A 72,089-nucleotide genomic window follows, 5' to 3' on the forward strand; every position below is an offset into this window, starting at 1 on the left:
GTCATCAGGAGCTGTCAAGGGGGAATCGCAACAAAAAATACTCCTTTGGCAACCACACCATGATCAGACATATGCAACGGAAGCATCCAAATAACTATGCTAGGGCAGAGGTCAGGGAACTGGCCAGAAACCCTGTCCAATCTTCTGCCAGCACCTCCCAAACTAATGTTTCCACCCCATCGGGACCGGAAGTTAGGGAGATGTGCTCCACCATACAAACAAAGTTTTCCAATTTTAAAATATATATATATATATATATATATATATATATATATATATATATATATATATATATATATATATTACCTACTGGCGGTAGGTAATATATATATATATATATATATATATATATATATATATATATATATATATGTATATATGTATATATATATATATATATATATATATATATATATATATATATATATATATATATATATATATATATTACCTACTGGCGGTCGCCAGTAGGTAGTTATAGTTAGGATCTACTTTCCATAGGAAATCCGCAACTATTGGAAATACCTTTGGCGCTGGTGGAAAAATCTTCGCGAACTTCTCAAAGAAGGTGGCCCGCTCCTCTCCTTCCCTGAAAATGTGGGGAGGGATTGGTCAAGCGGGGGTCGAGATAAAAGGGGGGTCCCAAAACGTGTCCCAACAGCCCGTCCCAACGTTGTCCGGGTATGAATTGCTGCCGGCCAGTAGTACAGTAGTATATTGTTTTGTAGGATTTCGTTTTGATAGCATTTCTAATCTGTGACAGACCTGTGAAACGCTCCGATTCACAGTGCACTGCTGATGCACTTAAGAGTGCGCGTTCAGTAGTATTTGAACTCGAGTTTCCCTACTTTATTTTTCCTTGCAATATTATATAGCGCGAACTCGACAACATGGCATGAGCACAATTTACATTACAGAAGAACACATTAGTTTGTGGTAGGCACGGGGAGACAAAGCGATTTGCCTGGAATCACAGGATTCCAACGTAGCTCCCCAGCTCTAAAGTTCGCAATTCTAGAACTTGTGGCGGGAGGTGTGTCTAAAAGTGTATGTCGGTGCTGGCCATCAATGAAAGAGAGATGTGCATTTTTCAAATGGGTGGTGAAAAAATATGAGTATGTTGCTGGAGATGTGGGCCGTCGTGCCACCAATGTACTTACCGTGGGAGGGTAAACACCCATTATTCCACAACTTTCTTTCCGCATACCATCACTCCGCATACTTTCATTACGAAAGTACCATGACTCCGCAATGCCATTATAACGCATGGCATTACCACTCATACACGTACAACGAAATTCGTTGTAAATGCATGAATGGTAAAAGCATGTTTTTTTTAATGTTTGGATAAGGTAAGTAAGGGTATAGGGGTATATGTACCTGACATACCTCCTGAGGCGGAAGCCGGGAGTGGAAACTGCCGATTTAAAAAAAAAATTGTATATTGTGAATTTACTTGCTTTTTAAAACGCACTTTCCCTTGCCCCCTCCCTCACGACTTCTGGCATTTGCACTTACCTGTAGAGTCGCCGCGCAGCCGATATAAACGCTGCCGCGGGCCAAACACTTCAGCTAATTTTGCCGCCATTACCGCTCGATCGCGGAGGCCACGCCCCCATCGAGGCCACGCCCCCCGCTTGACGCTAATTACAGCACTATAAAAAATGTGCTTTCCTAGGAAGCGCAGCGGACGAGCGCAGCGGGCGCGACGTTTGCACGCCGAAGGCGCGTCTAAGGCAAGCCCGTCTGCGCCCGTCCGCGCACGACCGGGCTCAGGGCCAGAACCTATGCCGGATGGGCACACCGATAGGGTGAGTTACTCACGACGTGCCTTACTATGTATTAGACCTACAAAAAGCACACAATGTCATTATGTTCACGATTCAGACGGACATTTCACAAACTGTGCTATCTGCCTCCCGGTCAAATTACAACTGACTCAAGGACCTATTACACACTCTGGCCTGAAATTAGCAGGACTGATTTGTAGGTCGCTCCCCATGCACGCCCTGCTTATTAACCATCTGCTCGTGGACCACGAGCTAGACATTCTGTTTCTTACGGAAACCTGGCTCACACCGCATTCGGACTCGGATGTGGTTTTGGCTCTGGCCCCGGGTTTCCTTATCCAGTCCCAAGCACGCCCCTGTGGTAGAGGGGGCGGACTGGCCATTTTGCACAGAGACCACTTCTCATGCAGAATTAGCGACGCTTACATCAAGGACTCAGAGAGCTGCCATTTCACCATCCATCTAGCCCGACAACCTCGCTGGCAGGTCTTCTGGTGTACCGCCCCCCGGGTCATTTTGGCCCCTTTGCCAGCACCCTACAAAATTCCATATCAGCTCTTGCCCACTCTACACCCAACTTCACTGTGCTAGGGGACCTCAATATCCATTTTGATGATCCCCTAGACACAGGGGCTGCTGACCTGATACTAGACTTGGCTGCCTATGGTCTCCAACTGGCCAATACCGGAGCCACCCATATCAAGGGCCACTTGCTAGACCCAGTCTTTACAAATGTCCGTACCCTCCAGGCTAGACCCTCTTGCCCCCTCCCCTGGACAGACCATTTTCTGGTCCCCCTTTTTTGGCCGGGAGAATTTAGGAAGCCCCCCAAGACCACCACATACACCCGGGACAGGGCATGGTTCAGACTCTCTATCAAGGACTGGGCCAAGGCTCTAGAATCTACGACCCCCGCCCCCTCCGGGGACCCTGTTACAGCTGATAGTAACTTCAGGAAGTGGATTTCCGACTCACTTGACTCTATCATACCTATAAAAACCCGCGAAGACAAGAGCGGAAGGACAGGTTCAGCCCCCTGGTTTAACTTAGAACTCAGAGCCCTCCGCAAGGAATGTAAAAAAGCTGAGCGACTGTGGACGAAGGATTGGCTTCACTCCAATAAAGACGCATACCGGAGGACTGTGAGAGCATATAAATCTGCTCTGAAAATTTCTAAAACCTCCTACTATGACGATAGGATAAAAAATGCCACTAACTCCGCAAGAGAATCCTATCTCATCGTCAAAGAACTCCTAAAGGTTCCTGAACCGCCACCACTGACCAGGGCCCCTCCAGACAGGAGTAAAGAATTCGCGAAATACTTCGACTCTAAAATCTCCCACATCCTAGACTCACTTCCGCAGCCTAGTCAGCTACCTGGCTGGGACAATGTGACGCCCGACACCTGCACAGTAGGCGCCGCTCGCCCGCGGCTTAATGCCTTCAGGGCGGTCTCATCGGACGAAGTCGAAAAGACTCTGGTCAAAAATGAAAAGTGGCTCCCCCCTTGACCCTGCCCCCATGAGGTTTCTTAAAGCAGTCGCTCCTGCGATTGTTCCTCCAGTTCTGGAGCTGATCAATGCCTCTCTGGCCCAAGGCACCGTCCCCCCCAGCTGGAAGGGAGCGTTAGTTAAAGCCATTCTTAAGAAACCCCAACTGGACCCCGCTGAGCTGGCCAATTATAGACCGATCTCGCTCCTTCCGGGCATCAGCAAAATTGCAGAAAAACTGGTCAACGCTCAGTTGTCCCAGTTCCTGGAATCGAACAATCTGCTGCGACGGTCCCAAACGGGGTTTCGCCCTGGCCAAGGTACGGACACCGCCCTCCTCGTCGTCATCGAGGAGGCAAGGTGCATTTTGGATTCGGGGGGATCAGTGTCAGTGATCCTCCTGGACCTTAGTGCAGCCTTTGACACAGTGAATCACCATGTCCTACTCCATCGGCTGGCCTGGGTGGGACTCAGGGGCACAGCGCTGGCCTGGATAGAGTCATTCCTGTCGGGCCGTTCGTTTCAGGTCTGGGATGGCAGCTCCCGTTCTGACTCTCTTCCTCTGACAAGTGGGGTTCCCCAGGGTTCCTCACTGAGTCCCACCCTTTTTAATGCCTACATGGCCCCCTTGGAGGATGTAGTTGCCCCCTTTGGCATTAAGATTGTTAGTTAAGCGGACGACACGCAACTGGTCATCTCGCTCTCACATCTAGACCAATACCCAGATAATCTCCTGAACTGCCTCCAGAAAATCCACCTCTGGATGTGCGAATCCTCACTCAAACTCAACGGGTCCAAAACAGACGTTATGCTGATGGGCAAGAAATGGTCAGCAATTCCATCATCTGTTTGGCCCGATACCATGGGTGAGGTGCCCGCACCCAGAAAAGAAATTAAGAGTCTGGGGGTCTGGCTTGAACCGGACCTATCCATGAAAACCCAGGCCACTAAAACAGCTGGAACCTGTTTTGGACTTATGCGATCAGTCCGCAAGATCCTTCCTCTGCTCCCCCCTCTTTCCAGGAAACTCCTGGTTCAAGGACTGGTTCTTGCACGACTGGACTACAGCAATGCTGTCTATTTAGGAGCCCCTGAAGCTATTCTGGGCAAGCTACAACGTACCCAAAATGCAGCTGCCCGGATGCTGATGGGCCTTCCCTCCAGATCCTCCGCCAGACCGGCACTTAAGGCACTCCACTGGCTGCCAGTGCGAGAGAGGATCGAGTTTAAGGCTATGTGCATCGCTCACAAGCTCCTCAATGGACAAGGCCCTTTGATTCTAGGAGACATGGTTACCCCGTACAAAGCCTCGAGATCTCTGCGCTCGGACAATGAGCGACTGGCGAATATCCCCAAGTTTAGGAGGGCACGTACCGGAGGTCGCCGCTTCTCAGTAAAGGCAGCCACCCGCTGGAACCTGCTCCCACGCAGTATGCGGTTGGAACCCTGCTACCTGCGCTTTCGCAAGCAACTCAAAACTCTGCTTTTCCCTAAATAAATAGGTCTTTTTCCCCTCTCAGCCAACCCTACAGGTCTCACAGCGGGGGATGACTCCGGGTCACCAGGCGCTCTACAAATCTTTAAATAAATAAATAAATAAATAAATGTTTTGGGGTACTGAGGTATATGTTTTGGGGTGTTTGGGTATTTTAAGGGTTCAGATATAGTTTTGGGTTATGGGGAACAGGGGTAGTTTTAGGTTTTAGGGATAGGTATGGGTTTTGGGGTACAGGGGTATTTTTAGTGTTCAGGGCTAGGTTTGGGTTTTGGGGTACATGGGTATTTTAGGGTTCAGGGGTAGGTCTGGGTTTTGGGGTACAGGGTTATTTTTAGGGTTCAGGGCTAGGGCTAAGTTTGGGTTTTGGGGTACAGGGGTATTTTTAGGGTTCAGGGATAGGTTTGGGTTTTGGGGTACAGGGGTATTTTAAGGGTTCGGCGCTAGGTTTGGGTTTTGGGGTACAGTGGCATTTTTAGGGTTCAGGGCTAGGTTTCCGTTTTGGGGTCCAGGGGTATTTTTAGGGTTCAGGGGTAGGTTTGGATTTTGAGGTACAGGGGTATTTATAGGGTTCAGGGCTAGGTTTGGGTTTTGGGATACAGGGGTATTTTTAGGGTTTAGGGATAGGTTTGGGTTTTGGGGTACATGGTATATTTATAGGGTTAAGATGGGTTAGTGTTTAAGGGTGTTGGGGTATTTTAAGGAGTAAGGGTGGGTTGTGATTATGGGGTGCAGGGGTATTTAAAGGGAGCAGGGTGGGATTAGCACACAATATGAGACATGGCATGAAGGGCGGAACGTACCACACGCCCCCATCGTTTGTCACGCCCACAGCACAACGCAGACACGCCCACAAGGGACTACTTTGCTGGCACGGTTCTTTTACCTTTTAAATGTATATGGTAGGCATCTGCATAGCCTATGTCCTTCTGCTGCAACTGCCCTTTCCAACGCTGTATTGGGTGTTGTGATTGGTGCTGTGGTTTCTGAGATTACCCGCCTCAAAGGTTTGGGCTCTCTCTTTATTATATTAGTATGGATATATATATATACTAGCAGCCCGTTCCGACGTTGTCCGGGTATGAATTGCTGTCGGCCAGTAGTATATTGTTTTGTAGGATTTCGTTTTGATAGCATTTCCTATCTGACAGGCCTGTGAAACGCTCTGATTCACAGTGCACTGCTGATGCACTTAAGAGTGAGCGTTCAGTATTGTGTGAACTCGAGTTTCCCTACTTTATTTTTCCTTGCAATATTATATAGCGCGAACTAGACAACATGGCATGAGCACAATTTACATTACAGAAGAACACATTCATTTGTGGTAGGCACGGGGACATAAAGCGATTTGCCTGAAATCACAGGATGATGAGCTTATGCCGAGATTCGAACGTAGCTCCCCAGCTCTAAAGTTCGCAATTCTAGAACTTGCGGCGGGAGGTGTGTCTAAAAGTGTATGTCGTGCTGGCCATCAATGAGAGAGACCTGTGCAGTTTTCAAATGGGTGGTGAAAAAATATGAGTATGTTGCTGGAGATGTGGGCCGCCGTACCACCAATGTACTTGCCGGGGAGGGTAAACACCCATTATTCCACAACTTTCTTTCCGCATACCATCACTCCACATACTTTCATTACGAAAGTACCTTGACTCCGCAATGCCATTATAACGCATAGCATTACATTTTATATGCTTTTATCACGCATACATTTACAACGAAATTCGTTGTAAATGCATAAATGGTGAAAGCATGTTTTTTTTAAATGTTTGGATAAAGTAAGTATGGGTATAGGAGTAGATGTTTTGGGGTACTGAGGTATATATTTTGGGGTGTTTGGGTATTTTAAGGGTTCAGATATAGTTTTAGGTTATGGGGTACAGGGGTAGTTTTAGGGTTTATGGATAGGTATGGGTTTTGGGGTACAGGGGTATTTTTAGGGTTCAGGGCTAGGTTTGGGTTTTGGGGTATGGGGTATTTTTAGGGTTCAGGGCTAGGTTTGGGTTTTGGGGTACAGGGGTATTTTAAGGGTTCAGGACTAGGTTTGGGTTTTGGGGTACAGGGGTATTTTTAGGGTTCAGGGCTAGGTTTGGGTTTTGGGGTACAGGGGTATTTTAGGGTTCAGGGGTAGGTTTGGGTTTTAGGGTACAGGGCTATCTTTAGGGTTAAGGCCTAGGTTTGGGTTTTGGGGTACAGGGGTATTTTTAGGGTTCAGAGGTAGGTTTGGGTTTTAGGGTACAGGGGTATTTTAAGGGTTCAGGGCTAGGTTTGAGTTTTGGGGTACAGGGGTATTTTAGCGTTCAGGGGTAGGTTTGGGTTTTGGGGTACAGTGGTATTTTTAGGGTTCAGGGCTAGGTTTGGGTTTTGGGGTACAGGGGTATTTTTAGGGTTCAGGGGTAGGTTTGGGGTTTGAGGTACAGGGGTATTTATAGGGTTCAGGGCTAGGTTTGGGTTTTGGGGTACAGGGGTATTTTTAGGGTTTAGGGATAGTTTTGGGTTTTGGGGTACAAGGTATATTCATATGGTTAAGATGGGTTAGTGTTTAAAGGTGTTGGGGTATTTTAAGGAGTAAGGGTGGGTTATGATTATGGGGTGCAGGGGTATTTAAAGGGAGCAGGGTGGGATTAGCACACGATATGAGACATGCCATGAAGGGCGGAACGTACCACACACCCCCAGCGTTTGTCACGCCCCCAGCACACACCCACAGCACAACGCAGACACGCCCACAAGGGACTTCTTTGCTGGCACGGTTCTTTTACCTTTTAAATGTATATTGTGGGCGTCTGCATAGCCTATTTCCTTGAGCTGCAACTGCCCTTTCCAACGCTGCATTGGGTGTTGTGATTGGTGCTGTGGTTCCTGAGGTTACCCGCCTCAAAGGTTTGGGCTCTCTCTTTATTATATTAGTATATATATATATATAGCCCGAAACGCGTCATGGTTGGTTGCACCAGAAAAATCTGCAAATAAAAATCAGTTACCTGAAGTTCGTGGTCTGTCTCTTGCTTCGCCGGTTCTATGGGATTGGAGGTGTCAACTTGGAGTCTCAGTATATATATGTGAACAAGGGCGCCAAAGCCCGAAACGCGTCATCTGTTTGACTGCTGCTAGGCTGTAAATAAACACCTTGCCTGAGAGAAGAAGTGGTTTGTTTCTCTTTCTTCGCCGCCGTTTCAGTGGAAGTGGAAGGAGTGCTTTCTTTGCGATATATATATATATATATATATATATATATATATATATATATATATATATATATATATATATATATATATATATATATATGCTGCGAGGCTCGCCTTCAGGAGGACGAAAAGACGAGGAAGACCCAAATTTAGTGCAAGTTTTAATTATTTATTTCTGTGCTTGCCATATCGTCACAACGCGTTTCGGCAGATCCCTGCCTTGATCACATGACAACAGTGTCGTGAGATACACCTCTATTTAAAGTGACAGTGCAATAAATAGGCATAAACGAAATACTGTCATTTCCTTCTCATATTCAACATTTCTGTAAAATACATTTTAAAAAAATCTGTCAGGATTTCCTAATTAAACTCTATTGAGAAATACATAATACAAAATTGTTGTTCTATTATAGGAAAGAATGGTTTGACATGATATTTCTGCTTAAATGCAATAGCCTGTGGCTTCCTTATCAACATTTGATCTCCAAACCATCATAATTATATGTATCTAATCAAAAATGCCTGTACAATATACACAGTGTATCCCTAGAACCCACCCTTAAAAATGAATTATTTCTTGTGATATATATTTTTTTATGTATTTTTTTTGTATATATATGGAACTAACAGACAAACAGAAAAGTGCTCCCTGAACGTGAAAAATAAAGTGAGACAAAAAAGTCATCAAGGCACTAATGTGCAGCTAATGCATTTCAGAGATCAGTGATCAATATAGGTTGAATTATGCTTAAACTGTAAGAGAACAGGTTTCCCTTATTTTAAATAATAAGATTCCATAAGTATCATCGTGAATGTTTCCCACAATTAATCATTTATGCCAACTGGTTAACAATTAATTCATCCATAAGAAAAATAGAAATCTTTAGAATCATCTTCATTTTAAGCTATAATATCAAAAATATATATCCGTGTATTTACAATATAAACAAAGTTAAAAGAAATTCTGTATTTCTTTTCTTATATACAAAGTTTAAAATTGTTGTAAAAATTCCTGTTAGCATCCTTTTTCAAACAAGATTGATGGACTTCGAACAGTTAATGATCATGTATCTATATATGTTTTTGTACCGTCAATTAAGGTACGTGTACAATTCCTCACTCATATTTAAACCATTGGGTTGTTTGGTATCCAATAGGAGAATATAATGAGTCTCTAATCTACGTAACATCCCCTCTCTGTCCACGCCTCTCCTTTGTATTGGTACCATATCCAACAGAAAATATCTAAGGTCTTTAGGTTTGCCACCATGGACATCGTGGAAGTGCCGGGCTACAGGATAACTCTGGTCATTGTTATTGATTGCCTTTATAAGGAGTAAGGGTGGGTTATGATTATGGGGTGCAGGGGTATTTAAGGGGAGCAGGGTGGGATTAGCACACGATATGAGACATGGCATGAAGGGCAGAACGTACCACACGCCCCCAGCGTTTGTCACGCCCCCAGCACACACCCACAGCACAACGCAGACACGCCCACAAGGGACTACTTTGCTGGCACGGTTCTTTTACCTTTTAAATGTATATGGTGGGCGTCTGCATAGCCTATTTCCTTGAGCTGCAACTGCCCTTTCCAACGCTGCATTGGGTGTTGTGATTGGTGCTGTGGTTCCTGAGGTTACCCGCCTCAAAGGTTTGGGCTCTCTCTTTATTATATTAGTATATATATATATATATATAGCCCGAAACGCGTCATGGTTGGTTGCACCAGAAAAATCTGCAAATAAAAATCAGTTACCTGAAGTTCGTGGTCTGTCTCCTGCTTCGCCGGTTCTATGGGATTGAAGGTGGCAACTTGGAGTCTCGGTATATATATATATATATATATATATATATATATATATATATATATATATATATATATATATGTGTGTGTGTGTGTGTGTGTGTGTGTGCGTGTGCGTGTGTGTGTGTGTGTATAGATGTATGGTTAGATCTACAAAGCAGTGAGTGGGTTTTTAGAAAGTTGTATTGGTGTGTCATTGTTTAAAAGATGGTACTCTATATTTTTTAGTGAGTGATGAAAGGTTATACTAGTGTATTATCAGGCGTATCAGATTGTCACATGGATGATGTCATCAGTGATGTCATCAGTGATGTCATTTGAGATGTCAGCAGTGATGTCACTGACCATGTCATGAATGATGTAATATATGACATCATCAGCAGTGGATTGCGGGCGCGCAAGTTGTAGTTAGTACAATTAACTATAACAGAGGAATTTCAATGGTTTTGTATGAGTGAAATGTCCAGCTAACTATAACACCCCTGAAACCTATAGTTTTTTCAGTGAATTTCTAAGGTTTTTTAAATGCTAATTCCTAACTATAACATACCTGAAACCTATGTTTTATTCAGTGAATTTCAAAGGTGTTTTAAATGCTGATTTATAATTATAATGTTCATTAGGCATATCTTTTTCTTTCTGTGTTTTTTAAATTATCATCCCATTCTCAACCTAGTAAAAACTGCAAACATCACCACTTTTCCTTTGATTCCATCCGTCAACAAAATCGCCACAAACCAGAACCACTACTAATGCTAATGATATACAAACTAGGAGTTCCCGTTGAAAAAAAACACGAAAACACCACTTTCCCATATTTTCAACAACCAGCCAAATCTGCTGTGCTACTTAAAAACAGGCGATAGCCCCACTTTCCAGTAACAAATTAACATCAACTTTTATTGATGTAAGGAGGTCCACTATCTACTGAGTGAATTACACCCAACTCGCACCCATATTTAAAGACAAATATGTGATAGAGGTACTAATCATGGAGCTCCGACACCCAACAAAATTACAACACCCAGCGCCGCCACCACCACAACCATCCCCCCCCGGACCACTCCCCCCCTACTACTGCCGAGGCAGCGCAAAACAGGACAATGGACCTTCCCAAAATACCATATCCCCTCAACTGCACAATAGTTGAATCTTCAGAGATGTGGCAACCAACTATGTATCAGGGAGGGAACTCGCACATCAACAATAATTTACACAATCTCAAGTGTACCGGTGATATGCTGTACACATCTCACTATCCAAACAACAAACCTCTCCATATGGAGATATAGTATTGATACGTGTAGTGTACTGCACAGTGGACGAAACCACATTATCTCAGACACTGGGGAATATCTCGGTTATGTAGCTATGTTGTCCCCCCCTTGAAGTGGAAGCGGATTGGGCTGGTCCAAAGTATGCAACTCCAGCGCAAGAGTATAAATACATCGGCCACACCTTGGGCGTGGTTCACTTGTGCAAAGTCAAAAGAGTCTGCCAGAGCGATGGCCCTCACCCTGCCACGTGGCTGCCGCCATGACCCCAGGCCTCCTCGACACAGGTCCCCTGCGAATCCACTGCACAGCACCACAGACTTATGTCTGTATGGACTACTGCCTTCGATCTACACAGCGGAGAGCAGGGTTCACAACTTGAATTCAGATTTGGATCTACACTACGGATAGCATTGAATTCAGCCTTGATTTATTTAATGCAGATTGTACTCTATGTCTTTAGATTTTGTTAAATGATATGACAAAAAGCATTCCTAGATGACTGTGCTGACTACTGCCTTCGATCTACACTGCGGACAGCAGGGTTCACCACTTGAATTCAGCTTTGGATCTACACTATGGACAGCATGGAATTCAGCCTTGACTTATTTAATGCAGAGACAATTGTACTCTATGTCCTCCTATTTTGTTAAAGCATGTGACAAAAAGCATTCCTCGATGTCTGTGCTGACTACTGCCTTCCATCTACACTACGGACAGCAGGGCTCACGATTCATACGGAATGGCGATTGCAGATGTAGCAGTCCAATAGGCAAGACACATTGTTCCAGTACGGCTCGCCCAGACCACGCATCATCGCAGGGTGCGTACACGCTGAGCTCTTCATGTGTCACTAACTCACTGCACCACAAGTCATCGCCACGTGGCCTTATTAAGGCACAATTCTTTAAACAGAAGACCTTGCTCCCACTGCGGGCCACCCGGGCCACGCATCATCGCAGGGTACCAACACGCTGAGCGCCAGAGGTACCACTAACTCAGTGCACCATATATCATCGCCACGTGGCCTTATTAAGGCAGAATTCACGAGGCAAAAAACATTGCTAAATTACCGAATGTAAAGGACTCGGGTATGTTTCGTCAGGGGGTGGGAACACCTGGTAGGTGTGTTCATGAAGCCCTCACCCACCAACCTAGTTGGTGGCATGCTTCATCATCGGGCCCACCCAGTGACACCTAGCGTGTCCCGGGTGTGCTTCGATGCCTGATTACAGCAGAGCAGGTATGTTGCTGAGTGTGCAGTGAGAAGTGTCAGGGTAGTGATGTTAAAACAGCTTGGCGGGGGTCCCAGTACCCAAGGGTAAATTAAACTTTAATACCTGGGCCTCCGTCAGCGGTTAAAATATAAGGCTATTGGATGTTGGAGGCGAGTTACGACCTCTCACATCCAGTGGTGGGTCGACATGTTACAGCCAGTGCCTTATGAATATGCTGGCTTTCTTCAGGACCTAAATAAAACGGTGTGGGTGTGACTAAAACTAGTGGGTGTGTAATTCAGACTATGTGTATACACGCCCTAAAGTGTTTATCTATGTGTGAGAGGGGGGATTCCCTTCTCAAAAATACGCTTGTTTTAGCAGTTTTTGGCTTTAAGGTGGAGAAGTGGCAAGGGGTTGACCAGCTTTTCTGGGCAGAGCCTGCTCTGGACCTGTAGTGCCTCCTTCGCATACCGGTATGCGAAGGAGGCACTACAGGTCCAGAGCAAGCTCTGCCCAGAAAAGCTGGTCAACCCCTTGCCACTTCTCCACCTTGAAGCCAAAAACTGCTAAAAGGTGCCAAAGGTATTACTAACTCAGTGCACGATAAATCATCGCCACATGGCCGTATTGGGGCAGAATTCAATAGACAAAAGACATTGGTCCGAATGCGCCCCCCCTGACCACGCATCATCGCAGGGTATGTACAAGCTGAGTGGCAAAGGTACTACTAACTCAGTGCAGCATAACTCATCGCAAGGAAGAGTGAACAGTTGTATATCAGTAAATAGGCATCCTATCACTCGAAAATCGAATTGAGGCAGAATTCAATAGACAAAAGACATTGGTCCGAGTGCAGCCCCCCCGGACCATGCATCATCAAGGGTATGTACACGCTGAGCGCCAAAGGCACTACTAACTCAGTGCACCATAATTCATTGCCACTTGGCCTTATTAAAGCAGAATTCACAAGACAAAAAACATTGCTCCCAGTGCGGCCTGCCGGTACCACGCATCATCGCAGGCTCCACAGAACCTGGTTGCTTCAGGTCTCACTAACTCAGTGCACCACTTATCGCTGGCTGCACACACGCTAAATTGCCAATACTGTGCAGTTCTACTCAATGCCACGTGGCCGTGGGCCCTTGCTAACCGCTGGCTCTTGCATAAACTGCGGTCAGAAGGGCTCACAATTAAATTGACTCTTCATTCATTAATTGCAGAATGCAGTACGAAACTAAGTATAACATCCCTCAAACCTATACAATGTCCTTTTAGTATCCTTCCTTCAAGAACTTTTTTTATTTCAGTTATAGGTTTAGTACAATAACCAAATTCATCCTGCAAGTCCAAACAAACACTGAATGGCAGTCTACACTGCGGACAGCACAGCTCACAATTTGAACTATAATGTCCCTGAAACCTACATGTTTCTACAATGTTTTCCATACATGTTTCATCTTTTGTACGAATCGCGATTACAGGTGATGCAGTCCTGTAGGCAACAGACAATGCTTCTAGTGTGGCCCGACCGGACCACGCATCATCGCAGGTTGCGCACACGCTGAGCGGCATACCTATCACTAACTCAGTGCACAATAAGTCATCGCCACGTGGCCTTATTAAGACAAAATTCAGTAGGCAAAAGACATTGCTACCAGTGCAGCCTGCCTGGACCACGCATCATCGCAGGCTCCACACAAACTAGTTGCTTCAGGTGCCACTAACTCAGTGTAACATTATCATCGCTGGCTGCACACACGGCGAATTGCCAATACTGTGCAGCTCTACTCAACGCCACGTGGCCGTGGGCCCTTGCTAACCGCTGGCTCCTGCCTACACTGCGGTCATCAGGGCTCACAATTAAATTGACTCTTCATTCATTAATTGCAGAGTGCAGTACGAAACTAAGTATAATGTCCCTTAAACCTACACAATATCCTTTTAGTATCCTTCCTTCAAGAACTTGTTTTATATCAGTTATAGGTTTAGTACAATAACAAAATTAATTTTGCAAGTCCAAACGAACACTGAATAGCAGTCTACACTGTGGACAGCTGTAAAAGATGAAAAAATTAGTTGGCCCTCTTCAATGAATACATTAAAATGAACCGTAGTTTATATTAATTTATGTCTGACATCTGCCTGTAAATGATATGAGCCACTCATAATGGAAGGTAGCTCCATGCTGCACAAATGGTTAAAATGAAGTTGTCTGAAATTCAGCTGAAACCAGAAAGAATGGCAAGTGAACGTGTACGTGCCCATTCTGCTGTAACTCCAACTTGTTTAATGATTCACTAGCTTTCACCTGTGTATAGAGCCAGTTCAGCGAGCCAATTCCTAGAAAGGGTTCGCTGACCTAGGACGTGCCAAGTTTGCTCTGCCCTTGCCCGGTTAAGTGAAAGGGTAAAGTGTTTGCTCAGCACAGATAGCAAGTGCGTCATTTGTATGGGGAAAGCAGAAAACACGGGCCTCTGCTGATAAGAGCAAACAGTGCACATTGACATTTCAAAGATAACCGACCAAAGGCTGTGGGTCAGGAGGTAGTGGTATAAAGATTAACCAGCATCTGCATGGTCAGATCCGTCAGGAATAATGTAAAGTGTGAACGTAGACATATTTCTGAAATGCACCATGATGTTGTAATGTACACGTGGCTGAGATGGTCACACCACAATGTAGTAGTTAATGAATAATGTGTCAGGGGTCTGTGGAAACATATCTAAAGACTGATTTCCTCACTGAAAAACCAGATCACTTTGCAATCCTGCAAATTGTTTCAGCTGCAGCTTATTGGCAATAAAGCCATTTTCTTTTGAAACCTTGTATGTGCCCATCTTATCCCTATTCACGAAATTTTGTGCTTTTACAGATGGTGCCAGTGACTCGCTGGGAACTGATGGTCTCTGCAGGGGGTAAAGAACTGCGGTCTCGGGACTCTTCAGGGGCCTTCCAATCTCGGTGTATGCTGCGCAGCTGCTGATTGGACATAGTTTCCTGCAAGGCCCAGACAAGAAGGCTCCCGTTGATAAGCCTTTGACAATAGACACCACCAGCTTCCTTTGAGCCATCAGGTGATTTTGCCACAGCAAAGAAGGACGCATACAACGGCATTACTGGTCTGATGATCAGGTAGGCAGTGCTTAACTGCACTGAACTCAATTTTATCAATTGAATGTTGTTTTTCTAAATACATCAGAGGGTACACACTGAGATTCATTAGGGGTCTCTAGGGGATGTCTGAGGGCGCCTTTAAGATAGGTGCCCGAGGAGGACTGTCCAACCTGTGAAAGATCATAAGGATCCCAAGGACAGGAGAGGGACCGTGGGAGGTTGACTCAGAGGGACCGTGGGAGGTTGCCTCAAGACAGAGCATGCTTCTGAAAGACGTCTAAAAATATGCATATTGTTGAAGTAAGGTGTACAACAGTATATTTCTAGAAAAGAAATAAAAAGTGACAAAGGAAGAAAAATAATTAAATTAGTAACTAAATAAAATTAAAAATGCTTAGCAAATTATTTCTGAGCACAGCTAAAGGCCACAGGGCAGCCTTAGATGTCACTCAACCAACACCTCCTCGTGGCACACCAGCATGGTACGTGTCACGGAAAAAGGGGTACCATACAGCTGTTCATCTAGATCAATGGACTCATTATACCAGGAAAAATCCTGATTTACAATGGCCAGAATATGGCACGTTTGATAGAGCTAACATGCTTTATTTAGAAGATTGTTTAAGGGAACGCGAAAAGAAAGGGAAGAAAGTACGTTTATTACAATGGGATGCATTTCATGCATGGCGGACATACGCCGCTAATAGATGGTCAGGGGAACCTAGGACAACGAAAGGAAAAGCTATGGTACATGATAGGGAGAAGGCAAAAGAAAGATGTGTAACAAGTTGTAGGGAAAAAGAAATGGAAATAGACAAATGCCTTACAGTTCACAAGCCAATACCAGATGTTTACCCCACTCTACCTAATGCTCCCTTAGAACAGGAACATACTGAAGATCCTATAATAGAGGCATTGTTAACAACTCCACCACCATACAGCCCGCAAACAACGCAAGCTTCATCAGCACCGCAGACACACATACCACGAGCTACATCACAAACTAGTGAGACAATACCTATACAACTTCAGGGTACCCCTGTTTCTGGCTCAGGTAGACAAGGGTTACGGATAAAAATATCAGACAAAGAACAGAAAGTGATACACGAGTGGGTGATGGAGGTTATGAAAAATGGTACTTCTACATGGCGTAATGCAAAAAGCCGCTTCCCGACTGATTTCACGCCTGCCCTTCAACGCAGTGCTTTGGAAAAGTTGGACAAGAAAAGTTACAGCTGGTTTAAAGACTGGGACAAACATTGGCCTGAGGAAGACAGCTACCCCCAACCTGACAGGTTGTCCCGTGTTCATAACGGCACAATATCAGCAGTAATAGACGATGTCAATCAATCAATCAATCAATGACATTTATAGAGCGCACTACATACCCGTAGGGTCTCAAGGCGCTGGGGGTGGGGGGTTGCCGCTACTGCTCGAACAGCCAGGTCTTCAGCTTCTTCCTGAAGGAGAGGTGGTCTTGGGTCAGGCGCAGGTCGGTCGGGAGGGAGTTCCAGGTCTTGGCGGCCAGGTAGGAGAAGGACCTTCCTCCTGTAGTCGCTCTTCGGATGCGGGGGACGGCGGCGAGGGCGTGGTTGGCTGATCGGAGGTGGCGTTTGGGAGCGTAGAAGTTGATTCGGCTGTTGAGGTAGCTCGGGCCTTGGTCGTGTAGGGCTTTGTGTGCGTGGGTGAGGAGGCGGAAGGTGATTCTTTTGTTGACGGGGAGCCAGTGAAGGTCTCTCAGATGTCCGGAGATGTGGCTGGTTCGTGGGATGTCGAGGATGAGTCTGGCTGAGGCGTTCTGGATCCGCTGGAGTCTCTTCTGGAGCTTGGCGGTGGTACCGGCGTAGAGGGCGTTGCCGTAGTCCAGTCGGCTAGTGACAAGGGCCTGGGTGACGGTCTTCCTGGTCTCGGTGGGGATCCACCAGAAGATCTTCCGTAGCATGCGTAGGATGTTGAAGCACGCCGAGGAGACGTTGTTGACTTGCCTGGTCATGGAGAGGGAGGAGTCCAGGATGAAGCCCAGGTTGCGTGCATGGTCTGTCGGTTTGGGTGCGGTGCCCAGGGCGGGAGGCCACCAGGAGTCGTCCCAGGCGGAGGGTGAGGAGCCCAGGATGAGGACCTCCGTCTTGTCCGAGTTCAGTTTCAGGCGGCTGGTCGTCATCCACTCGGCTACCTCTTTCATCCCTTCGTGCAGGTTGGCTCTGGCGGCGGCGGGGTCGTTGGTCAGGGAGAGGATCAGCTGGGTGTTGTCGGCGTAGGAGATTATGTTGAGGTTGTGTTGGCGTGCGATGGCCGCGAGGGGGCTCATGTAGACGTTGAAGAGGGTGGGGCTCAGAGAGGATCCTTGAGGGACGCCGCAGATGACTTCGGTAGCTTGTTTCCTTCCCAGTGTAAGAATTGGCTTTTGTAGTTTGGTTTGCCCTGTTCCCATCATGCACTGGGACAGGAACAGACTAATTTGCATACAGCCAGGTTCTGAAACTGGGATGGTGCAGTGAGCTAAAAAACGGTGTTGGATCTAGCCCTGATCTCTTGACTGGGTGAGAGTATTCTGTTTAATTCAGAGACTCTGTCCCTCACCACCCCTTGTTGTAAATATGCAGATGACTTCGGTGGCCTCTGACTTGTACGGTGGTAGGCGGACTCTCTGTGTTCTTCCGTCGAGGAAGGAGATGATCCATTCCAGCGCCTTGTCCTGGATTCCGACGTTGCTGAGGCGCTGTACTAGGGTGCGGTGGCAGACAGTGTCGAATGCCGCGGAGAGGTCTAGGAGGATGAGGGCCGCTGTTTCTCCGTTGTCCATCAGGGCTCGGAGGTCATCGGTGGCGGCGATGAGGGCGGTCTCGGTGCTGTGATTGGCTCGGAAGCCGGACTGTGAGGGGTCGAGGGATCCATTCGTCTCGAGGAAGGCGGCCATCTGCTTGTTGACGGTCTTCTCGATGACTTTGGCTGGAAACGGGAGGAGCGAGATGGGGGGCAACAAGCACAGAAATATTAGATGCTGTCCAGATATTAGCTGAATGGATAGATACACTACTGATATTAGAAAAACAAGCATTTGCAATGCAATAGGTCTCGCATTAGGAAAGTTTGAGCTATTGGTATTGTAAATGACACATTTTTTATTTATGTGTTGGTTTTGAAAATAGCAAAATTAATAGCTTTGTCATTTACAATGCCAATAGTTATATCTTTTGCAAATGTGACACCTATAGCATTTGTAATGCAACATGTTTTGTATTTACGTGACTTAGATGTATTGATATTACAAATAACAATGGCTTTTATTTATTTTTTATAATCAATACTTAAATAAAAGTTATTGTAATTTTTAATGGCAATACCTTAAACTTTTGTAAATAACTTTTGTGAAGATTATGTTCAGTGTATGGGTTTGCGGTTGTTGATCTCTGTAGCTGGACTGAGACAGGAACACCCACAAACCCTCTCCTAGTTCTGAATGCATCATTACAGAGAGTCCTCCACACTGGCAGAATGTCCACACGTGCACTTTGAGTGTAAGGATGTCCGTCAAGCCTGATGCAGGTCAGGGTTGGGATTTTCATGCACAAATTTCTTATTTAGCTGCACCCACACTGTGCTTCTCTGCAGAATCTGCCCCTGACCCTCTACCTTCCCTTCAGGTCCCAATCTGCTCCTGGCTGCCTCACATCCTCCAACACCCCAGAATACAAGCTACGGACCAGTCTCATGTTCTCCAACATGTACCAGCCCTTCTTGCGACCATAGACGTGTAATTCAGACATAGATGTGGTCTTGCAAGGCCATGGAGTGGTTGGTTGTGGGACCAAAAGACCTGTGAACTCATCTGTGCTTTGATGCTTTCACACTTTGCCATGTGTGTGTTTCCATGCAAACGTGTGTTATCTTTCGTCCGAACTTTCTATATTTACCACAATTTGTAGCGCTTAGAACCAGATTAAATGTGGGGTGTAAATGCTATGTGTGCTGTTATTTTATAATCATTTGTATAGTTAATGGCTGAGGTATGCATGACTTCACTGCAGACGTCCGCACGCGTTTGGGATTTTTTTGCGGCTGGAGTCGTGGGGGGCAGGTGGCATTGTGTCGGGTCAGTGTAAGGAGGGGCCTGGGGCATGTAGTGCTTAGCGTCAATCCCTGTTGCTTCAATGAGACCACCCTGCCCCCCACTGAGGTAGCTCACACTGTGCTCGCGTGTGCAGGTCTTTGTGTCTGGGTGAGCCAGACGTAAGGATTAGCAGATGACCGCGTCAGAGAGGGATTGCTTAACTGTGTGCAGGCTCTTTATGGCTACTTTTCTGCATCAAAAAAAATGTGATGTGTTGTTGATCTTAGGAAATCGTCATCGGTTGGGTGGAGAGCAGAGATCAGTGCAAACATGGTTACTGTACTTTTGAGCTCAGCTGAACTCGCTTGGGAGCACACCTGAGGACTGACGTGGGGGCTAAGCTGAGGACTGACGTGGGGCTGGGCTGGTCCTTACCCTGCAGCGGGGAGGTCAAACACAGGAGCAGGCTCGTCTTTCGATAACTCCGAGCACCTTTGTGGAGCCGGGTTATAAAGTCAGGAGGAGATGAGAGCCAGTGGCAAAATTCGGGTCCCGGCTTCCGAGCTCGACTAAACATTGTGATCCTGCACAGTTCATTTCGGCTCCTTGTGTTGTAAAATCTCGGCTATTGCCAAATGAACAGTGTGCTCCTGCCAACTCTAGAGCAAGTCCCGCGGCGACCCGGAAGCTCTTGGCCGGCCGGCCAATCCGGTCGCGGCCGACCGGAAGTCCCGCCTCCCGAGCTGCCGGCACATGGAGCGCCCTGCCTGTCCGAATCAGCCCGGGTCCCCAGGAGGGGGCCGGGGAGAAGGAGGAGTGTGGCGCCTGTTGCGGGGCTCCTCGGACCTGAGGGAGCCCCGATTGTGAAGAGGAGACGAGACGCGCCGTGAGGCAGGCCGGCGCGACAATAGGAAACAGGAAGTAGGAGGGCGGGAGCCTACCCCGCCTCCCACGGAAGAGCCGCGATTGGATTGAGCTGTGTTTGGAGCACCGGAGCAGGCAGGATCCTACCCTGCGCCCCGGTGCCGAAGGAGGGAAGAAGAGTCCTGCTGCCGGGCCCTGCAGCTGAGGAGAGCCGCCGCACGAAGGAAGCCAGTGAGTGGGTTGCTGAGCGGGGGGAAGCATGTGCGCGCGCGAGTGCGGGGGGGGAGCATGTGCGCGAGTGCGGGGGGGGCGGGCTTTGTATGTGTGTGCGCGTGCGTGTGTGTGACTGTGGGGGAGGGGGGGGTGTGTGAGCGAGTGTCTGTGTGCCTGTATGTGTGTGCCTGCATGTGTGGGCCTGCGCTCGCCTGTGTGTGCGTGCGTGCATGCAGAGGGGTGGGGGCTGCCTGCCTGCGTCTGTGTGAGCAAGGGCTGTGAGTTACTCTGCGCATGCGCGGGTACTCTGCGCATGCGCAGGTCAGACGTGCGCTCCCGCGGTGAAAACTGCGAGGAAAAACGCTCGTAACAGATTGGTGTCCTCATTCCCAATAACGGGCGACAAAAGGTCTGAAGAAGACACTCTCAATGCTCACGCATTGAGAGTAAGGTCTGCTCGACCTAAAAATGTACAAAAGTTAAAAAAAGTAAGGAGGAGGAAGCTAGTACTCTTTCTCCTACTCACACCTTGCCTTTGAGAGAAGTACCAGGAAGTCAGCCAGGACACACTACTATTAAGGTGCACACACCATGGTCTAACGTTGAGTTACATAGATTTGCACTTCAGTTTCCAGATATTAGACAAGACAGAGAAGAATGGTATAGACAGACAGAAATAATACTAAGAGTTGGCACTCTCACACTGGATGACATAGAACAAATGTTTTCTATAATATTGCCACCAGACATTTGGGGAAAAATAAGGAGAGAGGATGATGAATTTATAAAAATAAAATGGGAAGATATAACTTCAGAAAAAAGGAAACAAGGAGAGGATATATCGGATGATATTAGAGACTTACCAGCAAAAATAATGGCTAAAGTATATACACTGGTACCCAGAAAACAAATAGACTGGTCAAAATTAAATGCATGCATTCAAGATACTGAAGAAACAGTATCTGGGTTTTTCGCTAGAATACAGAAAGTCTTCACAGCTTCAAGTGGTTTAGATACTGAAAAAGAAGCAACACAAAGCGCACTTGTCTCCTGTTTTGTAAATAATTTAAAACCTTCAATTAAAAAGAGGGATTCTAGAGTACAACCCTACTTGGTCATGCAAACCGCTGACAGAAATTTTACAATTAGCACAGTATTACGAAATGCTAGGGAAAAAGGATTTGGAAAGTAAAAATAACAAAATAAAGGAGTTAAAAACAAAGGTTTTGATTCAGCAAGCAAACCAGTATAGTGGCAGAGGACAAAGAAGAAGGGGGAGAGGAAGAGGCCGTGGAGGCCCACAAAGGTCATTTTCGGCTCCCCCTACACAGCATACCACCACAAATGAACAAACACACACACAGGGATGCTTTAATTGTGGGGAACATGATCACTGGAGAGCTCAATGCCCACACCCTGTCAAACAGTCACAAAGAGGGGGTGGGATGGGGAGATCAAGAGGCCGGGGAAGGAGCATGGGAAGAGCTGGATATCAACAGCAAGGACGTGACTCACAACTTGGCCCAGCAGGGTATCCCCCAAACACAAATTTCTTTGATAATGAACAAATACCAAAAATGCAGGTGCATCACCCTTATGATGGAATATATCAGGAAGGGCCCCAAGGGGAATGGGACTATTATGCACCATAGGGAGGCCCGAGAGAGTTAATACAGAGGATGGTAATACCTGTAGATCCCACTGGACCATATGTGAGGGGTAAGATTGAAGGTACACCTGTGGAATTACTAATAGATACAGGGGCCACCAATTCCTCCTTAACAAAGAAAAAGTTTCCAGATGTTCCTCTCTCGGGAAAAATAAATAAGTCAGTGGGATTCACCAACATACTTGTAACAAGCCCAATTTCAGCACCCTTGAAATACAGTATAGGCCCAATTCAGGACACACATTCATTCCTTATATCAGACAAATGTGCATTTAATTTGTTGGGATTGGACTTGCTAAAAAAGATTAATGCCACAATTAAGTGCACTGCAGATGGAGTTTTCTTGGAAGTAGATGGACCAATGACAGAGGAAATGGGCAACTGTTTCCTATCAATAGGAATACAAAACATTACAGCACAAATAATGGATCAGATAGATTCAAGGATATGGGCAAAACACAAAAATGACACAGGGAAAATGAACATCACACCTGTAACAATTACAGTCAAACAGAATGTGAAATTACCAAGAATACTACAGTACAAAATAGCTCCAGAGGGTCTAAAGGGATTGCAGGATATAGTAACTGACTTACTAAAAGAAGGGATTGTTAAAGAAATATCAGGCAGTCCTTGTAACAGCCCTATTCTTCCGGTCTTAAAAAAAAGCGATGGAAATACTAATGAAAAAAGTTACAGATTCATAGTTGATCTCAGAGAAATTAATAAAATAGTGGTGCCACAGTTCCCGGTTGTCCCAAATGTAGTATCAATATTGTCAACATTGTCCCTAGAAATGGCATATTTTTCTGTAGTGGATTTAAAAAATGCCTTCTTCTCAATTCCAGTAGATGAGGGTAGCATGTACCTCTTTTCATTCTCTGTAAGCGGGAGAACCTTCTGTTTCCGTAGAATCCCTCAAGGGTTCACAGAGAGCCCGAGCATTTACAACCAGGCCTTGAAAAGAGAACTAGACACATTTAATTTATCACCTAATTCTGTGCTAATACAATATATAGATGACCTGCTGCTTGGTAGCATCTCTGAGACACAATGTACAACTGACACCATTAATTTGTTAAATTTCTTAGCTGAACGTGGTCACAAAGTTTCACCAGAAAAGATACAATTTGTTCAACAGGAAGTATCCTACCTAGGACACATCCTGTCGAAAGGGCAGAGAAGATTGGATGATAAGCGCATTAAATTGATTCTACAGACACCAGTGCCACGTACCCAAAAACAGGTGCGAGCCTTTTTAGGTATGGCCAGTTATTGTCGACATTGGATTGCTAACTTTTCCTTGATTTCAAAACCTTTATTGGCCCTGACCCACAAGGACACGCCCGAACCCCTTCAGTGGTTGCCAGAACATGAACAAAGCTTCCTTGCCATTCGGCAAGCTCTCTGCTCTGCTCCTGCTTTAGGCCTGCTAGACTATTCTAAGTCTTTCCAACTCTATGTTCATGAGTCTGACGGGAGTGCTCTTGGGGTTCTATGCCAGCAGTTTGGTGACCACAAAAGACCATGCGCATATTTCTCTGCCACCTTGGATACTATAGCCAAGGCTTTACCTTCCTGTATACGTTCTGTTGCAGCAACTGCCTTATCACTACAACGTGCAGAAAGCATAATAATGGGACATGAAGTTGATGTCTATGTTCCACATGCCGTAGAGCTGATACTGAATAAGACACGTACGCAGCACCTCACAAATGCCAGGCTCACGCAGTATGAGATCTGTTTATTAGCAGCACATGTAACACTTCACAAGTGTAATATGCTTAACCCTGCCACTCTGTTACCTATTCCCACTGATGATCTAGTGGACTCAGACCATGATTGTATTTTGTTAACTGAGGAGCAAACAAAAGGGAGAATAGATATGACTGATACACCCTATGCAGATGCTGAAGGAGAATTGTGGGTGGATGGTTCCTGCCTTAGAACAGAGGATGGAAATACATCAGCAGCCTATGCAGTTGTAACAAATAAAACTGTAGTTGAGTCCTGTAAGATACCTGAGTTGTCTGCACAAGCAGCAGAACTTGTGGCACTCACACGAGCTTGTGAATTATCTGAAGGAAGGTGTGTTAACATATATACAGACAGCCAATATGCCTTTATTGTGGAACATTCCTTTGGAAGACTCTGGAAGGAAAGAGGTTGTATTACCTCACAAGGCACAAAGATACAGCACGGAGTGCTTATCACCAAATTACTTAACTCCCTGGCACTTCCAAAGAAATTGGCCATAGTTAAATGCAGTGCTCACAAGAAGGTTACAGACAAGGTAGGCCAGGGAAATGCATTTGCTGACATAACAGCAAAACAGACAGCAAGAAATAATTCAGCACTAGTACTAACGGCCCAAGAATTACCTGATGAAGTGAAGTCACTAGATCTAACAACTGAAGGTATAAGACTAATGCAACAAGGAGCAACAGCAGAAGAACAGATGGGTTGGTCAAAGGACGGGTCATTTGTTCAAGGATGTTGGATGAATGACACCAAGGAGAAATATATGTTACCAGACAGGATGGTCTACTCCATGTGTTTGGCCATGCATGGCCCGGCACACATATACAGGGATGCCATAATAAACTGTATGGACAAATTCTGGGTGAACAAGAACATAAGAAAAATAGCACAGGAGATATGTCAAACATGTATGGTATGTGCACAGTACAATGTGGGTAAGACTGCTCCAGTACCCAAAGGCCACTTTCAAAAACCAACAATGCCATTCGAAGCCCTGCAAATAGACTATGTGGAGATGCCCCCTACAAATAAGTATAGGTATATCCTGGTGGTGGTGTGCATGTATTCAAAATGGATAGAGGCATACCCGGTAAAACACAATGATGCCATCTCAACAGCCAAGTGCCTGATAAAGGAGTTGATCCCACGTTTTGGGGTCCCAAAAACAATATTTTCAGACAATGTCAGTCACTTCTGTAATGAAATAATAAGATTGACATGCAAAGCCTTGGGAATACAGCAGAAGCTACACTGCGCCTATCATCCAGAGGCCGCTGGTGCAGTAGAAAGAAAAAATGGCGTGCTCAAGGCCAAGATAGCAAGAATATGTGCTGACACAAAATTGACCTGGATGGATGCCTTACCTATTGCCCTAATGACCATGAGGAGCACACCAGATGCCAAGACCAAACTCAGTGCACACAAAATTGTCACTGGGTTGCCAATGGTAGCTTGGGGAGTTCCAGACAAAAATGCTCTGCCTATGATGACGAATGAACTGTTGAATGATTACTGCATGTCACTTACACGCACTCTTGCTTCTATCAACCAGCACGTGAAGGGGGCCCTTCCAGAGCCATTGCAGGTCGCGGGGCACAAGTTCAAGCCCGGTGATTGGGTGCTCATCAAAGCATTCCAGAGGTCCAACTGTCTCCAAGCTCGCTGGAAGGGTCCGCAGCAAGTCCTGCTCGCCACAAAGACAGCAGTGAAGTGCACCAACAACAAATCTTGGATACACGCCAGCCATATAAAGAGGGCACCTCCTGAGACTGCATCCAGCCAAGACCCAGGTCAGCAGCACATGCCAACACCAGAACTGATCAAAGAGGAAAAAAGGTACAATTTGAGGTCTACAAAGAAGGAGGAGATGAAATGTCAGTAATTCTGGTAACTGATCTTCTGCAGGAAATAGATGAAGTACTACTATTAGATATTATCCTAACAGATATTTTGACAACAATTTTTGACTTCGAGAATAGCAGTGAAGAAGACAACGAAGACGCACTCATTTACCTTGAGGAAGTATTTGATCAGCTAGAATACCAACTAATGCGAGATTTAAATAGTATAGCATTACAAGAAGCCTTGAGTAGAGTACTTTCTGACTAAGAAAATTCAACTAGGGTATATTGCACACTACCACCAGGAGTAATAGCTCAGTTGCAGAACAAGAAAAGTTTAGCACACTTCATCAGGGAGTTCTTAGTAAAAAGTGGGCCAGTACAACGTTGAGTAGATGAACTGATCCAGGAGGTATTTGCGAGTCCTCCTGTAACTGCATAGTGCCCGTGCCACTGCAGCAATTAGTAGATGAACTGATCCGGGAGGTATTTGCGAGTCCTCCTGTCACTGCGAGCACCCGTGCTGCTGCAGCAACCAGCAAATAACTTTTCACAGGTTGGCAGGACAACCTGCTTTAAAAAGCTACCTTTAATGTGAGGTACAGTGGACAATATTGTAAAAATTAAGTAAGGTTGCTCTAAAGGTTGAAATACATGACCAAAGGGTCGTGCATTACAAGAATTACATGCATATCTTTGGGAGGCAAGAAGTACCAAGAAATTCTCAGAGACCATCTGAAATATTAACGAATAGCTGTTCGCAATATATTCTATACTACAGCCTCACCTTATATGTGTTCATGCTTTTTGTGTGTTTAGCTTATATTATAGTAAAGATTCATAGTGATAATTCACAACATAGTGTCATCAATAGCACTACATCCAATTAAAGAAAGTATAAGATTAGATAGGTATGGATAGGGAAAATACAGCTCTAAAAATGAAGAAAAAATGGTATAAGTCTAAAATGTGCATACCTGGGGTGATATTCTGTCTGTTATTGCTAGCATTAATTACTGTATATCTATTGGATGTGTTCTATCCCATGGAACAGTTGATCCCAACACCAACAACACCTGCTACAATACCTGCATACACTTTGTCACCTGAAGAAATAGCCCACAGAGAAGATATGCACCACAATTCTTTTGTAACTTTGTTGCATCATACAAATAAGATATTACCAAGGGGAAATTGCTGGATATATTTGCAATTCCCAGCTTCGGTGGACCAAAGTTTGCCCCTGGTTCAAGTCCCACTGCCTTTTGCAGCATCCTGTTATGCCATTTACATAACAATAGTAAAAATAGAACTAATAGCTGTTTTGCAGAATTTAAAGAAAAGTACTGCTGGTGCAGGGACAACTATGGCCCCACCTGCAGGAACATTATATAACAAATATATGGCAGATATTCTGACGCTGGGGAACTGCACGGAGGTAATAGAACAGAATGCAACATTCCCCCTGTCTGACATCTTTACTCCGCTCTTTCCACCTCAGAATACAAGCACTGGGATAGCAGGCCCATCAAAAGAGGCAAATAAGAATATATCATTTTTGAAGTTAAAATTAAGAAAACACAACGCAATAGGGAGTATTTGTATTAAGAGTAATGGGACCTATCAGGTGGGCAATAGTACAAATTGTAACATGACATTTGAAATGACGGCCGGAAATATTAGCATTCCACTTTACGTAGGTGACTCAATTTATTTCATTTGTGGAGAGAAGGCTTATACATGGCTTCCAACAAGTTGGAGTGGTTGTTGTCACCTAGGTTTTGTATTACCTGCTATAGCAATAAAAGACACAAAGGAAGTACGAAGGGACATGCAAAGACATGCACCACGGCGAGGCAGGAGAAGTGGAGGCAGGAGAAGTATGGATCAAAGAGATACAGCATCACAGATAGCGGGTGATATATTTAAAGGGGTGATACCATGGATTGGTCCATCTATCAACTCAGGGGATATACGTAGATTGTCCACGCTACTAGAAGCAACAATAAATGAAACGACAAGTATACTTGAAAATATTACAGTAGAGCTTCAAGCTGTGAGATTAGTTTCGTTACAAAATAGAATGATTCTTGACATGATGCTAGCAGAAAGGGGAGGAGTCTGTGCAATTATAGGGGCGTCCTGTTGCACCTATATCCCTGACTCCTCTGTTACTGTCAGGGAGGCAATAAAAAGATTGCATCATATAGGTGTAGAAGCACATCAGGATTCTGGTACATGGGATATAGGAGGTTCACTTTGGAGTTGGTTGAGCGCATGGGGTTGGAAGATAGGAATGGTGTTCATAACAATTTTCCTACTAATAATAGGCTGTTGTCTATTAATTAATTGCCTGCCAATGTGCTGTCAACTATTGGGACAGCTGACAAAGTGCCAAGGGAGGAAATTAGAGGAAAAAGAAAGAATGCTGATGCAAACAGTCACTACTGAGTTGATGAACATAGACATTTCTGACAATGATAAGAATGGACAATATAATTATTAAATTGTGATATGCTTCGTGATTAAATTATTTTAAACTAAGGTTCAAAGGGTCGTTTTGTAAAAGATGAAAAAATTAGTTGGCCCTCTTCAATGAATACATTAAAATGAACCGTAGTTTATATTAATTTATGTCTGACATCTGCCTGTAAATGATATGAACAAAGTGGAATCCACTCAAGTGATAGTGATCCCTAGAGTGATGGGGAACACACAGTGTTGTTTAAATGCCCCTCACACACCAACAGGCCCCTTGGTGTCATGCTTCATCATTGGGGCCTTCGCACCCCTCTACGGGATGCGGCGTGCTACGACTCGCGAATACGCAGGAGCACTTGAAGTGAACTATGTGTGGGGGTGTGTGTTTAATACCAAGATGTGAGTGAGGTGAGGTGAAAAAAGTGAGTGGTTTAAAAAATACCTGGCACGTGGGAAGAAAAAAACTTTATTAAATCCCCGGCTGGTATTGTTAAAATTAAAGTGCAGGGCGTGGTTTTAGAAAGATACGTGTTAGGGTATCAAACCACTGTGTTAAAAGTCAACATGTTTCGGAGGTCAAAGCCCCCTTCTTCAGGACAAGGGTGAATGCACTTACCCTCCCCTTACTCACATGTAAGATGTAAAAGTGAAAAATAAAAATTACCACAATGTGTAATGTTCCTCACAATGTTATATATGTAAGTGAGTGTAGTTGCGCCCAGTTGGCGTAAGAACCTGTGAAAACAAAATCATAGATAAACATACAGATCTAAGTATCACAGTTTTAAAGGAGAAGAATAATGCTTCTCTGAAAAAACATCAGGTAGCACCCAAAAAATAATTGGAACCTGGAACAAAAATAAGGAAAAAGGACACTACAAACATACACACACGCAAACCAACACAACTCTCTGCTCAGATGGAATAAGAGCAGAACAGTGAGGACAGAAAGATCTTACTTAAAGTTCCCAAATACAGGACTTCATGAGCCTTTAACGTATATTGGGGAATCCTTCCTTTCTAATCAGAAACCTAGGAGATCAATATCAGGGATTTAGTAGAGGAACTTAATCATCAGAGTGCCAAAACTATAATATGGAACTGCTTCTCATGGTGGTCTTATAACTCACGGTTACAGCAACAGCTAATCGCCTGCCTTCCCTCAACGCGGCTCCGATGAAGTGAGCTGCAAAGGGACTGGGGCCTTTTTATATGCTTGCCTGTGGGTAATTAGTGGAGATTGATTGAATAATGCAAGCCGGTATATGCCCAAATACGGAGAGAAATCTCCAAGCGTCCGGTAATACGCTAGCGCCATACGCTGATCCCCCGCGCATGCGCACAACAATGCCCGATAGACGCATGCTACCCACCAATAGACCAGACATTTTCCTACTACATAAGGAAATGCAGGAGTTCATAAGAACTATAAAATTGCGGGCATTCTTCAAAGATAAGGATCTACCAACAGAGACTTCCGATACTGGTTTAAAACCCAAATCAACATTCACTCCACTTGATAATCAACTTCCTGTGGAAGTATTGGCCTTCGAAAAAGCAATGATGCAGGAATTGAAAGGACTAGAAACCAGACAGAAGGTCTTTCAGAATATGAGCAGAACAGAAAATGAGGCCATTAAAGAACTGAGGATGAACAAAAACCTGATTATAAAGCCAGCAGATAAGGGGGGTGCAGTGGTCATCCAAACAACCGTAGCCTATGACCAAGAATGCAGGCGGCTTCTTTCTGACAACAGGAACTACCAGATCCTTACGGAGGATCCCACTGAATCTCTAAGAGTTCAAATAGGTGGTATGGTGGAAGAGGCACTTACACATGACTGGATTACGAAAAAGGAGTCCGAATTCCTGACCCAGAGGAACCCTCGCATCCCTTACTTTTATACCATCCCTAAGTTGCACAAGAACCTGGCGAACCCACCCGGTCGCCCCATTGTTTCGGGAATCTCATCTATCCTGGAACCTCTATCCAAGTTTGCGGATGCTTTCTTGAGACCCCTTGTACAGGCAACTGACACCTATTTACGAGACACAAAAGCAGTATTACAACTGCTGAATGATCAGACTTTTGACCCAACTTCCCAGATGCTGCTAAGCCTGGATGTGGAGAGCCTCTATACGAGTCTCCCCCATGATGAAACCATCCAAATCATTGAAGAGGTACTGTACTCTACGAACTGGGAATATCACACCCCACGAAATGTAGTGATGGAGTGCATCTCTCTGGCACTCACAAAGAATTTTTTCGAATATGAGGGCACTCTTTTCTGGCAGAAGCATGGGACCAGTATGGGCAGTACTTTTGCCCCGAGCCTGGCTGGACTGTATGTCCACCATTTGGAATCCACGAAAATCTTGCACCCCAACAATCCCCACAGGGCGAGGATTCGCACGTGGCGAAGGTATATAGATGATATCCTGGTTATCTGGGATGGAGATGCAACCATGATAACTGATTTCATTGACTGGCTCAACAATCAGAATGCCTTTTTGAAATTCACTTTCCAGGCATCCAATACCAACATGGTGTTTTTGGATTTAAATATCTACCATGAAGCCGGCATGCTAAAAACGGAAACACACTTCAAACCCACGGCTAAGAATTGTCTCCTCAGATTTGACAGTTTTCACCCTCGTCATCTGAGAGAGAACCTTCCTTATGGGCAGTTCTTACGCCTACGGCGGAACTGTACCGATGTGGCCAGATACAAGACCCAAGCCAAGGATCTGAGTGAAAAACTTAGACAGAGAAAATACCCGGAAACTGTGATCCGTAAAGCCTTTACCAGAGCAAGAAACAATAACCGAGATGCCCTTTTGGAGGACAATCCACGTAGGGAGGATGCCGCAAACAGGACTGTTTGTGTCACCACATACAGTCCGGTCAGCAACCAAGTGACGAAATTGGTCCACAAGCATTGGCGCACTTTAACAAGTGGTGGCTTAACTTTGGAGAAACCTCTCTTTGCACACAGAAGGGGTAGGAATTTGAGGGATATGCTCGTTCACACTCGACCACCTCCTCCTGTCAAGGATCAGACGAGGTTGCAAGGCATACATGGGCATTACCCATGTGGTAACTGCAATAACTGCCACCTCACTAAAAAGACCCAGAACCTCACTTTTACCAATGGGACTACATGGGAACAGCGTGCTTTTACTAACTGCAATAGTAAAAATGTAGTTTATTTAATCACCTGCCCATGTGGAAAGGAATATGTGGGCATGACCACCAGACCTGTCAGGGTCAGGTTGAACGAACACAAGAGTAACATCAGGTGCAGGAAACAAACTACCAAAATGTCAACCCATTATATTGAAAGTCAACACTGTGTGAATGAGCTACAGTGGACAATAATTGAACAATTACCCTCAGAGATTGGTCTCCTTGAAAAAGAACAACGGTGGGTGTTTCGGTTGGGAACCAACACCACTGGACTGAATGATTCCATTCCATGGAACCTTCTCAGGTGAAAGGGTTTTTTGTTTGCTGTATACGCATGGTCACATACATCAAATGCGTGTTGCTGGACTTATAGGGTTCTATACATCAGCATAATGTGGTACCATCTAATCTGCTGATATATGTTGTACCCCTTCGGGAGCTGGTCTAGTGCTCTCTCTGATTTATTGTATGTTCCACACATCCGTGAGAGTAGCTCTTCATACTATAGGTACACCTCCATAATTAACCTGATTCACTTCTGCTGTTAAGGGTGCCTATTTTATTTTATTGGAGCATGGACCAAAATCGCCTCTGTGCCTTATTAGTGTTTCCTGGGCTCACGGATTCACGTCCCGGGACATTCTTATCCCGATCGCCACCCTTTCCCAGGCGTTTAAAACAACATCGATAGCTTCGTGTTTTTCACGAAGCGTCTCCGTTTGCGCAGGCGCGTTTGCTGGATCTGCCGCGCATGCGTCTATCGGGCATTGTTGTGCGCATGCGCGGGGGATCAGCGTATGGCGCTAGCGTATTACCGGACGCTTGGAGATTTCTCTCCGTATTTGGGCATATACCGGCTTGCATTATTCAATCAATCTCCACTAATTACCCACAGGCAAGCATATAAAAAGGCCCCAGTCCCTTTGCAGCTCACTTCATCGGAGCCGCGTTGAGGGAAGGCAGGCGATTAGCTGTTGCTGTAACCGTGAGTTATAAGACCACCATGAGAAGCAGTTCCATATTATAGTTTTGGCACTCTGATGATTAAGTTCCTCTACTAAATCCCTGATATTGATCTCCTAGGTTTCTGATTAGAAAGGAAGGATTCCCCAATATACGTTAAAGGCTCATGAAGTCCTGTATTTGGGAACTTTAAGTAAGATCTTTCTGTCCTCACTGTTCTGCTCTCATTCCATCTGAGCAGAGAGTTGTGTTGGTTTGCGTGTGTGTATGTTTGTAGTGTCCTTTTTCCTTATTTTTGTTCCAGGTTCCAATTATTTTTTGGGTGCTACCTGATGTTTTTTCAGAGAAGCATTATTCTTCTCCTTTAAAACTGTGATACTTAGATCTGTATGTTTATCTATGATTTTGTTTTCACAGGTTCTTACGCCAACTGGGCGCAACTACACTCACTTACATATATAACATTGTGAGGAACATTACACATTGTGGTAATTTTTATTTTTCACTTTTACATCTTACATGTGAGTAAGGGGAGGGTAAGTGCATTCACCCTTGTCCTGAAGAAGGGGGCTTTGACCTCCGAAACATGTTGACTTTTAACACAGTGGTTTGATACCCTAACACGTATCTTTCTAAAACCACGCCCTGCACTTTAATTTTAACAATACCAGCCGGGGATTTAATAAAGTTTTTTTCTTCCCACGTGCCAGGTATTTTTTAAACCACTCACTTTTTTCACCTCACCTCACTCACATCTTGGTATTAAACACACACCCCCACACATAGTTCACTTCAAGTGCTCCTGCGTATTCGCGAGTCGTAGCACGCCGCATCCCGTAGAGGGGTGCGAAGGCCCCGATGATGAAGCATGACACCAAGGGGCCTGTTGGTGTGTGAGGGGCATTTAAACAACACTGTGTGTTCCCCATCACTCTAGGGATCACTATCACTTGAGTGGATTCCACTTTGTTTATTTATATGACTTGGGAGACTGAATCCACTGACTCTCTCTCTCCCCCCTCCTGTTAGAATTTGTAAATGATATGAGCCACTCATAATGGAAGGTAGCTTCATGCTGCACAAATGGTTAAAATTAAGTTGTCTGAAATTCAGCTGAAACCAGAAAGAATGGCAAGTGAACGTGTATGTGCCCATTCTGCTGTAACTCCAACTTGTTTAATGATTCACTAGCTTTCACCTGTGTATAGAGCCAGTTCAGCGAGCCAATTCCTAGAAAGGGTTCGCTGACCTAGGACGTGCCAAGTTTGCTCTGCCCTTGCCCGGTTAAGTGAAAGGGTAAAGTGTTTGCTCAGCACAGATAGCAAGTGCGTCATTTGTATGGGGAAAGCAGAAAACACGGGCCTCTGCTGATAAGAGCAAACAGTGCACATTGACATTTCAAAGATAACCGACCAAAGGCTGTGGGTCAGGAGGTAGTGGTATAAAGATTAACCAGCATCTGGATGGTCAGATCCGTCAGGAATAATGTAAAGTGTGAACGTAGACATATTTCTGAAATGCACCATGATGTTGTAATGTACACGTGGCTGAGATGGTCACACCACAATGTAGTAGTTAATGAATAATGTGTCAGGGGTCTGTGGAAACATATATAAAGACTGATTTCCTCACTGAAAAACCAGATCACTTTGCAATCCTGCAAATTGTCTCAGCTGCAGCTTATTGGCAATAAAGCCATTTTCTTTTGAAACCTTGTATGTGCCCTTCTTATCCCTATTCATGAGATTTTGTGCTTTTACACAGCACAGCTCACAATTTGAACTATAATGTCCCTGAAACCTACATGTTTCGACAATGTATTGCATATATGTTTCATCTTTTGTTCGAATCGTGATTACAGATGACGTAGTCCAGTAGGCAACAGACAATGCTCCTAGTGCGACCAGCCCAGATCACGTATCATAGCTCGGTCCGCAGACACTGAATGCCTCTGATGACTCTACGTTAGTGCAGCGCAACTCATGGGCCCTTTATGATAGAATGTTTTGTCTATGATTTTGGATCTGCCGGCCCTACCTCAGTGCACCACAATTCATGAACCCTTTATGATAGAATCTTTTGTATATTATTTCACATGTAGTGCTCCTACCTTTGTGCAGCACAAGTAATAAACCCTTTATGATGGAATATCTGTGTATGATTTGATGATTACTATTGTTCTTGTTACCAACGACAACGATTCCTGAAGGGATGGCTTACACTCACCCCACATTCACCCAGCACAGACATCACTGGACATGTGACCCTGGTAATAAAATGGAGTCGAGCACACGTGCCCGTACCCTGTTCAACTATCTATCCGTTTCTGTGTATTCATTATGTTTGTAAAATGCTGTCCCTGGGCCCTACCACATTACATTGTGCTGTAAACAGCGTATGCAACCATCTTACCTCTGGCAGTAGGAAAAACTTCGGTTATGTAACTTTCTCTTGCTCATTCTACAAGTACGAACGTAGAAACTGGATCATTAGAGTACTGCAAGCAAAGTGTATAGTAAATTTATAAGTGTCTACGATTGCCAGAGGTTTTTTTTTAAGCATTTTCATATAGCGCAAACTTGGCCCAAAAGTATTTCAGCGTTTTCCATGAGCACGGTATTTCCATTACACTTTCAAGCATGCGGAGAATACGTAATTTGTCTACAACAACAGGATGTGGATGCGACTCCGAGGCTCGAACACTGATTTCCAGCACCAAGATCGACAGTGTACCCGACTGACCACATAAGTATATATGTTGGCGCAGCCTAACTCCGACCACGAGTCTCACTCTAATTAGCTGCCCTTCATGTGCCAAAAAATGCAACCTGAAGTTTTCATAGCCCTGTATTGCTATAGCTACAACACTCCTCTGAATGTGCAATAAACATTCATATCCACAGAAATGCGTCATGTCCACCATCTGCAATGTGTAGAACTATGGATGAATATAGGGTTGCGTTTAAGACCCGGGTGACGGCAGCACTACAACACAGACACCCGAATTAGTTGATTTCTCATATAGCTCACGACGGTGCCACGTCCATAGCTCCGGAGTCATTCTTCACAGCCTCACCCAGCACTGGCATAAGTCAGGCCAGCCCATTCCGCTTACGCTTACAGGAAAAGACAATAATGCTACATGGCCCAGATTTTCATTGTAATGATCTGCTAGTCACAGGTCTAGTTGTCAGAATGGCACAGACACTCTCTCATGGCTAGTATACACCCACACTACACCCATCCAGCACAGGTGTCACAGGACATGTGACCCTATCAATAAAAAAGAGCGGGCGTATGTGCTCGACGCCATTTTAGAGTTGCTCCCATCGCATGCGCTGTGATGGCCCATCCTGGTAGTCCGGACACCTCATGTAGGCCTGAACCATCGAACGGGGGCCCACCACCTCGTGCATGCCCTCTTTGGTCACGGAATTAGTGGTACCGCAAGGACTGAGCGGGTGAGCAACCTGCGATGATGATGGGTGCACGAGTATGTCCTTTGCCATAGTGATATCAAGACTCAGCACCAAATGTGAGACTTCTTGGTGGCAGAGGGGGACTGCATGATGTAGAAGGTGCCCTGGCCCCGAAAAGGTGAGCAGTGAGGCCTGGGTGCGCAGCGGAGGGAGTAGATAGGGTGCAGCAGAATGGATACAAAAAGGCGACCCAGCGATTTAGGCGTACGCAGTCCTATGTACCCTGTCTTATTACATTTTGATTTTTTTTCCAATAGCAGGACAGTTTTTATAGTCTGACAAATGTCCGTCGCTCCCACATCGGTAGCAAAGTAGTTGAGTATTTGTTTTATACTATGTACCATTAAATTTAACGTCTTATTTGGATAACCTTTCCTTTCTCAGTTCATTTAGGACTCGCGCCTGCGTTACTGTGCGCAGTACGGCTCGTGTCCTCATTGCAGTGCGCAGCACTGCTCGCGCAGCGCGAGACATTTTGTAAGGGATATGAACCTAACCTAGGAATCACACATGGTGGTGCGTGTGGGTTTCCTTCAGTGCTACTCCATTGGCCTTTGCATGCGACTTATTCTAAAAGACTGCACGCTATTGGCCAGAGGTGGGCGCATTGATCCGCCCATGGCCTATTAGGGTATATTACCCGCTTGCTGCCCGTAAAGGACACCAATAGGACATGGGGTTTCAATTATCGTGCCCAGACACAGGCGTGGTAATTGAAACCATGTGTGTGGCTGCGCGCCAGTTATTTTCTATAACCGGATGCAAAACATTACTACTTCTAGTAATTGTTGATAAATCGAAGCCCATTAAAATAGTTGCGACCATGCAGATGGTTGTGTTTTTAATTGGGGGGAGGGTGTGAGAGGGCGCTGTTATTATACTCCACATTAAGATAGTGGCAATTACCAGTCATAACATTTGCCTTCGTGTTATTCCTGTTAAAGAATATGTGTCATACATAATGGTTTCTGCAATATCATTTTAAGTTCAACTCTATCTTAGAACAAACATTTGCAATGTGATAGGTCTCGCATTATTAAAGTTTGAGCTATTGGTGTTGCAATATTTAGCAATGCCAATTGCTCAAACTTTAATAAGGCGAGGCCTATTGCATTGTAAATTCTTGTTTTAAAGTAGGTATGGTGTGTTGCAAGCATAGAAGTATGTAGACACGAGCGTGACATTCATGTCTCAGCTCGTGGCTGCTTCGCGTCGCTTTCAGAATGTTATGTTTTAAATATGAGAAAGTTGAGAAGTAGAAATTAACAGCTGTTCAGTCATTCTTGCTTTAAAGTTTTTGCATACAAGACATGTTCTGATGATCAATTCACTTCAACAGAATTACCGTCTCTGTCTTTTCCTTCCTGCATACTGGACTTTTCTACAATTACTAATTCTCTACTATCTTTTAGATGTGGAGCTTCAGGGTGCACTATGTCTGGGCACGTGGTGAAAGACACACCGGTGACAGAAAGGTGAGCTGCGAATATTCTCTAAAGTGTCACTCTCTCACTCTCTCTCTTCCTCTCGCCTTTGATGAACGAATGACGCACAATCTTATCTTGCTTTTTATCTGACAGGCTGTGTTTCACAAATTGGCACCCCCCCACCCCCGAACACCACCAGAGCTCAACATCTGTGGAAGCTGCGATGATGCGTGGCCATCCTCCCAATACCTGAGAAGGTTGCTTCGGCACGTGGTGGAAACACGCAGATGGCACAAGGTGAGCAGAGAAGCTTCTTTCCGCAGCAGTGAGAAGTCACCTCTGGGCAGTGAGAGTGTATAGTGTGCAGCAGCCTGAGTGCGTAGGAATGGACAATTACCTCCAGGCACTGGCAGCGGATAGGGTACAGCACTCTGGGTGTGCAGGAACAGGCACTCACCTCCGGGCACTGGGAGTGCATGCGGTGCAGCAGTCTGGGTGTGCAGTAATGGAAAGTCACTGCTAGGCAGTGGGAGTGGATAGGATACAGCACCCTGGGAGAAAAGTAGCGCACAGACACCTACTTGCAGTGGGAGTTGATGGAATAAATCAGCCTGGGTGCGCAGAGGCGTAACACAGAAATATGCATGTGTAGTTGTATGTACTCTGCAATTACTAATTCTATACTATCTTTCAGATCACTAAACTTGAGGCCGCACTATGACCCAGTACGTGGTTGGACACACACCGGTGCAGAAAGGTGAGCTGCGAAGATTTTCTCCAGTGTCAACACTCCCTCTCCTACTCCATCTCTTCCATTCTCTCTCTCACACTTTTTCACTTTCTCTGACTCTTCCTCTCTCTGTCATTCTTTCTTTCTCTTCCTCTCTCTCACTCTTTCTCTCTCTCTATTCCTCTCTCTCAGACTGTTTCTCTTTCTCTTTTCAAGTTGTGAACCCTGCTGTCTGCTGTGCAGATTGATAAATCAAGGCTGAATTCAAAGCTATCCACAATATAGATCCAAAGCAGAATTCAAGTTGTGAGCTCTGCTGACTGTAGTGTTTGCAGCAGGTAAGCAGAGCGGCCTAGGTGCATAGGGCCTCCAATTTAACGTGGTGCGACAAGAGGGGTGAGGTGCATCAGCGTCACTGTGCAGGTGCAAACAAACTATATTGCCGTGCATAATGATGTGATCTCTCACCTCATTCAGTGTAATCTCTGTCTCATTTTAAAGACCTGCTGGACCATATTGTAGACCTGAGACAGCGGGCAGCGCTGCCCTACAGACACCTCTTCAGCGCAGTGCTGCGAGAGGGGTGGGATGCATCAGGCAGACTGCGCACGTGGGAATAAGCAATATTGGCAAGTGTTATGTTGTGATCTCTGACCTCATTCAGTCACATTGGTCTAATTTTAAGAATCTACTGGACCGTACTATAGGTTTGAGCCAGCACGCAGCGCTGCCCTACAGACACGTGGCTTTTAGGACACTGTAGTTAGCTCCTTACTGAGTGTACATACACACAGGCTCCCGCCACTCCATTACACGCAAACATTAAGCTTCTAGCATGTGGTCTATTCCTTTCTATGTAAACCTTACCATAATATATTATTATTTAACCTTCTGTATTCTAGTGCACTCCAACTCCTCTTTGAACCACAATTACCCCTAACGGTTGATCGCACTTCAAAAACGAAGGATGCACTCAACTCCTATTTGTTATGAAGTACTCAACTCCTATTTTCTATCAAGCTTAAAATAAACCTTCATTTACCTCCAGACGTTTCCACCATTAAACTATTTCTCCCTTTACAGAAATTCATTGATTAGCTGAAAGGGGCTGAGCAGGAACTCTCCCCGCAATGATGCCATGAACGTCGATGGGACACACCAGTGGTGGCAGGTGAGCAGTGTAGGCTCAGTGTGGAAAACCTACAATAGTGCACATTGCTAGAGAAAGGACTGGGGTGCAGCACTCTGGGTACACAGCTGAATACAAGCAATTTTCCAGTAACTAATAATGTAGGACTATATTATCAAAGAACGGCGATAACATTATCACCACTTTACCAACAGGAAACTGCAGCTAAAGCGACGATAAGGGGTTGATAATATGCCCTTGTGAATTCCCATAGAATCCCAGGTTCACACCAAAATCTGTGCTTCTAAGGGAATTCACAACAGAATATTATCACCCTTATGACCGCTTTAGCGGCGGTTTCCTGCCGCTAAAACAGCGATTATGTTATCGCCCTTCCTTCATAATATGGCCCATAATCTCTGGCTTCATGTATTTAATTTTAAGGACTTCTTAAACCACACTCTATATCACAGATCCCTACGTCCTAGACAAACGGGTGACGGAGGATAAACAGTAAGGGCTGAGTGCAATAGGTTGACGCTCTATCTCCACCTGCCTCTCTTCTTTTAACTCTCCCTCCCCTTCTCACTTTCACCCACTGCCCCTCCCTTCCATTTTCACTATGGTCTTTTTATTCGAACTAGCTTTCTTTACCTCTTCCACATAACACACATACTTATGTTATATTTTTGTCTTGCAGGTTACCTACGCTGCTTCCACTGGAGTCCAACCCACGTTTTTGTTATTATACGGTTCTGTTAAAGTTAAATTTCTAATTATTTCTGTTTTAATAAAGGTTACTTAAAAAAACTGAGTGTATAGGTCTTCTCTTTTTGACAAAATGTGACTATTATTTATTGTGATAATCCTCTGTTTACAGAAGATTTTAAAGTCAATACTATTTAACATTACAGTGCACCTACATAACACACTGTAACTAACTGTTAGACACATGAATCCTGGGTAATTATACAACTGCAAGAGTTCTATGAGTGTATCACTTTATAACACCATAAGTACTGCCCGTGTGATTACAAAACAAATAAGGCACTGCCTAGCACCACTGAGGCTTCAGGGACTGCCGAAGCACACCCTGCATATTTAAATAAAGATCCTGAGTATTACGATCCCCGGACTTAAGTTAGCCACGAACTCCTCGAACAATTAGTAAATAATAGCTGGGAAGATGGCGGTCTCCTAGACTGCAAAACGTCTCTGTACCCTTCCACGCCCAATTCACATTGACATTTTGTAAAAGAATAAGTGCCGGGGCTCAAAGTTTTACTATGAAAAGAATGGTGTTTATGACTTGAAGTATAATACCCTAGCTGACTCTTTACCAGCTCTTCTAGCTTTTCAGAGGTGCTGGCTGTAAGGAAGCAGTCATATTTCCCCAGGTGCCTCTGGATGACAGAGGGGAAAGAAAACAGAGAGGACGGAGCGCTGTGTACATTAGGAGCAAAAGGGATACACAACTCTTCAAATTAACCTCAAGAGCAGCAGCCACTGGCGTTACAAAACCACATGTACAATTTGCCTACTCAGCACTCAACAGTGGGCAATTCTTTATCGATCCCAGTCAAACACTGCTGTTTTTGTGAAACGCTTCAGAGTATGGGCTTCGCTAAATACTTTGTGGCTATTTAAGTGGGAGATGGGATTGTCGACATTCCAAAACTTAGAGACTCTAAATTTTACCATAAAAAAATTACCACCTACCACTAATTTTTATTCTCCTCGGGGACCCAATCCCCCGAGTCTATATACAACGTTGGGGACCATGGGGGTAGCCCCAATGCCCCCACGGTCCCAGCTGGCTCCCAGCGTCCTTAGGAAGCCGCCATTGCTTTTCCACACGTGGAGCTGCTAACATGCAGCTCCCCGTGAGAAAAAGCAATCTGCTTTACATTTTGAAAGAGAGAGCAGGTTTCCCTGCCCTCTTTCAAAATCCAAACCAAGTTTGCGATGGCAGGGTGGGAGTCTCGGCTAACACCCTGCCACAGCAATTTGCAGTGCCCCGAGGGTGGGCACCCAGAGACACTCCAGGTGCTGCCCCTGAGGGTTGGTGGTCCCCAGGGCCCTCGACGACTCCAGGAGAGTGGCCACGCGGCCCCCCCTCACAAAAAAAAAAGGGGTGGTGATCATAAGGGTGCGCTCAGGGTGCGCTCAGGATGTGCAGGTCCACCGCGGCCATAGATATATCTATGATTTTACTTTTTATTTTCTCAGCAACTACTGAACTGATTTACACCATTTAACCAAAAGGCACAAGTCTGAACCAGGAGCTACCTCTTTGCCAAATTTGGTGCAATTCCGTTCAGCAATTCGGGTTGTAGCTGAGATTAACGGTTCCTATGGAAAATTGCATTGGGAAAACCAGTTTTGGGACCCCCTTTTTTCTCAGACCCCGCTTGACAAATCACCCCGTGACTTTCAGGATAGGAGCACACTGGAACGGGCCACCAGTTTTGAACATTTTGCGAAGATTTGTCAACCGGCACCAAAGTTATTCCAAATAGAATGTTGTGGATTTCCTATGGATAATAGGTCCTAACTATAACTACCTACTGGCGACCGCCAGTAGGTAATATATATATATATTCACTGAAAAAAACATAGGTTTCAGGGACTTTGTAGTTAGAAATTAGCATTTTAAAAACCTTAGAAATTCACTAAAAAACATAGGTTTCAGGGACGTTATAGTTAGTTGAACATTTCACTTGTACAAAACCGTAGAAATTCTGCTTTTATAGTTAGTTCAGCTAACTATAACTCACGCCCCCTCAATGCACTGCTGATGGCATCACATATTATATCATTCATTACATGGTCAGGGACATGTGGCGAACCCACCGCTGCCCCAGATGTCAAAACTTTTTATTTTTCTAATTTCTCAGCAACTTTATTTATTTATTTATTTATTTATTGGATTTATATGGCGCGTTATAACCACCGGGGTCTCTAAGCGTTGTTTGTCCAGATTTACATGGTGAGATGTTAGATTCACTAGAAACCACCTGTGCACCTAAACTCTGCTCCATGCTAGTTTAAACAGTACAGTTTTTAGTTTTTTTCTGAAGGATAGTAAGTTACTTTCCTTCCTGAGTTCTGGAGCCAGTTTGTTCCATAGGGCTGGGAGCGTGTTGGAAAACGCACGACCTCCCACCGTGGTCAATTTGAAGCGAGATTGGGACAAAAGAGTAGCGTCCGACGAACGCAAAGTCCTACCCGGTGTGTAGGGGGATAGTCGGGATTTCAAGTATTTTGGCGCTTTGCCATACAGAGCCTTGTGGGCGATACACAGTCCTTTAAAAACAATCCTCTGATGAATTGGGAGCCAGTGCAACTCCTGCATCAAGGGAGAGGAATGAGCGGTCCTGGGTTTTTTATAGATCAGCCTTGCTGCATCATTCATAACCCCCTGTAGTTTGTCCAACAGCCGCTGGGGCAAACCTATGTATAAGGAGTTCCCGTAGTCCAGCCTAGCCAGAATTGTGGCTGAGACCACGTGTCTCAAAGTAGTGAATGAGAGTAAGGCCGAGATCTTCCTTAGTTGTCTGAGAAGGCCTATGCAGGTCCCCACTACCGTGGTAACTTGTTTTTCCATGGATAATTTATTATCCACATATAGGCCTAAGCTTTTGACTGCGGATGCTGGTTTCGGTGGTATACCCAGCTCCATAGGCCAAAATTTCTCACTCCAAGGGTTGCCCGAGATAGAGATGGGCAACACTTCCGTCTTATCCGGGTTCATTTTCAAGGAGTTCTCGGACATCCAGTTGACCGTAGCTTTCAGTATATCCTGTAGCCTAGTGGATGCTCCCGGGCCATCATCCAGCCGGATGATTATCTGGGTATCATCGGCATAGTTGTACACTAGGCAGTCCATCCTGTTCAGGAGAGCAATTAGTGGCTGCAGATAGATATTAAAAAGCAGTGGTGACAGGGCAGAGCCCTGTGGAACCCCGCAGGTGATCGGGGCAGAGGTGGAAAGTAAATCTCCCAGCTGTACTCGTTGTGTCCTACCCTGCAGGAATGATGTCAGCCATGCATATGCTGTGCCCGTGATGCCAAAGGATCTCAACCGCGACAGAAGCTGTTTGTGACACACGGTATCAAATGCCGCGGAGAGGTCCAGTAGTATCAGGGCGCTCGGTGTTTTTACATCAGCCAGAGTTCTTAGCTCATCCAGGATAGATAGCATCACTAGTTCCGTGCTATGACTAGCACGGAACCCTGCCTGATTGGTCTCCAGCAGGTTGTTGCTCTCTAGATGGCCCGAGAGTAGAGCTAACACATGCTGCTCGATCACTTTAGCCAAAAAAGGCAACTGAGAGATGGGCCGAAAGTTTTTCAGAACTTTCTTGTCTGAGCCGGGTTTCTTCAATAAGGGAATCAGACGGGCCTCTTTAAAAGCTAGAGGGATCTGTCCTGTGCGAAGAGAAGTATTCAGTAGATGCAGAACCTCTTCCTCAATTCCTGGCATTGCCAACTTGAATACTTCAGGAGGGCATGGATCCACCAAGGAACCTGATTTAACTCGGCCTATGATTTTAAGTAGTTCCTGTTTAGCAATTGGGGGGAACTCAACTAATGGTGGAATATTTAGTGGGGCGGTAAGGTCCGGTATACAGGGACATTCGAGGGGTGTAGTTTCCGCAATTTCGTCCAAGATATCGGATATCTTCTTTATAAAGAAGTCTTGAAACCTCTGACAGTCCTCCTGAGTGAACTCGGGACTTTGCTCTTTATTTACCCTGAGCTCTGCCAGGACCCGAAAGATTTCCTTTTGCGGATTTCTTGCTGCAGCTATTCTTTCCTCGAAGAACGCAGCCTTCCTAGATTGTATAGCTAGTTTATAATGAGCTAAGGATGAGACGTATTCTTGCTTGGCAATGGCGTCATATTTTTTACGCCATGCCCATTCTTTCTTCCTCACCCCACGTTTCATCTCCCTTAGGGATTCATTGTACCACGGGGCCCCAGCTCCTCTCGCCACCTTCTTCATCCTGCGAAGAGGCGCCACCACATCAATAGCACTCCCCAGTTTATGCTGGAGGTGGCCACACAGGACATCAACATTGACATCCTGCTCTTTTGCTGAAGGGGGGTGTTCTAAGAGGTGGACCAATTTCTCCCCATCAAGATTCCTCCATTTCTGAGCCATTTTCCAGCCCTCCCCAGGTTTGGACAGGGGGCCCTTCAATAAGAGTCTTCCCTTTATAAGAGAATGGTCAGACCATGCACAAGGCAGAATTTCCGTAGCGCCCTGGGTAGGCATGGTAGTCCAGACTAAATCGAGCACATGTCCTTTCTCGTGTGTCGGTCCCTTGACTTGTTGGGTAAGGCCTAAGGCGGAGATCGCCTCCTCGATCTGTAATGCTTGCCCCTCTTTGGGGGATTTTTCCCAATGATAGTTGAAGTCCCCGACGACAACCAATTTATCATATCTAGTGCACAGGTCCTGAACCAATCTCGTGAAGAGAGTCGGAAAGTCTGGCGACGCCCAAGGTGGCCGATATACCACCAAGAACACCACACAGACCGCTCCCCGCCTAAGCTTAACCCCCATAACCTCTGCTCCCCCGAAGGTTTCGGAGAGAAACCTTTCGGCGCGGAGGCGTGTCTGATACAAAAGAGCAACTCCCCCTCCTCTCTTGGCTCCCTCCCTGTTGAAATGGATTGCCAAATAGTTATCTGGAAGGGCCGCTACTAAATATGGCGCCGAACAATCCTCCAGCCATGTTTCGGTGAGCGCAAGGACGTCTAGCTCCCCGTCTTCCAAAAGTGTGAAGACCTCCATCTTGTGGCTCTGCAAAGAGCGTGTATTCAGCAGGCCATAGCTCAAAGTATGGGTATTAGAGGCGCACAGCCTCCCTCTAATATTCCTAGGTGAAATTAGCAAGCCCTCACAGGCCAGGCGATGTATAGTGGCCTGCTCAAGATGAGACTTGCCCAAGTTAAGCTGCAATAGTTCACCCCTGGAATAAAACACGTCTTGGCCAGGGGTTCTGGCCCCAGGCCCAGGATGGTCACGGATGGGCAAAGATGGGCTCACCTCTGGCGAACCTCCGGCGCACCTATGGCGCGCCCGCTGCGCGTATCCGCTGCGCGTTTGCTCCATGTGAGCTTTAAATAGGAGGCTCCTGATGGTCCTAGTACAACCACTAGACCGTCAGCTCTCCAAAATGGCCCCCGGAAGTGAGGGTGAAAGGGCTCCCTCTGTATCGCGTTTGACCACTCCCTCCACAACAAACAGCACAAGCTGCGGTGGAACGGGGAGATGAGCGGTATTGTGAATCCAATAAGGTAACTTTGCTAATATGCCAACATTAATAAAAATACCGTGCAAATATAATTCAATTCACAGCAGTACAAGCGGCGATTTTAAAATAACGAGCTACAGCTAAAAATCAATATAGCGTGTTAGCGTGGTCACAGCTGTTATAGCAGCGCGTCAGCAAGTAAGTTACAGTGCAGGTAAATGCTAGGCTTTAGCGCGGCAGGAAATGCTCGCCCTAAATAGGAGGCTCCTGATGGTCCTAGTACAACCACTAGACCGTCAGCTCTCCAAAATGGCCCCCGAAAGTGAGGGTGAAAGGGCTCCCTCTGTACCGCGTTTGACCACTCCCTCCACAACAAACAGCACAAGCTGCGGTGGAACGGGGAGATGAGCGGTATTGTGAATCCAATAAGGTAACTTTGCTAATATGCCAACATTAATACTCGACGAATCACGCCAACACTTTCAAGACAGGAGCTGCCCAAGCGACAAATTAGAATTCACACAGACCAGGATTGATCTGTTAAAATTCGTCTGAAAAATGAAATTGGACAAATTCCACAAACTAAAACCATTGGTTGCTGAAGCAAGACGATTGAAACTTAAACCATCCATCAAGGACTCCGACATTCTCAGAACACATGACCTCAGCATGATGGAAATGCTGGAAGAACTGCGAACAGAACAAGAGAGTGTAGATAACTCAGATATGGAGATGACTGGGAGGACAAGGAAGGTTGGCATTGAACAAGAAGCACCATTGACAACTTTCAAGCCTCCTTCCCAATTTACTCCACAGATGCCATATGACACGATCGACTCCTTCTCCGGCGCAGTCCTTCAGGATCTTGTGAAATTTAGAAAAAACAAGAATGGTTGAAGTACTAAACAACAGAATCTGACTAAAGAACAGGAAGACATTCTTACTACTCTTAGTAAGGATGATGGGATAATCTGTAAATCCTCAGATAAGGGTGGAAATATCGTGTTGCAGACGAGAGAGCAGTATTGCCACGAATCACTGCGACAACTTGATGATGGAAGACATTATGAGAAGACAACGAAGGAACGATATCTTGAAAGTATTTCTCTGTACCATGACCTGATTAACAAGTGGAGAGCTAAATCTATGTTGGACACTGATGAATTCCTGTTTTTAAGAAATTGTGATCCTGTTACACCTATTTTCTATCAACTCCCCAAAGTTCATAAAAGCCTAATTGATCCGCCGGGGAGGCCCATTGTCTCTTCAAAGGGAGGACTCACAGAGAACTTATCAAGGTATATAGACTCCTTTCTTTTTCAGATGGTTTTACAGCTTGCTTCTTATGTTAAAGACACTAAAGACTTTATCATACAATTGAACGATATCCAATGGGATCCTTAATATGTATTGATTACTCTTGACATCACAAGTTTATACACATGTATCGAGCATACTCAGGGAATACAAGCGATAAACAATTTTCTGAAGAAGAGATCTCTTAAATTTTTGGAGTATAGCAATATGCTTGTGGAGCTCATTGAGTTCCACCTTCAGAATAAAATATTTCTGTTTCAGGGAGGCCTGTACAGTCTGATCTCAGGGACGGTGATGGGCACCTGCTTCGCCCCCAGCTATGCGGACTTGTTCGTAGGCTGGTGGGAGGAGCAGGTGGCCCTCGCCGGATCCCGTAGCAAGTGGGCAGAAGATGTGGTTGTGTGGCGTCGATATATATGGACAACCTCTTCTTGGTGTAGAAGGGCTCTTCCAGGCAGGCAGAGGAGTTCATTAATGAACTGAATGATAATAATCTCAATTTAAGATTCACATATGCGATTAACACAGCCTCGGTCAATTATCTGGATCTCAGAGTGTTTGTGAGGGATGGAGTCCTAAGTACGGAACTTTACAGGAAGCCTACTGCTGGAAACTCTACCTTCCAGCGGGTAGTAGCCATCCCACCAACTTGATAAAGAGTATCCCATATGGTGAGCTCCTCCGTCTTAAACGGAATTGCTCCTGTGATACTGATTTTTGTGAAGCTGCAACTAGCTGTTTAGCTAGGTTCAGAGCCAGGGGGTGTGAACAAGATCTGCTAACCTCTGCATATAAGAAAGTTCAGGGAATACCTAGAGAGGAACTATTGAGGGACAAAGAGGAGATCATAACAGGAGGGACTCGAGTCAAGATTAAACATACTGGCCAATTTTGTATGGTAACGACATATTCAGACGATGCAGTCTGTTTGAGAAGAATCAAAAGAAATTGGCACATATTACAAACGGACTTTGTAATATGGAAAGATATTCCACCATTACCCTTGGTGACTTTCCTGAAATATAAATCATTGAAGATTGTTCTTGTCCAGAGTCATTTGTCACCCTTAACACAGAGACCAGGGACATTGAAGGATTTGAAGGGCTTCATTTCCTCTGGGAAATGTAAGGCATGTGCCAACAGCAGAAGAGTAATGAATTACAATATTCCAGGTCTCAAAAAACCTAAAATGATTAACAAATTCATCACCTGCCTAACACCATTTGTGATCTATTGTTTGGTGTGTCCCTGTGGACTTAGGTACATAGGGAGCACCATCCACAAATTGAAGATCCGAGTTCTTGAACATCAACGCGCAATAGTCAACAAGGATGTGAATTACCCAGTAGCGAGACATTTCGCATTGAAACATCAAAGGAACAGGGATTTGCTCCAATACTATGGTGTGGACCATGTACCTGTAAATCCCAGGGGTGGGAATAGGGTACAGAGGTTACGGAGACTGGAATCTCGCCACATAATCGATTTGCAGACCAAAACACCAAATGGGCTTAACAGTAGCGAAGAACTGACAGTGCATCTAGGCTTATATGTTGAGTATCTAGTCGCCTGGATATATCTCCTCTGATCTGAATCTTGTTATGTTTCTTCATTATTACGTTGATGTTACTTTGTCTGTTATATGATCTTCAATTTATAGGAATGTGTTTTTCTGACCCCATTTTTGCTTTTGTTTTTGTTCTTATTTTTATCACGACAAAAGGTTAGTGGCACTTGAGTTAAAGCATAAAAGAAAAAAATGTTTTGCCAATAGTGGGAAACATGTCCATCATGTAGTTGCCGATATACGGCTTGATTTTGAACGACCTCAACTGGGGGCTTGCCGATTCACGGCTATATTGAGGTAATATTCAGGTGGTTGTGATCACTTGCATTATGGGCTTATGTGCCGTTGTACATATGAAGACGAGGAATATTAATCTGACTCATCGGCTTAGCCCGCAACCTGTCCCGTATTGGGTGGTATAGCAGATACACAGCATGAATAGCTGGTGCATATTTCGGAATGTTTCCACTTTTGGTTTAATGAACGTGTAAAGCGATATATCAGCCGTAAATGCAATGTGGGCTGATTTTTATGAAATTTGACAAAAATCTGACAGGTGTATGTTCGTAACAATAACAATGAACTGTAATGATAACCATGTTAAGATGGCGGCCATTCACAGTGCTTTTCCTTTTGTTGTGAGAAGCCGTCATCAGTGTTTTTGCACTGTTGACGGAAATGTGTTTAAAATGCTGCATCGCAGTGACGAGACTAAACACTGACGAAGGATTATTCCAAAAAGCGTTTGGTTGCCGTGCAGTTTGCCAAATAAAACAACGTTTATGGTTTACCCTTGAGTACTCGAATTTCTGTTCTAAAGGGCGACGGAATCTGGCGAACTCAGCTGCCCAATTTTTAAGACGGGAGCTTATTTTCTACCGGCCTGAACTTAGACGTATAGTCTTTCTTCCCTTGGCCTTGTTTAGCACGGCAGCAGGCATTTAGCTGCTGCGGGGACACGCGCCTGTTTCCTCCTTTAAGTAACAGCAAGGTATTTCGTTCCGACCTTTCCACACGAGGTGCGCATTGAATAATACTGCCCAGTAATCCGTGGTAATTCTCTTGCCACATCTCTTGAATAGATGTAAGGTTTTCCCTCCAATTATTTGCTTCTAATGCCCGGTCCTCCACTTATTACAGATTTGTGCTCGGATACCGGCAATAGTCAAAAACAACCGCGAGACTGTGTCAATACAACTGTTGAATATACCAACAAGATGAAGGATGCCATCTAGCGTCGTCCCCTCGGGTAATTTCTTTGTATGTATTTTGGTGATGAGAATTAGATTGGGATACGTATTTGAATCAAAGATTGAACGTTTTGTTTGACAATACCTGGATTTAGATCTGATATGACATGTTAATGTATGGATATAGGACACGGCCACCGAGCCACTTGGGCTTGAATTTGTGGGTCACATTCTTTCATGTGTCTTGGTTGAGACAATTATGTGACTAATTTTGGTTGGTTTTAACCCGGCTGGGTAATGTTTTGATGCTTTCTCAAACGTTGGCACATAACGAAATGTACTTCACATTTGTGTGCGACTTGACTAGAATCTTATCTAAAGTAATTGACACTAGCCTAACTCTTGTAGGTTGACGCTCTCCTTGTCTCCTGGAGCCTTCGGGCCCTCCACATGTTCTAAGACGGGGCCACGCTTGTCCAGGTGGCCTTTAGGTAATTATTTTGGTGACTAGAGTAGCACATTTTAATAGCCACAATGTCTTCCCCTGTCTAAAATGTCATGTTTTTAATCACAGGTGCTCGCCCACATCCCGCACCACCCTGTCCTCACTGGTCCTGATGAATACCCCGCAGTAGGGCAAGAATCAGCCTACAACATTGGGGTCGAAACGTCGACATATCACTACTGTTACCTAGCCACTAACAACAGCTCATTTTTTGGTTGTGTTCAATATGTTGGTATAGGAATATGAATGTTTAGAGTAATTACTAGTTTGGCAATGCGAATATGCCTTTGTGGTATCATTTTCAAAACGTATGAATGACCACTTATGATTTCTTTTGCAACTTGTCTATACCCACACTACCCTCACTACCTCCCCCGCTGTCCTTCTTTCCCCTGCCCCTTCTCCTTTGGGCAACAAGTACAATTTTACTGCTTTGAGAAATGTGTATGTAACCAATCTACACTAGAGGATGTGAATTAAAAACATCTCTCTGCAAATACAGTGCTGAAAATTGTGAATTTTTTCAAAAATGTTTTTCCCTGTGTATTATATATATATAACATCACCAAAGTTCCGGTCCAGAACCAGTCTCGTTCGCGGGTGGGTCGGCGTAGGGTTACCGGTCACCCAACACATCCACAAGGTACTTTTACTCATCTGAATAAAGCGTCGCCGACACTCTGGAATTTGCTGTGCACGTAGAATTTTAATAAGGCCTTATTAAAATTCTACGTGCACAGCAACTTCCAGAGTGTCGGCGACGTTTTATTCAGACGAGTAAAAGTACCTTGTGGATATATATATATATATATATATATATATATATATATATATATTTTTTTTTTTTTTTTTTTTTTAATTGGCTAAAAGCAAAATTATTTCCTTTTGGTCTCAAAAGCACCAAAGCCATAGCAGTCCCTCACACTAAAGAGAACTACTTTGTGTGGGCTTTTTTCCTTGTTAAAGCGCAGAATCCCATCATTCACAGTGAAGTTAGGTATAGCTAATGACTGCAAAGGACTGATCTACTATCCCATGCTGTACGCTGTAGTGAATGGAAGATAAAACAGTGTGAAGAGGGCTGGCTAAAAGTTCCTTTAAGCAAGTGTATTATACAAAATCAAAAGGTCTTGACTAACACTAGCCTTAGAAAAAACAATAATTGGCAACTGAACTGAAGTAATTGACAAGTACATCAAAGAGTTTAACTTCTTCTTTATTAAGTTCATCAGCAAAGTCAAGAAGCCATAGGAGGCTGTCCAGGAGTAACTGGTATCTCTCGCCTTAAAACACTAAACTCACATATTCCAGTATTATTAGGCCCAATTTTCTGGCAAGTACTCCGATAAACTATAACACATATAACATATACTTTGTCATAACACATCTCCTTTCTTCAACAAAAATGAAATAAATCATATTAAACAACATTGTACTACTTCTAGTAAATGTAATCAGCTGATTACAAATAGTCTTGTAAAATCTGATGGCAAAGTCTTGTAAAATGCTGAAAGGTCAAAGCACAACATAGTGTGCGTCTTGTTCTCTCTTGCATATCCCTGCTTGCCATCCTTCCTCTTTTGCACAAACCATTCATGTCACCACGTCTTAGAACTGTCATATTATCGCTTGATCACCAACCACATTCTTTCCATCCACCATTTCCTCAGGCTTCATCATAAATTCACTACAGCACATTCCGTTTCTATCCCTCACATTATTTCCTACTTCGTCCTGTTTCATTCCTTCATCTTGTACAATGCTACTGTCCTCATGTTCCACTTCTTTTTACACAAGATGGCACATAAATAGACATTCCACCACCACATGACTCAAAAATGTATTCATTGTCTCACTTTTTCTTCCAACTTGATTTTGACACAGTCTTACAGTCAGCTGGCTGTACCCGTCTCTCTGTAGGTTTTATCCCACTTCTTACACTAACATTTCTATCCTTCAGCCCTTGCAAAAACAATTTGGTTTTAGGTTCTGTACCATTCATCACCTCATAGGAAGGTTTTCCAGTTGCACTGTTTTGAGTGCTGCAACACGGCCATTCCAAACTGATCCTCTTGCCTTTTTCCCCACTCAAGGGCTTCTGTATTGTACCTTTAATCATGTGGTTCACTCATTCCACTATACCATTACCTTGAGGGTTGTATCAGGAGGTTCTGATATGATTCCCTCCAAACCTTTCCAAAAAATTCAGCATCTCTACAGAAAGCAGCTATGTCCCATTATCAGTACCCAAACACAATGGCCATCCTTCTCATGCAAACATTTTGGTTAGTCGGTAGTAATATTCCTCCCAATTTCCACTTCTAGCCACCTGGAGAAAACATCTACAGCTACTACTGCCTAATATTCTAAGCCCCATAAATATTTCAAAGGACAAATGTAATCCAAGCAGACTCTCTCCCCCATTACTTCCACAGCTTCATATTTCCTAATTGGTTTACCACCCACCACCAACCTCTTCTCTCTCTCCATGCATATGTCACATCTTTCACCCACGACATAACATCTTCATCCATTCTGGGCCACCAGAACCTTTCCTTCATTCACTTCTTTTTGAGTGTTTGGCCCAAATGTCCCTTGTGTACCAAAATGATCAAACCTATATTCATTTCTTCAGGTGGGGTAGATTTCTTTCTTCTCATAATTACCTTTTTAGATGCTTCCAAGCTCCATTCCTCTTTCAGTTTCACAAACAGATGTAACCCTGGAACGAAATTTCCTTCTCTCTTCCAACCTTTATGGACAGCAGTTCTTTTTGCAACATAGTGTACTTTGACCAAGCAAAGACCTATTCCTTTGGAGAAATCATTGCTCCTCCACTTCTAATGTTTCCTCTCCACTTGTAACCACACAATCTGATAAGTTCTTTCTCTCGCCATCCTCTTCACCACCCTACAGAGGTAATCATGAGAAACAATTTGCCTGAATATTGTTTTCCCTCAGCTACATGCTCAACTTCATACTGGCGCTCCTGTAATCTCGAGGCAAAATTTGCCAATCAAGCAGATCCATTACCTGCTCCTCCTGGCTATAAAACTTTCAATAATGGTTAGTGATCCGTTTTCAGTTTGAAGCTCACTCCCCACAAGTAAGTGAAGAAATACTCAACACCCCAGATGACAGCAAGGGCCTCCTTCTCTATCACTGAGTAATGGTATTCAGTTCTACTCAGTGAGCGAGAAGCAAAGGCTACGGTTTTCTCAATCCCTCCCTTCAATGGTGATAGTACCACTTCCAAGCCTTGCGCACATGCATTGACAGTTAATATCTTTTCAAAGTTACAGTAAATGGACACATGGGGCCCAATTCACAGAACTAACTTAAGACAAAATCTTAAACTTACTACCATTTTGGAATTCACAGAAGGCACTTACTCATTTCGGTATTCACAGAAGTTAGGAGTCCTAACTTTAGGACTCCTAAATGCCTTCTGTGACTACCGAAAGTCTTAAAGTTAGAATTTTTCTCAGTTTAGGAGAAGTAAAGTTAGGACTCCTAACTTTAGGACTCCTAAATGCCTTCTGTGACTACCGAAAGTCTTAAAGTTAGAATTTTTCTCAGTTTAGGAGAAGTAAAGTTAGGAGTCCTAACTTTAGGACTCCTAAATGCCTTCTGTGAATACCGAAAGTCTTAAAGTTAGGGGGCCTCATTTATGAAGGCCTTGCACCACTGGTATGCAGTGCTTAATTTGAGCAGGTGCTTTCCAGTGCTGAGCTCCGGCACTTAATTGGTTACCGGTGCTCAACACCGGTGCCTAATTGTCAACACCACACTTAGGGCAGTCTGCAACAAGGTGGCGCTGCTTAAGTAATTTAGAAATGAGCAGTATAACAGTTATTTTGGAAATCAATATACATTAAAAGAATTGCTAATACCTTCCTTCCCAGCCATTCCTTTACTTTTGGGGACCTGCAATAATCTGAAATGTCGCATTTACATGAGAGAGAGATGGTTAGTAGTTGTTTTGGCAGCGATGACAAGTGTGATAGGTGGTGCAAGCTGCAGTTGCCACAGGGTCAGAGCCCTGGAACTTCACATTTTACAAATTAAGCACTGCTGGTATGTCACTTTTCCCCATTTTAAAAGTGACACACCGACGGCGCAAGACCTTCATAAATAAGGCCCAGGATTTTTCTCAGTTTAGGAGTAGTAAAGTTAGGACTCCTAACTTTAGGACTCCTAAACTGAGAAAAATCCTAACTTTAAGACTTTCGGTATTTATAGAAGGCATTTAGGAGTCCTAAAGTTAGGAGTCCTAACTTTACTACTCCTAAACTGAGAAAAATCCTAACTTTAAGACTTTCGGTATTCACAGAAGGCATTTAGGAGTCCTAAAGTTAGGACTCCTAACTTCTGTGAATACCGAAATGAGTAAGTGCCTTCTGTGAATACCAAAATGGTAGTAAGTTTAGGATTTTGTCTTAAGTTAGTTTTGTGAATCGGGCCCAAAATCTTTGCACTTGAAATTTCTCTTTAGATTCTTTTAAAGTCTTTCTCTTGTCATTGACCCCACTAGAATTCTTTCCCATTCCTGAACAGTTCTCGTAAGGAGACTGTCTCTTTGCCAAAGCTCTCTCCAAATTTCAAATAGTACTCTATTAAACCCATTATAATCTTGTAACTGATCCATATTTTGTGGACCTGTTGCATAATTTGGTGCTCCCCTGCCGCAAATTCCAGTGGCCCTAATTATTAGTAGCAGTATTATATTAACTGATAAAGGCGAGAATTGTTAAAAGACCTAAAAATGCCCTCAAATTGCAGGCAGCTTCAACATTACTATGTCGCTTACACACTTCATAACTGAAAAATAAGCGAGATTGAAAATAATTCACTTGAAGTGCGGGCTACCCAAGGGTAGACAAAATTGCAGGTGTGTAAAGATAAAAAAATATAATTTGAACCAGCACTGTCGATAAAGAAAAGGGATCTATTGGTAGGCAGGTTTGAAAATCCAATCACTATGCATTGTAGGTTAAATCAGTACTTAATTTGAGCTGGTTGTTTCCAGGACTCCGTACCGGCACTTCATCATCAACACTGGCGCTTTTCATGAGCGCCATTTAAGGACACATTTATTTATGATAGGAAAGGGGAGATTAAGTGATGTGAACCAACGCCGAGACTCAAACCTGGTACCCCAGCTCAGAAGTCAGCAGCTCTCACCTATAGGCCACATCCTCTACCCACTTTCATGGTTTGTAGTTGGGTCTGTTTTAGGCGGCGCTATCAGGAGAAATGGGCTGGTGAAGGCTGCCTCCTGATAAGAGCCCAAAAGCAAAATGAACAAATGATGGACTGAATGCTGAACAATGCAAACATTCGCACCCAGTCAAAGGGATCTGGGTTTAATCTATTGTTCTTTTACTCACCTCGCCACCCAAGTCTGGACCCAGCCATATGCAAATTAGTCTTGACCCTGTCCCTCATTGAAAAAGTCTAGCCCAAACTGCCAAGCTAGGTCCCCCCTGGACCAGAAACAAGCATCCTGGAACAAGTTTCAGGGCATCACCCTCATCAGCCCGGTTAGCTTGAATCTAGTGGTGCAGTGAGCAAAAGACCCATGTCTAGGCATACCCTTCACACTTAGGGCGACAAAAGCAAAAGGAACAAATGATACACAGAATGCTGAACACTGCAAACATTCACCCCCAGTCACAAAGATCTGGGTTTAATCCATAGTTTTTTGCTCACCACACCAATCCAGTTTGGACCCAGCCATATGCAAATCAGTCTGGACCCTGTCCCTCATGGGAACAGTCCAGCCCGAACTGCCAAGCCAGGTCCTCCCTGGACAAGAAACAAGCATCCTGGGACCGGTTTTGGGGTGAAACGAGAGCACAGCACTTATTTTTTTACCAATTAACTATTAGGTTAAATGCAGCCGTTTGTAGTGGGTGGATAATTGACTAATCTGTATTTATGATTGTAGCCTCTCCCCTGAAGGTTAAATAAGTATCTCTGCAATAAAAACTGTAGAGCAAATAGTTATTTTACATATTTTTGATCTACATGCTACATTTAGTGCTCTGAAAAAGCATTTAAACATTGGTTGGCAGATTTACAAGCCCCTTGCAACACTTTTACGCCGTTGTTGCATCACTTTTGTGATGCAGCGGCAGCATAAACCATGCGCCACGTTACGCCTTATTTCCAACGTGATAAATCTAGGGAGATGCATCACGTTGTAAAGCTCTGCGCCACATGAAACCTGCGTCATGGTTTCAAGTGGGCGTTCCCACTCAGGGTGGGCGTTCCGTCGCCTGAAAGCCACGTAAAAGTGATGGAGTGAAATCTACAAGATTTCACTGAGTCACTTTTACTGCCATGTTGCGTCAAAACCCTGCGCCTGCTTGAAGCAGGCGTAAAGAGTGGCGTACCGTGTTGTGGATAGGCCAGGTTGGAACAGTGCTGGAGTTGCGTTGTGCCCCCGACACAACTCCAGCACTGCGCCAACCTAACGCCGGTAGATGCGACACCCATCTGTTTATCCATGTGGCATGATGCGCCGCATTTACAATGCGCAACATATGTGGTGGTGCAAGGGTAAACTTGTGTCACGCATCTTTCCTGGCGCATCCCTGCTGATTTGAAGGGATGCGGCAGGAAACGTAAATCTGCCCCTAAAGCATTTTATATTAATTCAAACCTATGATTACCGATTAGAAGCACACTTACTGCGTCATACTCTGAGGTTTGCTGGATAAACATACAGGATACCAATTTCAGGCCCCTTAACCTCCTGAGCTACTTTAAAATGCAGCCTGTTTTGCATTATAGTCACATATTTGCCTACTACCATTTTCTTTGAGTCCGAGTTTGTGAAAAAGAATGTATAGTATTATTTTTGAGTTTTATATAACGCTAGCTAGACCCGAAGGTACCAGAGCACTTTACCTGTTATGGGATAAAGTTTAAAAGAGGTACATGAGGGGATTCATGAGTCATATTGAATAATACAGCATTAAGTGGTGATAAAGTCCCACAAGTATAAAAAGAAGTATACTATAGAACTTCCACAAAGAGGCCCTGGAATTCACTGAGATGCCCTGTGCAATGGTAAATTCGAAGATCAGAAATGAACCAGATACTCCCCAGTAGTTAACAACGTGTCATTTGTTGAAACACTCCCCTTGCTCAAAATGTTTCTTTATGCTAGTAATAGATGTCCTACAGAGCTTCGGTCTGGTGACCTTTGTGTCCCACATATTCACTGTCATTAACTCCACTCTTCGTTACCTTGTCCTTCATGGTGGCGCTTATCTTGACTACACCACCTACTGCCCCTACCTATTATCACGTGTGTGGGTTCCCAAAGTAAACTCTTTCTGTTTTCAGTACTACATGTAACCTTCAAGTGCCATTGCCTCATTTATGGGGTCCATTAGGTCTTTCATCCTTCTGAGGTCCTTAAAACGAGTACAATTGAGTTTTGCTTCTAACAATGTTTACTACTTTTTATTATAGTTTAGTGAAGCTAAAACATGTAATATTAACCGCTATAGTAATATTAATTTTCTCTCCTGATCTAAATGGCTAGAGCGTCAATGATATTCAAAATCAGAAATATATTATTTGTTGGACAGAAATTATTTGTATAATTTGTATGCGTTCTTCCACAATATTGAGTCAGGTAACTTCAAAGGGATTCGTTATATTTATTTCACAGTCTCATAATTTTTTAGAACTGAAGCATTTTCAATGTTATTTACAACGAAGCCGTGGTTTTTGCTTTTATTTTCTTCTTATGCAACTAACAACCAGGCGCGCAACACCCATTGGGCTCACCGGGCTTCAGCCCCCCCCCCCCCCCCCCCCCCCCCCCCCCCCCCGTCGCCTCCTCTGCCCGGGCTAAGATGGCACGCACTGAAATGGTGCAGGAAGGCTGCGCATCCGTTCCGAGAATGTGATTGCTTTAATGATTTCTGAGAGGCCCAGCAGCCCGAGCCAGAGAGCCAGCCTCAAACAGTTTCACTGAGTGAACCCCTAGCCCCCACCTCTTGTGTTTCCTTTAGAGTGGCGCTGAGGTGAAATCCTTGCCTGAAGGCAGGGATTTCACCTAAACACTTGATGTGTTCAGCATGGGGTGTGAAGATGTGCACAGCAGGGGGAAAGGGCTGGCCAGTGCAGGTGACGCTTTTCCTTTGTAAAGGAATTCCTGCTGGCATCATAGCCCAGGGAGTGCCGTCTGAGCACTTGTATAAATGTGTATTCCATACAAGTGGACAGACAGCAAAACCCTGGGCTATGACGCCAGCAGAAATTGGGGGCAAGGGTGCCAATTTTTGATTTTCTCCTCAGGAGCATTTTTTAAATGCACAATCAAATAACGGTTGTTTTTTCCCTCTTTGAGCGTTGAAAACTTTGGTGTGCACTCCTCTAATGGACAGCCTTAAAATATCTTGTAAATCAGAAGTTTATTTCAGGTGACAGTAATATGAACCAAGCTATCAAGAGAAAGTGAACGATTCCCTGAATTTCGTAGAATAAAGCCCACTACGAACGTATGCATTTAGCTCAATAAATGTAATTTATATAGCAAAAACATAATCTAATATTATCAATAAATATGTCACTCGAAGGATTACTTGCAAGTGCTTTTCTAGAGTTAATTAGAAAACACCTTTATTTTTGCTGTCGTGGTGGCAGTGGTAATGTAGGACTCAATTCATAAACATTTTGCTACGTGTACATGTGACTTTCTCGTTTACGTACTCCTACATCCCAAATGTGAGCAAGGAGTATTGCTGTCCTACTTTTGCCAGGAGTACCCAAAGAGTAAGCCCCGTGGTATATAGAATTAAAGAGGAGCCTTAGAGAAGTGTACGCTCTCAAAGTTGTCTTTCTGACCTGGTCTCCCCAGATCCTAATAAATAGACAGGAGCCCTTGACTCTCCACAAAAGTTCACTGACAGGAAGATGAGGACCCACTTATCGAGGAAGAAGTAGCAATCACTACAAAGTAGTGTCACAGACTCTTAACAGAAAAGCTGCTTACATTGCTCGGCTTACATTATGCACATGTAGTGTAAGTTTGTAGTGTTCATTTTTTGGGGTGCTAGTGGGTAACTTTAGGGTTCAGGGTGGGTGTGGGTTTTAGTGTGCCAGGGGGCAATTTTAGGGTTCAGGGTGGGTTACGGATCGGGTGCCAGTGGGTAATTTTAGGGTTCGCCGCCGTCCCCCGCATCCGAAGAGCGACTACAGGAGGAAGGTCCTTCTCCTACCTGGCCGCCAAGACCTGGAACTCCCTCCCGACCGACCTGCGCCTGACCCAAGACCACCTCTCCTTCAGGAAGAAGCTGAAGACCTGGCTGTTCGAGCAGTAGCGGCTCCCCCCCCCCCCCAGCGCCTTGAGACCCTACGGGTATGTAGCGCGCTTTATAAGTGTCACTGATTGATTGATTGTATGGGTTTTGGGGTTCCAGGGGGGTAATTTTAGGGATCCGGGCGGGCATGGGTTTTGGGGTGCCAGGCGGTAATTATAGGGTTCAGCGTGGGTATGTGTTTTGGTGTGCCATGGGTAATTTTAGGGTTCCAGGCAGGTATGGGTTTTGGGGTGTCAGGGGGCAATTTTAGGGTTCAGGGTGGGTATGGGTTATGGGGTGCCAGGGGAGAATTTATGGTTCAGGATGGGTATGGGTTATGGGGTGCCAGGGGGGAATTTATGTTTCAGCATGGGTATGGGATTTGGGGTGCCAGGGGTAATTTTCAGGTTCAGGGTGGGTATGGGTTTTGGGGTGCCATGGGGTTAATTTTAAGGTTCAGCGTGGGTATGGGTTTTGGGGTGCCAGGGGCAATTTTAAGGTTCCAGGGTGGTGATTTTAGGGTTCAGGGTGGTAATGGGTTTTGGGATGCCAGGGGGTAATTTTAGGGTTTGGGGTGGGTATGGGTTTTGGGGTGCCGGTGATAATTTTAGGGAAGAGAATGGGTATGGGTTTTCAGGTGCCAGGGGTAATTTTAGGGTTCAGGGAGGGCATGGTTTTTGGGGTTCCAGGGGTAATTTTAGGGTTCGGGGTTGGTATGGGATTTGGGGTGCTAGGGGGTAACTTTAGGGTTCAGGGAAATAATGGGTTTTGGGGTGCCATAGGGTTAATTTTAGGGTTCAGGGCGGTATGGGTTTTAGGGTGTGAGGGGGTTAATTTTAGGGTTCAGCGTGGGTATGTGTTTTGGTGTGCCAGGGGTAATATTTGGGTTCAGGGCAGGTGTAAGTTTTGGGGTGTTGGGGGGTAATTTTAGGGTTTAGGGTGGTAATAGGTTTTGGGGTGCCATGGGGTTAATTTTAGGATTCAGTGCGGGTATGGGGTTTAGGGTGGGAGGGGAAGCATTTTAGGTTTCATGGTGGGTGTGGGTTTATCAGGTGTCAGGGGGGCAATTTTAGGGTTCAGGGAGGGTATGGGTTTTGGGGTGCCAGGGGGTAATTTTAGGGTTCAGGGTGGTAATGGGTTTTGGATGCCAGGGGGTAATTTTAGGGTTCAGCCTAGGTATGTGTTTTGGTGTGCCAGGGGTAATTTTAGGGTTCAGGGTGGGTATGGGTTTTGGGGTGCCAGGGGGGATTTAATGTTCAGTATGGGTATGGGTTTTGGGGTGCCAGGGGTAATTTTAAGGTTCAGGGTGGGTATGGGTTTTGGGGGGCAAGGGTGTAATTTTAGGGATCAGCGCAGGTATGAGTTTTGAGGCTCCAGGGGGGTGATTTTAGGGTTCAGGGTGGGCATGGGTTTTGCGGTGCCAGGGGGTAATTTCGTGGTTCAGGGTGGTAATGGATTTGAGGGGGCAAGGTTGTAATTTTATGGATCTGTACGGCTATGGGTTTTGGGGTGCCAGAGGTAAATTTAGGGTTCAGGGTGGGTATGGTTTTGGGGGGCAAGGGTGTAATTTCAGGGATCAGCGCGGGTATGGGGGTTGGGGTTCTAGGGGGATGATTTCAGGGTTCAGGGTGGTAATGGGTTTTGGGGTGCGAGGGGGTAGTTTTAGGGTTCGGTGGTTATGGGTTTTGGGGTGCCAGGGGTGTAATTTGGAGGTTCGGGTGGTAATGGATTTTGGGGGGCAAGCAGTAATATGAGCGTTTAGCATGGGTATGGGTTTTGGGGTGCCAGGGGTAATTTTAGCGTTCATGGTGGGTATGGGTTTTTGGGTACCTGGGGAAATTTTAGGGTTCAGGGCGGGTATGGGTTTTGGACTTGCAATGATAAACATTTCACAAGCACATTGTCCTCCTATAGAAGCAATTGTTGACGAACTGGCGAAAAAGGGTCGTCGCCTTGAAATGGCATTGTGAAAATTGGTTATATTGTGTTCCTAAAGTGCTTTGTAGTAAAATATATTAAATTGGTCTTTTAATTCAGTACATTCTGTTCCTTTTTCATAAGACAATAGGACATAAATGCATCAAATTAACACAAATGTGTGCTCTAATTGTTGTCCAGTTTCAAATGCAGAATTCATCACGTTTTCTCCGCTTGACCTGAGCATTAATCGATCCCGATTATCTACCATTTTAGCCCCGCCCCATTTTTTTAACATTAGCCACGCCCCTTCATTTGCCATGTTAGCCCCCCCCGAAATGAAGACCTAGTTGCGCCCCTGCTAACAACCATTAACAAAGCCAATAGTCCTGGCTTGCGGTAGGTATAAAGCACACATGCTTTCGTGTTTTTAAACCACGCCCATAATTACATCTGCCGCGCCCCTTTGAGAGACACCCCAGTTTTTTCATCCCACGTATAGCCCAGACTACAACAGACCAATGGATGACGCAGGCTGGGTGAAAACATTTGTAGGTATGAAAGGTGTACATACCTTACTAAAAGTAAAAAGTCTCGGCTAAAGCTAGACGCCCAGACCTTAAAAACAGTTGTTCTTGTACACCCACATTTTTCTTATCATTAGGCCAATCAGGGCCAGGAGAGTGTCTACCAATCCTACGGCTTGTCCTTTGGCCCCGGGTCCCAGGGGCTTGAGGCGCCCCCTGCATAAAAAGTTAGTTCAGTTCAATATTTTCGTACTGCGCCATTGGGTTTCTTTACTTGCATTAGGACCCAATGCACCCTCGGGGCCTGTTTAAACTTCTACAAATGGAGAACGGACTTGACAGCTAATAAATACCACGCCACGTATTTGCGCCCGTGTTGCCTGTTAAATACAAGGTGTAATTCCCGACCGCGTACTCGGCCTTCTTTTGTGAGCTTAGAGTCCAGGGAGAGGCGGACGGCGAAAGGTCACCGGGGATTGTGTTGTTTATAACGGGAACAGGGACGGCAGCTGTGTGAGTCATTCCTGGAGCCGCTCCGGTTTCACAACTGGCCGGGCATGCAGGGGGGATTTGGGGCGACCTTTGAAACAGAACACAAGGGCAGCCATGTACCAGGGTGAAGGCGGCAAGGCCTTAATAGGAGCTTTTCTGTGGAGGCTGGCAGAGAGGCGACGCTGGCCTAAAGGAAACGGGGAGATTTCCCAACACGCAGCAGGCTGGTGCGGGAAGGGATGGAGGGGCTGAGGAACTGTCAGTCGCATGTCAGGCACAAGCAGGTTTTTGCCTGACATTTGGCTTACATCTTGCTAACCCTACTGCTAATTTATAGATTAACCGGATTTGGTAACTAATTACTTGTAGGGATTTTTCAAAATCCTCACAAACATAACAATTAATTGCTGAAACCTGTTTGTAGGGAGCTGGGAGTTAGGGACCACAGATCAGCAATGCGTATCATTTTAACCAACACTTCTTCCATGTATATTGTTTGTGGGGTAGCCAAATATTTGGCGAGTGCTTGGTTTATTAGGTCGAAACTGATACCCGATGTTTGATCAGTTCCTCTAAGTAAAGAACCTTTTATCATGCCCCTTTTTAATGTTTTATGGATTTGTAATATTGTCTTATGTATTTTGTATGCTTGAATGTTCGTACTTTTATGAAATATTTTTCCGAATAAAGTATTACAACAACAATTAATTGTAACTGAAACAGTTAAATATTTCGAAAATAAAACCTAAAAGGATTCATAAACAACCAATTCGTTTTTCACATTGGGTTAAAAAAATTCTGAAACCGTATATCACTGATTCTCCATATGCAGTCGCTAATAACCTGAAACCCTTTTCTGTTTCTTTGAGGTGAAGCGCATGTACTGTTGTGATGCTATACATGTTCATTTTAAATGGCATGATGATTCTGTCATGCATAGTGCATACCCTCTGCGGTATCAGTTCATATAGCGCAAACTCACCCAAAGGTATTGGAGCGCTTTACATGAGCACCAGTTACATTACAGAAGGGCATTAATGGGCTTTTTGTCATAGGTCAACTGCTGCGCTGCCTTACGGTAAAAGAAAAGGGCAGGAATGCGCCCTATCTATTAGATACGGCACATTCCTGTCCTTTTCCATGGCGAACAATGGGCTGCCGTGTGCCAATGCAGGCACCTTGCACCGTGGTGCAAGGGTGCCTGCTTTGCAGAGGAAGATTATGTTTGTGCAGGAAGGGAAACCCTCAAGCACAAAAACAATTGCAAGAGACTTTTTCCTGTAGAAAGAGGAAAACGAGGAGAAATAAAGATATTTCTCCTCATTGTGCCTCCCTTACGCCTCCCCTTTGGAAGCGTATGTGTTTGGCACTGCCTCAGACTTACGATTTCTCGTAAATCTGGGGCAGTGTAAAAAAGCCATGGATGTTGCTGGAAACACCCCCAGTAACACCCATGGAATGTCCCTTTCACACAGTTTTCTGCGTGAAAGGGACACATATTTACAAGGCCATGAACAGCCACATAACGTGGCTTTACGCGGCCTTTTAAGTTTGTCAATGGCACATTGCGGCACTGGAACTTCAAATAAGTGACGCTCCGGCAGCATAATATTGCCAGTAGGGTCTCATAAATGAGGCCCTTGGTTCCCTAGCTCCAAAGTCGGCAGCTCTGGCCAGTAGGCCACACAGTTAAATAGTGGGCCGTAAATAATAGGCGTGGCATCGTGGCTTTAGCTCCCAGTCACCCCTGCAGCCTCTCTGGACATTTACCATGCTCACGCACACCCCTTCCCATCAGCATGGATGTATTTGGTGAATCCATGGCTGAATGAGGCTTTTCTTTACACACGGGGTCCTGAAATGTGACTCTCTTCCGAGACACAACTGACAAATTTTCTACAGCGAGTAGATTTTCAGAGGTGAATCTGATATGATCCTTGTGATTGACTCTGACCAGCCCAACAAGCCATTCAGAGGTGTCCGTCTATTATGTGAGTTACTATGTCCCAATCAAATTGTAACTGAGGCGCCGCCTTTCCGTAAGTGGCCACCACTATATGGCGCAAAATTGCGAGAAAAGCCCTGTGACAGGGAAGCCGCCCCATGACAATATGCTATTTGCCTGAAGCTCACACAATCCTAGCACGGTTCGTGGTTTTGCATGCCTTTCAGCGAAGAGACTGGCTCGTGACTGATTCCACGTCAGCCTTTAAGAGGTGGTGTTTGACTGAGAGCCTGGTATGTAGTGATTCCTTCCCAGTCTTCAGAGGCAACCTGACAGACTACGCCAACCCTTCAGAGGAAAGCCTTGTATGTGACTGATTATTCTTCATCTCTGGTGGTCTTTCAGAGGAAAGCCTTGTATGTGACTGATTATTCTTCATCTCTGATGGTCTTTCAGAGGTTAGCCTTGTATGTGACTGATTATTCTTCATCTCTGGTGGTCTTTCAGAGGTTAGCCTGGTATGTGACTGATTATTCTACATCTCTGGTGGTCTTTCAGAGGTTAGCCTGGTATGTGACTGATTATTCTTCATCTCTGGTGGTCTTTCATAGGTTAGCAGTGTATGTGACTGATTATTCTTCATCTCTGGCGGTCTTTCAGAGGTTACCCTGGTATGTGACTGATTATTCTTCATCTCTGGCGTTCTTTCAGAGGTTAGCCTGGTATGTGACTGATTATTCTACATCTCTGGTGGTCTTTCAGAGGTTAGCCTGGTATGTGACTGATTATTCTTCATCTCTGGTGGTCTTTCATAGGTTAGCCTTGTATGTGACTGATTATTCTTAATCTCTGGCGGTCTTTCAGAGGTTACCCTGGTATGTGACTGATTATTCTTCATCTCTGGCGGTCTTTCAGAGGTTAGCCTGGTATGTGACTGATTATTCTTCATCTCTGACGGTCTTTCAGAGGTAAGCCTTGTATGTGACTGATTATTCTTCATCTCTGGCGGTCTTTCAGAGGTTAGCCTGGTATGTGACTGATTATTCTTCATCTCTGACGGTCTTTCAGAGGTAAGCCTTGTATGTGACTGATTATTCTTCATCTCTGGCGGTCTTTTAGAGGTTACCCTGGTATGTGACTGATTATTCTTCATCTCTGGTGGTCTTTCAGAGGTTAGCCTTGTATGTGACTGATTATTCTTCATCTCTGGTGCTCTTTCAGAGGTTAGCCCAGTATGTGACTGATTAATCTTCATCTCTGGTGGTCTTTCATAGGTTAGCCTTGTATGTGACCGATTATTCTTCATCCCTGGTGTTCTTTCAGAGGTTAGCCTGGTATGTAACTGATTATTCTTCATCTCTGGTGGTCTTTCAGAGGTTAGCCTGGTAAGTGACTGATTATTCTTCATCTCTGGTGGTCTTTCAGAGCTCAGCCTTGTATTTGACTGATTATTCTTCATCTCTGGTGGTCTTTCAGAGGTTAGCCTGGTATGTTACTGATTATTCTTCATCTCTGGTGGTCTTTCATAGGTTAGCCTGGTATGTGACTGATTATTCTTCATCTCTGGTGGTCTTTCATAGGTTAGCCTGGTATGTGACTGATTATTCTTCATCTCTGGTGGTCTTTCAGAGGTTAGCCTTGTATGTGACTGATTATTCTTCATCTCTGGTGCTCTTTCAGAGGTTAGCCCAGTATGTGACTGATTAATCTTCATCTCTGGTGGTCTTTCATAGGTTAGCCTTGTATGTGACCGATTATTCTTCATCCCTGGTGTTCTTTCAGAGGTTAGCCTGGTATGTAACTGATTATTCTTCATCTCTGGTGGTCTTTCAGAGGTTAGCCTGGTAAGTGACTGATTATTCTTCATCTCTGGTGGTCTTTCAGAGCTCAGCCTTGTATTTGACTGATTATTCTTCATCTCTGGTGGTCTTTCAGAGGTTAGCCTGGTATGTTACTGATTATTCTTCATCTCTGGTGGTCTTTCATAGGTTAGCCTGGTATGTGACTGATTATTCTTCATCTCTGGTGGTCTTTCATAGGTTAGCCTGGTATGTGACTGATTATTCTTCATCTCTGGCGGTCTTTCAGAGGTTAGCCTGGTATGTGACTGATTATTCTTCATCTCTGGTGGTCTTTTAGAGGTTAGCCTGGTATGTGACTGACTCTATTCCTGCCCTACTGACTTTCAGAAGCGAGCCAGGCATGACCCATACACCTGCCTATCAGTGGCACCGGTCTGTGTGGAAGTTCTCGTTTCATTTAACCGGCCATGTCTGAGCGAGCAAATGAGTGAGACCATTAAGGACCGAAACTCCTCTTGGCACTGCGTCATCACGAGCTCTGTTTGACAAACTATTATGTTTGCAGTTATATTTGCTATTACTGTACCTGAAGAAACTGCCCTGTTGATCACAGGTTAATCACAGGTTCTGCTGAGCCTTCCGAGACCACGACAAGGCCCACTTATGAGTCCTAGTTAAAGATTCGGTTCTTCCGTGGATATGTTTGTAGCCCATCTGATGAAAGACATCAGATAGGGGACTTCCATGTCAGAGGAATCATCCATGTATCACTGAATATAGGGGTGGTGTAGGGATTTCAAGAAAGCAATCCTCCAGGGGTGAGTGGCCTGGTTAACGTTTGGCCAGTCTCCCTCATGTCTTGACAAAGTTATTAGAGAGAGAGATCACTGCTCAACTCCAACAGCCTGTGGAAATGAATAACACTCTAGACAATGGGTACTCGCAAACATTTGCACAGGGGCCACAAAGTGCGGTCTGAGGTGGGACCAAGGGCCGCACTGACGCCAGCGGGGTTGCGATAGGGGGTCTGGGATTGTGTAAGGAGGTCCAAAACATTTAAAATAAATGGGCAAGCATTTATTTACAGGTTAATAAATGCTTGCCTGTTTATTTAAAAAAAAGTCTGAATATTAGTGCTCAGCAGCTCATGCTATTGTTCACCAGGGGGGCTGCATGTAAAGGTCAAGAGGGCCACAAGCGGCCCCTGGGCCATACTTTGAGTATCCCTGTTCCAGACGAATCAGAAGCAGGCTTTCCTCCTGACCTTGGTTAAGAGCCAGTAGGGACCTCTGTAGCTGATGATCTAAGGATGACCATGGGTGAAGGAAATGCTGCGGTGGTCCTTTTGTTAGATCTATCAGCCACCTTTGATCCTGTGGATCCCCACATTTTTATTCGAAGGCTCTCAGAGGTGTGTGTGGGCTGCTGCGCACTAGGCTGGTTATTGTGAGGGCCTGTGAGCTGGGCTAGGCCCGCGGCGCTGCAACGCTAGTGGAGCGCAATGAGGGGACACACACACTGTACTGCACTGGTGTGGACCGGAAGTGCCGAGCCACTTCGGTCCCTTTATTTAAAGCTTTCTGGCCACGCCTGGCCAGAAAGTGATACATTGTGCGGAGTGCTTCCGGGGCTCAACCCTGAGACCCTCGGAGTACTAGAGCGCTACATCCCTTCCCAACTTAGATTTTCAAAATAAATTATAACAGTCAGTTCAACATGCAAAATCTGCCAGCTTGTGATTGGGTCGTGGATTGGATCTGAGATTATACTGCCACTTGCCTCTCGGAGGGATCTGGTCCTGAGGAGGTCCCGGTGATGGCAGGGATGGACGTTCTGCAGGGTCCGGGACCAGGCACAAGTTGTCATCTGTGGCTGCATTCTCTCTTTCTTCCCTCGTTACAGGTGTAACACCACTTGGGCTTGGTCCTTTCGGGGCAGGTATCGGCTTGAACCACGATACGTTGCGAGTCACTTCTTCTCCGTCTCGCCTGACAGTGACGGCTGTTCCGTGGGTTTCCTTAATGACCCAGGGCTCTGGTTCGAAAGGGGTCTTGAACTTCCCCCGGGCCTTCTTGTCCGGATGAGCACTGTCCCTCCAGGGCTCAGGGTCTTTTCTCGGGCTCTTCTCTTGCGACTTGCTTTCTCGTTTGTCCTCCTTCTCCTTTCTTGGGTATTAGCTGGGGAGTATGGTGTGGGAGTCCAACCGTCAGCCATAGGTAGCAGGTCTCTTCTGGGGCCGGTCAGCATCAGTGCCCATGGAGATTGCAAGGTGGTGCTGTGCGGCGTGCTGCGGTACTCCCTCAGGAATGCCTGCAGTGTTTCCTCCGGGTCACTTCCTTCTGCTGAGGCTATTCTTAGTATTTTGTTTATTGTCCTCATGAAGCGTTCTACCTCACCGTTGGCTTGTGGCCATTGCGGGGTGATTCGGTGATGCTTTATGCCAAGGTTGTCTAGGAACTCTTTGAACTCACTCCCCTGGAATGGGGGCCCATTGTCCGTTTTGATGACCATTGGGATGCCAAATAGGGCAAAGGTTTTGGTGAGGATGGGGCGAATGTTTGCGAAACTGGTTGACGCTGCTGTTTCCACGATGGGGTATTTAGTGTAGTTGTCTACCAGCACTACTGTGACTCTTCCGTCCGGGAAGCTGCCAAAGTCCATGCTTAGCCATGCCCACGGTGATGGGGCGTGTTCCTCTGTGATTATCGGTGCTGGCGCTTCGGGGCTGCTTGTGATTTGGCATGCTCGACACCCTCGTACGCAGGCATCGATGTTCTCCTCCATGTTTGGGAACCATATCTTCTCTCGCATCCTCGCCTTCATTCTGCGGGTGCCTTGATGACCCTCGTGTGCCAGGGTGGTTGCTCTCTCTTGCAGTGTTTTGGGAATGACCACGCGAGTCCCTCTCAGTAGGAGGCCATTGTCAGCACAGCTGAGGTCGTCGTGCACCTTCCAGTACTGCTGTAGGCGCGTTCTGTCTGCTTCGTTCCACCCGGTGGTGTCCTTCAGGAAGTTCGTCCACGTTCCTGATTGTATGGCCTCTTTCACCCTCCCGACTACTGCGTCGTTGTCATAGTGGGAGATGATGGTGTCGGCGGTCAATGCACAGGGGCACGCACCTCTTGCAAGCATGTTGATGAACTCCTCAGTCTGGACCTCAGGGTCTGTGTTGCTAGACTCTTCTGCGGGGGGGTGGCGCGACAGGAAGTCCGCCGGGTTTTTCGCCCCAGGCCGGTACACTAGGTCCATTTGGTATTGTTGAACCTGGATTGCCCAGCGTTCGATCCTTGGCGGGGGGTGTGGAGCCGTTCCACGGAACAACGGAATCAGCGGCTGGTGGTCTGTCACCATTCTGAAAGGGTGGCCGGAGATGTAGAGATGAAAATGGGCGCACGCCCATTTTACGGCCAGTGCCTCCCTCTCAATTTGTGAGTACCGGGACTCTGTGGCCGTCAGGGCTTTGCTTGCGAAGGCTAGCGGGGCCCACACCCCGGGTTCGGATTCTTGTGATAGGAGGGCTCCTAGGCCCACTGGGCTGGCGTCCACTAGTACTTCGGTAGGTCTTGCAGTGTCGAAGTACGCCATCGTTGTGCTGTCTAATAGGGCTTCTTTGACCTGATGGAATGCTTTGTCCTCCGTTGCCGTCCATTTCCACGGGCTGTCTTTCTTCGTTAGGCTTCTCAGAGGCTCTGCTATTGTGGCCAGATTGGGTATGAACCTGGCACAGTACTGCGCCATGCCCAGGAAACTTCTTACTTCGGAAGCAGTTGATGGTGCCGGAGCATTCTTGATTGCGTGTGATTTGCGGGGATCTATCCTTACTCCGTCTGAGTCGAATACGTATCCGAAGAACTCTATTGACTTCTTGAAGAACTGGCATTTGTCCTTGTGCAGGGTGACGCCGTACTGCGCGAGTCTTTGTAGCGTGGCTCTCAGTCTTCGGTGGTGCTCTTCGCTGGTCTTGGCGTGAATTAAGATATCGTCACTGACGTTCAGGACTCCATCGAGTCCTGTTAGGATCTCTTTTATTGTATTTTGGAAGATTTCGGCTGCGGATGATATGCCAAAATTTAACCGCTTGTACCGTCTTAGCCCTAGGTGTGTCGAAAATGTTGTAATGTAGCGGCTCTCTTCCGCTAGCCTGAGCTGGTGATATCCTGCATTAAGGTCCAACTTAGAGAACCATTGGGCCCCATTTAGATCCGTGAGGATGTCATCCACTGTCGGGGTGAGGTGGCGCTCCCGTCTGATGGCTTTGTTTGGCATCCTCATGTCTATGCAGATGCGGATTTTGCCTGGCTGGCGCGGCTTCTCGGCTATCACCATTGGGGATACCCACGGCGTCGGCCCCGATACTTTCTCAATTACCCCTTGTTCTTCAAGTTGATTGAGTTCCTTTTCCACGGCTGCGCGTAAGTGGAATGGTATTCTTCTGTGTCTTAGGGCTGTTGGCTGGATTGCGGGGTCGATGTGCAGCTTGATTGGTGGTCGTTTGATTGTGCCAAGACCCTCAAATAGCGTGGGGAACATTTCCAGGATGTCTTCTGTTTGTAGCGCTTTGACTGCGTTTGCGAACGCAATGAGGCGGAGGTCTTCTGCCGTGTTGCTGCTTACAAGCAAGTCCGCTTCTTTGTCTATCACGTGGAATGTTGTTGTTACTTCGTTGTCTTCTGCTTTTACTTGGACCGTCATCTTCCCTCGCAGTGGGAGGGGTGTCTGGCTACCGTACGTCAGTATGCGTGCCTTTGAAGGCACTAACTTGGGTCTTGGGTTCAGTGCTTTATAGTGTTGGATTCCCATGACGTTTATGGTGGCTCCCGTGTCGATGACGCCACATGCTGGGGACCCGTCGATGTGTATTTGGCACTTGGGCTGTGGTCTCCGTCGCTTCTTTAGTTCGCTTACGAATGACACGTAGTAGCATTCATCTTCATCCTCTGAGGGAGAGTCATCAAACTGGGGCCGCCTCGGCGGTCCGTGTGGTTGAGACGACGTTGCGTCATCAAGCGATAGTTGTTTTACTGCTCCTGCAATTGGTTTTCTTCCTGACGCCCCTCTTCCTCGGGAGCCACCCCTGCACACGCTTGCGAAGTGGTTGGGTATTCCGCATTTTGAGCACGTCTTGCCACGTGCTGGGCAGCCATCTTGGTTGTGCTCATCTCGGCCACAGTATCCACACGACGCTCGGCGTGGCGTCCTGGTCGGCCATCTTCCTCTGCTTCCTCGGCTGGTGTTGCGAACTGCATCCACTCTTTCAGTTTTCACCACGGTTCCTGCTTCTGCCCGTGGGTTCAAAGCTGCTTCCATCGCTGTTGCGCGTGCATCCGACAGTTCATGGGACCTGGCCAGGATCAATATTTCTTCAAGGGTTATACGTGGCTGTCGTAGAATAAGTGTCCTTAGGTGTTTGTTGCGGCAGCCTTGAATGAGTTGCGCGGTCACCTCCTTCTTTTCGTCGTCGTCCGTGCACGTGCTTATGAGATCCCTCAGCCGTGCGTGGAACGCATCCATGGACTCTCCCTCCCTTTGCCGGGATTGGCGAAATTTGAACCGCTCATAGTGGGGGTTCAGCTGGGGGGTCGAAGTGGGCGTTCAACGCATTGACTGCAGCGTCATAGTCTTTGTCATCTCCTGTGTCAGGGAGATGTTTGAAGAGCTTATATAGTTCTGTGCCCCCAAAGTGTAACAGCAGGGACCTCTTCACTTCGTCATCTTTCTCCCTGGTGGCCGTGAAATAGTTGTTGAGTTGCCCTAGCCACACAGCCCATCTGGGGGCCGCTGTCCCGGGGTCTATCAGCTCGCTGAACGGTGGTAGCGCCTGGATTTGTGAGTGGGCTGACGGCGTCGGTGGTTGAGGGCCGAGGTTTACTGCTGGTGGTGCCACTTGCTGAGCTTGGCCGGCTCCCCCAGATGCTCCCCCAGGGTTTGTGGTCATCTTGACGTTGGCCGGTGACTGGGCGGTAGTCTTTTGGGTGCCCTTTTATTGTGTTTGCTCGTGCTTGTTTGCGTCTGTGTGGCCTGGTGGGCGCTTGGTGGCTGCTTGGCTTTGCTCGTGCTTGTTGGCGCTG

This window comes from Lissotriton vulgaris, chromosome 5 (assembly GCF_964263255.1).
Source record: "Lissotriton vulgaris chromosome 5, aLisVul1.2, whole genome shotgun sequence".
Taxonomy (NCBI): domain Eukaryota; kingdom Metazoa; phylum Chordata; class Amphibia; order Caudata; family Salamandridae; genus Lissotriton; species Lissotriton vulgaris.